Source organism: Pelophylax lessonae (genome assembly GCF_965119305.1).
Source record: "Pelophylax lessonae genome assembly, chromosome: 6".
NCBI lineage: Eukaryota > Metazoa > Chordata > Amphibia > Anura > Ranidae > Pelophylax > Pelophylax lessonae.
This window is the reverse complement of record NC_138773.1, coordinates 81,784,025-81,856,113: the sequence shown is the minus strand read 5'-3', so window position 1 is coordinate 81,856,113 and position 72,089 is coordinate 81,784,025. Positions and strand designations below refer to the sequence as shown.

General features: G+C 44.2%; 1 protein-coding gene across 1 annotated transcript; it reads right to left on the bottom strand.

The window, feature by feature from the left end:
• Nucleotides 1–22,719: 22,719 nt before the first annotated feature.
• LOC309557682 (uncharacterized protein) lies at nucleotides 22,720–50,464 on the bottom strand (the record flags this gene model as incomplete). Its single annotated transcript, XM_082260464.1, has 5 exons — nucleotides 22,720–24,110; nucleotides 24,819–24,965; nucleotides 26,620–27,457; nucleotides 46,910–48,088; nucleotides 49,901–50,464. 5 exons carry the CDS (start codon nucleotides 50,462–50,464, stop codon nucleotides 22,720–22,722), a joined length of 4,119 nt encoding a protein of 1,372 aa, XP_082116590.1.
• Between the last annotated feature and the right edge of the window lie 21,625 nt (nucleotides 50,465–72,089).

Here is a 72,089-nt window from a genome sequence, read left to right as displayed (position 1 = left end):
GCCAACTTGGCCCTTGATAACCAAAACCACGTCATAAATTTAGGAACTTTTTATAACAAAGCTGTATCTCCATTTTTTTTTTTTTACATAGAAAAACATTATTAAACAATTATGTTGGCAGCTATTTATATTATATTAATATTTGCTGATTTAAGACTGAAAGCCTATGTAATGCATCTATAATAGTTCTTTATAAATAAGTTGTTGACTTAATCGCCACAACACTGAACACTGAAAACACCACCTTTATAAAAACAATTTGAAAATAATAGGTTGGCTGCACTTTTATCTTTCCTGCATGTCAGAAGCTTATTATTAGCCCTAGAAACTAGCAGCCATTTTGTTCTTTTGAAGCAGTGAGTGGGTGGTTGAACTAACAGGAAAGCAAGAGAATACAGACAATGTGAAGGTAATGAGACAGAATTAGAGGGATTTAGACATCCGGCTAGAAAGAAGGCCGTTCTTTTGGATTATAGTTCCAACTGATGGTAGGATCAATTGTAAATTATTGTCAATAATATTCTCTGTTTGAAACATAAGCATATGTTTGTTCTTATATCTCTACTTCTGAGCTGTAGATTTCAATTTACACCTCAATAGTGGGCCTTCACCAAGGCATTGAAGTGGATGTCCTATTATAATGATGTATCAGGGATATTACTATAACAATTCTGATACCGGAGAGGGGTTCTGGATGGCAATTACAGTAATTTTAAACACCCACTTGTACAGCAAAAAACATTGTTTGATAAATATGGTTCCTAAAGGACTGCACATTTTTTTTAATATTGGAAGTAGTGATGAGCCGAACATACTTTGACAGAGTTTGACAAGCATAACTAAAGTTCGGGCTTCGAAACCCTAATAAAATCAAATGGAGCCAAATGCTAAAAAAAGAGTAGTGGTCATTTACTAAGCTAATAGGCAAAGGTATGACAAAAATGGCATAGGGGGACTGGGCACTGCCCTAATGAGTATGTACCAAAGCAAAAAAAATAATAAAAAATGAAATTTCATTTGGCAGGGAAAAGTGATTTTAGTAATGCTTAAAGTGAAATAGTTATAAAGGGAAAACTCCATTAACTCCTAACGTCGGTGCCTTCCAGTCCTTTGAGAGGTTTTTGATGTCGGGAGGTGGAGCGGGGTTGACGATCATGACGATCAGCATGATTGGCTGTCACAGCGGTCACATTATCGGAAATCTCCCGATCGCAAGTAGAGATTGGGAGCTTTCCATTACCTGCCGGTACCTGTTCCAGGAGCATGCAGGGCGCATGCTCTCGGCACAGCTCTGTTTACATGTAGTCACAGATTTAGCCACTGGGCATTAAGGCCAACCTGCCGTGAGGCCACATATATGAGTGCGGCTGGCGTGAAAAGGTTAAATAACTGCCTATAAATTGGTGCATCTGTGCAATATATACAACCTACTACAGCAAGTTTAAATTGCCTGCAAAATGACAGGTCACCATCACATAGCAGCCAGAGATTCCCTTTAGCTATACCAGACCTTTATCCTAGATGTGGATCTGGTGTAGATGTTAATGGAAGACCCCCACGACAAAAAAGCCTAACATGCAGCCTGGCCTCCTTACTCCTTCACAGGGGGGGGGGGGGGGGGCTGTATCTGGTTGCCCCTTTTTTGTTTGTTAAAAGAGGCTTTCAGACTCCCACAATCAATGGTCCAAGGCTGTAAGGAAAAGGCCGTTGTCCTCATCAACATGGGAACAAAGTGCTTTGCCAAGGGGGTCCTTCCCTAACAAGGTATTCCCCCACATGTTGAGTGCATGTGGCCTGGTATAGTTCAAGAGAGGGAGGCTGCACACTCGTTCCCTACTTTTCTAGCTTGTCAAGCTGTATGCTTGGATAAGGGTCTGGTGTGAATTTTTTGGGGGATCTCCAACCTTTTGTTTTCTGATTTGATTAGGAGGTCCTCCCAAAATTCATGCCAGACCTGAAGAACCTGGTATTAATTAATAGTTAACTCCCATGTTCTTTTTTTTAAACTATCCCTGACTCCTTATGTATATCTTAGATATACAGTAGATGCTAGTGAGGGAAGCTCACACAAAAAAATAATGTGGCAGTTCCCCTACAATTCATACTAGATCCTTCAAAACTAGTATGAATATAAATAGAGTACACAAAAAAAAACAGAGTGTGCCCCCCCCCCACTCGCACACACACACACTCTTTACTGGACTTTTTTCTGGTCATGCAGAGTGGCAGAATATGAAAGGGAGGGAGTGACAGGCAGTCCCCCCCCCCTCTTGGACCATACAGGGCCACATGCCTTAAATATGGGGAAGTACCTTGCCAGGGGGGACATCCCTTGCAAAAAAAACCTTGTTCCCATGTGGAAAAGAACAATGGCCTCTTTCCCACAACCCTGGCCAGGTGGTTGTGGAGTTCTGTGGGCAAAGGCCTTTTTGGAATCTACAAGCCCCCTTAGACAGTAATGGGGAACCCAGATACCGCCTACCCCACCCCTATGTGAATGAGAAAGGAGTATAAACATAGTTTTTGACAAATCCTTTATTTAAAAAAGTGCCCCATAAAGTTTAAGTGAGTGTAAGGTTATTTTTAAATAACAGACATATCATACTTACTTGCTCTGTGCAATGGTTTTGCACAGAGTAGCCCTAATCTTCCTTTTCTGTTGACCCCCATTGGTGCTCCTGGCTCCTCCTATTTTCTGTGTGCCACCATACAAAGCCACTTTCTATGGTGTCACCTGTGCGGACTTATTCCCAAGCCATGCTGGGCGTGTTTAAAGACACACACAGTGCGTCTCGGCACCACCGCCACTCTCTCATTAATGGATTTGATTTACAGCAGCCAAAGCCAATAGCTGCCGCTGCTCTAACTGGATCGAGATCAGGCTCAGGTAAGTATCGATTCAAGGGGGCCGTGGAGGGGGGGGGGTTACAAGAGAAGTTTTTTTTACCTTAATGTATTCTATGTGTTAAGGTAAAAAAAATTGTGTCAGTCAGGATGCCTAACACCTGAGGAAAGAAAAATGCTCACCATTCTTTACGTGGCGATGGCCTCTCTTCAACCTGTCATCAACAATATAAGGAAATGGGATAGTGGTGATATCATTGTCAAAACATAGCCATACGTCAGGTATTTATCACTGTAAATATCCCTACTGAAGATTTCCCCTCATTTCTTGCCTTGGAGTGACAATTTTCTCATTGGGACAGGGTGTGAGGACAAATCTTCTTCATAGGGTGCAGACAGCAATGAACGTATGACAGAGCTATTAAAAACTAAAAAAGTCTATTGTTAAATGTTTAAAATGCTGGTTTTCACTCTGTTTCATACCCTTCCTGCTGCTGTCCAGTTAAGCGCTTGTGGGGAACTGTATCAAACGCCTTAGCGAAATCCAGGTACACCACATCCACTGGTCTGCCCCCATCTAACTCACAGCTCACCTTCTCGTAGAATGTTAAGAGATTGTTTTGACAACACCCCACTTCAATATGTGGTATTGGGGGGCCACTGGTTTATCACACCAGTTGTTCAAAAAATTGGCCAGGGAGTTTGGCACTGTGTGTAGCAGAGTTAACATAGCAAAAAGGGCCATATTGTTGCAGGACACAAATACACTTTTGAAAGTATACTCAGATGACACCCCACTTCAATATGTGGTATTGGGGGGCCACTGGTTTATCACACCAGTTGTTCAAAAAATTGGCCAGTGAGTTTGGCACTGTGTGTATCAGAGTTAACACAGCAAAAGAGGCAATATTGTTGCAGGACACAAATACACCTAGGAAAGTATAATCAGATAACACCCTGCTTCAATCTGTGGTATTGGGTTGCCACAGGTTTATTACACCAGTTCTAAAAATAATTGGCCAGTAACTGTTGTCACTGTGTGCAGCAACGTTAACACATCAAAAGAGGCAATATTGTTGCAGGACTAAAATACACTCTTAGAAAAGTATACGGTTAAATAACACCCCACTTCAATATGTGGTATTGGGGGGCCACTGGTCTATCACACCAGTTGTTAAAAAAATTGGCCAGTGAGTTTGGCACTGTGTGTAGCAAAGTTAACACAGCAAAAGAGGCAATATTGCTGCAGGACACAAATACACGTGTAAAAGTATACACAGATAACACCCCACTTCAATATGTGGTATTGGGGGGCCACTGGTCTATCACACCAGTTGTTCAAAAAATTGGCCAGGGAGTTTGGCACTGTGTGTATCAGACTTAACCCTGCAAAAGAGGCAATATTGTTGCAGGACACAAATACACTTGTAAAAGTATACTCAGACAACACCCCACTTCAATATGTGGTATTGGGGGGCCATTGGTCTATCACACCAGTTGTTCAAATAATTGGCCAGTGAGTTTGGCACTGTGTGTAGCAGAGTTAACACAGCAAAAGAGGCAATATTGTTGCAGGACACAAATACACTTGTAAAAGTATACTCAGATAACACCCCACTTCAATAGGTGGTATTGGGGGGGCACTGGTCTATCACACCAGTTGTTCAAAAAATTGGCCAGTGAGTTTGGCACTGTGTGTATCAGACTTAACACAGCAAAAGAGGCAATATTGTTGCAGGACACAAATACACTTGTAGAAGTATACTCAGATAACACCCTGCTTCAATCTGTGGTATTGGGAGGCCACAGGTTTATTACACCAGTTCTACAAATAATTGGCCAGTAACTGTTGTCACTGTGTGTAGCAGAGTTAACACAGCAAAAGAGGCCAAATTTTTGCAGGACTAAAATACACTTTTAGAAAAGTATACTGTTAAATAACACCCCACTTCAATATGTGGTATTGGGGGGCCACTGGTCTATCACACCAGTTGTTCAAAAAATTGGCCAGTGAGTTTGGCACTGTGTGTAGCAGAGTTAACACAGCAAAAGAGGCAATATTTTTGCAGGACACAAATACACTCGTAAAAGAATAATAAGATAACACCCCACTTCAATATGTGGTATTGGGGGGGGGGGGGCAATGGTCTATAACACTAGTTATAATACATTAAAAATGCTTTTATCTAGATGAAAAAGATATAGTTAAAGTAAATACAGGCTTGTGTGGAAGAGAAGGATCTGATTTAATGTGTTCAAACTGAGTTATGGGCCATACACACTGTACAATTGTCTTTAGATTTTTTCCTTTAGATTTACCAAAACCATATAATATGAGGTCAAATCTAAACACTTTCAATTTGTATGCAATCTGGCAGGCCCCTGCACTACATAGTAAAGGTAAATCTAAAAGAAATCTAACAACAAAAGTTGTATAGTGTGTACCCAGCTTTACTGTTGAACTAAATAATACGGAATGTTGAAAAAAGAGCATAGAAAAGAGTTGCTTGCTTGTGATAGATAGATAGATAGATAGATAGATAGATAGATAGATAGATAGATAGATAGATAGATAGATAGATAGATAGATAGATAGATAGATAGATAGATAGATAGATAGATAGATAGATAGATAGATAGATAGATAGATAGAAGATATAAAAATGAATATGGAAATTGAATAATGGAGAGTTATGATTACTTATCATACTTGTAATTGTTTGGTGTGAAAGTGTTAATAATGTATAAAGGCTTATATTGTAGGAATCATTTAGTTATAGAAATTTCCTGGGATGGAAGAGATTTTATTTATTAATTAATAATTTATATTACAGAGTAATATAATTTTACATATCAAAGATATTATTTACTTCTTGATTACGTTGAAATAGGAAAATAGTTATATGATATGGTCGAAGATGTAAGAGTTTTACAAAAAGTTAAAGGGAAACTCCAATCAAAAATGAAACTTTTCCTGTTAATAGTATGTTAACTTCTTCCGGACCGCCCGCCACAGATATACTGCAGCAGGAAGCCCCTCCTACGCGAAACGACTTAGCCCTACGTTGGACGCACGCCTGCTGCTAGACAGCGGGGACGATGCACAAGGCTGTCGGCTCCGACTCGCGATCGCTCCCCGCTGAGAGAGAAGGACGGTTAGCTATTGTAAACACAGCTGACCGTTCTTGTCCCTGGTATGATCACAGAGCGCCTGTGATCCTTCTATATAGGAACACAGGTCTTTATGATCATTTCAAAAGCCCAACCCCCCACAGTTAGAAACACTCTCCTAGGCTCACATTTAACCCCTTGATCACCCACCGTGTTAACCTCTTCCTTGCCAGTGTCATTTCTACAGTAACAGTGCATATTTTTAGCAATGATTACTGTAGTAATGTCACTGGTGCCCCCAAAAAGTGTCAAAAATGTCAGTTAGGGGTCCGATCTGTCCACCGCAATGTCGCTAAAAAATCACAGATCGCCAACATTACTAGTAAAAACAAAAACAATAAAAATTACATGAATCTTTCCCGTAGATAGTGTACGCGATAACTTTTGAGAAAACCAATCAAAATACGCTTATTGCGATTTTTTTTTTACCAAAAATATGTAGCAGAAAACAAATTGACCTAAAATGTTAAAAAAAATTGAATTTTACATTTTTTTTTTGGGGAATGTTATATAGCAGAATGTGAAAAATGTTGTTTTTTTTCAGAATTGTCACTCTATTTTGTTTATAGCGCAATAAAAAAAAAATAAATCACAGAGGTGATCACATACCCCAAAAGAAAATTCTATTTGTGGGAAAAAAAGGACATCAATTTTATTTAGGTATAGCGTCGCACGACCGCGCAATTGTCCGTTAAATTAACGCAGTGCCGAATAGCAAAAAATGGCTTGGTCATTAAGGGGGCAAATCCTTCCGGTCCAGAAGTGGTTAAATATCTTTATTCATTTTCTGGCTAGCTGCTTGTGTAACTTAGGAAGTCTTATCTAAGCTGGACAATCAGCTTCTTCCTGTTCTCCATTGACAACGCTATTTCCTGTTATCTGAATTTGCTACGCAGTCTTTCACTTCCTGAAAAGGTTGTCATCTTTCTTAGACAGGCATGCCTAGACCTGCCCAGCCCCACCCCCATCCCTCCTATCCCTCTCATTCCTTCTTTACTTTACAGTACATTTCTGTCTTCATATCCTTGTTTAGACTAGTAGCTTCTCCTTAGAGAGGGGGGGTCACATGACCTGCGCAATATATGAAATAAATAAGGTACAAAGGAACATTTTTGAAAGTTTAGAAGGATACAGATCCATTCGTATTGCTCATTACATGTAATGAGTTTTAGGCTCCGTTTCCACTAGTGCGACTTGTTATGCGACTTTGGACACATGAAAAGTCACAGCCCATTTATTTCAATGGCCCCCGTTCCCATCTTTGTGACTTTGAAAATCAGCGACTTTGAAAAGGTGCCTGCTCTACTTTGATGCGCCTTTGAGAGAGAGTGTAGAGTTGGATCAAAGCTGCACTCCAAGTCACACTCTAAATTGCTTAACTTAGGATTTGCACTTGTGTAAACGTAGTCACTAGGCTTGAGTGCGGCTTTGGAGTGTGACTTCGATGCCACTTTGAGTGCAGCTTTGATACAACTTTACACTCTCTGGATCAAAGTCACATCAAAAGTTGCATCAAAGTAGTGCAGGTACCTTTTTAAGGTCGGGAATTTTCAAATCTGCATAAATGGAAATGGGCGCCCCTGAAATCAATGGGCTGTGACTTGTCATGCGACTTTGTGTGTCCAAAGTCGCATGACAAGTGACACTTTTGGAAACTGAGCTTTAGTCTACGTTTCCACTTTTGCAATTTAGAGTGCAACTTTGATCCAAATTTACACTCTCTGGATCAAAGTTGCATCAAAAGTTGCATCAAAGTAGTGCAAATTTTAAGTGGCATAGATGGGAACGGGTGCCATTGAAATCAATGAGCTGTGACTTGTCATGCAACTTTGTGTATCCAAAGTCACATGACAAGTCACACTTGTGGAAACTGAGCTTTAGTCTACGTCTCCACTATTGTGATTTAGAGTGCGACCTTGATGCGACTTTGATCCAACTTTACAGTCTCTGGATCAAAGTTGCATCAAAAGTTGCATCAAAGTAGTGCAGGTACCTTTCCAAAGTCATGGAGTTTCAAAGTTGCATAGATGCGAACGGGTGCCATTGAAATCAATGGGCTGTGACTTGTCATGCGACTTTGTGTGTCTAAAGTCGCATGACAAGTTGCACTAGTGGAAACCTAGACTTCGTGTGGTTGCCTGTACTATACTCATTGTAGACTGTGAGCTGAGACCCCAGAGCACTTTCAGCTACACTAACAGCCCCCCCCCCCCCCCCGTGTCCAGCTTCCTTTTCCTTTTGGAGTCTTCATACAAAGCCCAGCCCCTCCACCTCCCCCCCATATGGATGGATCTTTTTTATTTCTTCATGTTCTCATGAATTAAGATGTACAATGCATCCTAACTGATGGTAGAACACTGGGCAGGAACCTATGATGAGCTCCTCCCATTCTGTATGCTGTATTAATGATTGCAGGGGAGAATTTAAGGTGTTAGGCTGTACTTTCCCTTTAAATAAATTTATAGAATTGAAGGAAGAAAATCTTTGATGATATTACATCATTTGGACAGAAAACTAACTAAAATGAATAAATAATATAATGATTTTAAGTCTCTTGATGGAATGAAATAGTTACATTTTTCACAGGAAAATCTCCAGGTTTTGGAGAAGTGCTTATGTACATTATCTGACCTATCCATTTTTTTTTATTGTTTATTGTGTTGTTTGTTATATTTTGTTTGTATTGTAAACAAAATTCTATCAGAGACATTTCTTATTTAATATGAATGCACTTTTATTAGTTGATTATAGTGCATTGAGGGGGGATTGTTAGATATTTAGAGTTTAATATTATTTTAAATGATAAAAGTCTCTAAAATACATATGAATAGTATAATGTAATGTGTTAGTTTTAAAGGTTACTTCAATATGTCTTTGTGAAGGACAGAGAAGCCATCTTGCTATGTATGTATATTTATTTTTGAACCTTATGTCAGTATGTTGGGTGGAGTTATGTCTTACTATAGACTCCAACCATATATGCAAGAGTGGGTGTTACTTTTATGTTTAGATTTACTACCTTCTTGGGACACACTTTTTGCTGACATTGTCGTACATATAGTATAAAAGACAACTATAGCTACAGATCAAGCAGAGATGAGAATAGAACATCCTACACTCTGAAGACACGTAACATCTCTCCTTTTGATGCGTGAAACCTTTCTGTTTTGTTCTGTTTCATATGTTTTGCTTTACTTTAAGAAAATAAACAACTTTCCTGAAGTATCGTGACAGCTGAGAAGTCTACTTCGAACAACTGGGATGCCATTAAAGTTCATGTGCGTGTAAAGGCAGGTGTCCCAATACTTTTGGTAATATAGTGTATATGTGAACCCCTACAGCTGAAATCTCATATAAGCTTGAAAGAAGAATGCCATTAATTGGATTACTTTATGCACTTGCTTTGAGCCAGCTTTTCTTTAAAAAATTACGCAGATGCCACTTCCAAGTGGTCAGTGGTGTACCAGTAGTTTACTGCTGTAAGTCACTCATCAAATGAGTAAGTATGATTATCAATATTTATTAGACAGACAGTGATTGATTTGCGCACAGAGCAGATACTTACATCTAGAAAGGTAGGGCATATAAGTAAGTCATATCATTAAAATCCAGGGATCACATTTGCCTGAAGTTCTGCTTTAAGTCATTTCCCTGGTAATAAAGCCGCCTTCTCTTCTCACAGTAAATGGATCTGTAACAAATTCACATTTGAAAGATGTGAAGAGAAACTTATGATTAAAGGGTCTCAAAGATGTGACAGAATAGAAATTAAGATGGATGAAAGGGCATTTGTCACATTAATAGGATGCCAGGTTATTGATCCTCTTTGTTAGCTTGATTTAATGTTTTCTGTTAAGCTCTGATGAATAAAAAATATATAGAGGAGAATGAATCACGCTTGTTGGTTAAATATATATGCAGTTTGTACTAACAAGGAAGCTGGAGCCCACACTCTATGTGAACCAGAGGGCTTGTTGGGTTCAGCAATGATGGAACGCAATGCACTTTGGATATGAATCCTGGCGATATGTGCAATCAGTGACACATAAAAAAAATGACAGCATTGTTATAAGCTAAGCCATTCATTCATTTAACTAAACACACAAATGAGGCATTTTCCTTCAGCTTTGATGCTGTTTATCTAAAATGTGGCAGTTTACTTGCAATGGAATCAAAACAGCACAGCGTGAAATATTATACAAAAATGAGACCATTAACCATAACTCTCTGCTCAAGGTGGATTCAGTAAGAAAATTGGCAAACACAAGCCTTCATTGCGATGCTATCTCACAGTGGGGAATTTGCAACGTATGACAGGATTTCAAAGGCAACAGAAAGTGAAATATGTATGTTACATTTAATCAGGAAAAGGCAGCAAAGAGTAACTGCACAGCTAATGAAATCATGCATGTTATATTTTCTGTGTGGTTCCATGCCATGTGAAAGTTACTTTATAGAACTAATAGCCTACAGTGGAAATCTTGTATGAGCAGGAAATATAGATTTTCTTGGGCCTGCAAGGATGAATAAAGTGGTTGTGAGGGCTCAAGACTTTTTTTTATCTTCATGCATTCTATGCATAAAGGCAGGGCTGCTGATAGAAATCAAGGGGCCCATACAGCCTACCTGACAGGGCCCCCCTACTCCAAAAATATCAAATGATATTTTTGCTAAAATGCAACTGCCGTGATGCTATGCTATGCAGCCACGGAAGAAATGATACCCTGAACAAAACCCATTCAAGTGAACAGAGGCAATATCTGCACCCCCCACAGTGAGTGATCAGTACCAATTGCTCATTGTGTTCATTCGGGATGGTGTTTTCGTGCAGGATGGTGAGCCCCTAGCTCACCACCCTAAAATGTTCATACACATGATGCTCCAGCAAAGCTACTAGTATCGTAAGGGATCCCACCCATCCCTCCCTCAGTCTCTTTCAGCTCTTGCCATCAGGTTGAAGGTATCGAAGTAGTAAAACCTGGTCTGTCAGACTTTTCAACAGCTTTTTCCCCAAGGCTTTTTCCCCAAGGCTTTTTCCCCAAGAGCTCTCAACTCTAATCCCCTCTGAGATCTTTTTTTTTTACAAAAACATATGCACTAATACACTTTTACAAACATTGATGCTATAAAGACTCTAAGAAATATGTAGTGCTTTTTTATTTTTTATGTTTTTTTTGTTGTGATTAATTTTCATATATTTTTATGTTTAATCAGTGTGTAGTATACCGTGGTCCTGTGAGACACGACATTTCATTCCATTTTATGTCTTCACATGTAGTGGAATGTCAAAGTTTGACTTAACTTGACTTGAAATAACCCCCCTGTGTGAAACTGGCAGCACTGCAGGGAAAGAGGCCCACAGGGGTCCCTCCCAGACAGCAGGGAGTGCAGGTACTACAGCTGATCCCCCTGCAGCACAGATGGAGGAAGAAATGAAAAGTAGCGGCCCGCAGCAAAGCACAAGAGTATCGGCAATAAGGCAGTACTACTGACCCTCCTGCTAGACAGGTGCCCCACTTTTGAACTGATGAGGCCTGGGCCCAGTACAGGAGGGCTGGCTGTACTATTTTATCAGTGGTCATGCATGAAGGTAAAAAAACCTTCTGTGTGCAGCAGCCCCCCAGCACCCCCCTAATACTTATCTAAACCCCATCTTGATCGAGCAACGTGCACCAGAGTAGCGTGTCTCCCTTCTCATTACCTGAGACAGTGGTGGGAGACAATGGCTCGCACTACTGTCAATCACAGCCAGTAAGCCAATGAGGGGAGAGTGGGGGCAGGAGCAAGCCGCACCCTGTCTGTTAATTGACAGACAGAGCAAAGAGCCTACTTGGATTCCCCCTACAGCAAGCTGTTTGCTGTGGGGGCACTCGGCAGGAGGGAAGTACCAGGAGTGCTGGTGGGGGACCAGAGAAAAAAAGGATCGGGCTGCTCTGTGCAAAACCACTGCACAGAGCAGGTAAGTATACAGTACAAAGGATTGAAGAATTGGGAACGGAAATGTCACTTGATCACAGATTTAGGTAGGAATTTAAAACTTTCAGTCTAGATTTTTTTAAAACTTAACTAGGTCATTAGCTGGAAGGGGTGTAAGATTTGGTGTGTGGGGAGGCTAGTTGGTGATAAGCTTTAATGTACTGTTACTGCATAACAAAATACACTATATTGCCATATATTTCCACTATATTTGTGGAAACCTGACCAGACTTTTGGCCACAAAATGTTAAAAAATATCACAAAAAAAGATTGTTGCAATGAATTAAAGAGATATTAAAGGCTGTTTTTTTTTTTTAATAACAAATATACTTACTTGCTCTGTGCTCTTGCATTGCACAGAGCAGCCCCGATCCACCTCTCCTTGAGTCTCCTGTCAGCGCTCCTGGCCCCTCCCTCCTGCTAAGTTCCTCCATAGCAAACAGCTATGGGACACAGAGTGCGGCTCGGCCCTGCCCCCACTCTCTCCTCATTGGCTCGCTGGTTGTTATTGACAGTAGTGAACGCCAATTCTTCCCACTGCTGTCTTAGTCAATGAGGAGCAAGAGACCCAGGGCAGCTGCTGCTCTTGTGCACATTTCTGCATTGAGATGGGGCTCAGGCAAGTATTGGGGGAGGGGCTGCTGGAAACATAAGGTTTTTTACCTTCATGTATAGAATGCATGAAAATAAAAAACATTGAGCCTTTACAACCACTTTAATCTCTTCGTTTGGTATGGAATGCTGATGTCTTTGAAGGAAGGGATATTATCTGGCACCATCTGAGTACAATAAGGCCAGCCATACACATAGTAAATTTCTTTCCTGCAACCATGGGCTGCAGAAAAAGAATCCGCTTAGTTCCCCCATCAACATAGACAGTGTTGATGCGGGAATCCTTCCTGCTGGGGCCATTGTCTTCTCCCGGGGGGAGGGCGGGGGAAGCTGTCCCTGCTGGAAGAAGACAGTGATTATTGATAACAGCTAATGCAGCCGATAGCGATCATCACAAGTAAAACCCGGCATGCTGGTGATCACTCTGATCACCCTGAAGAGTTGGGTGGTCTGTTGATATATATAAGCTGTGTTCTTGGATGTCCTAAAAATTGGTCAATATTAGCAAGCAGATTGCAAGGTTTTCTACACTTGTAAGGGCTAAGTGTGGGACATGCTTCACTGTATTTAGTGTGCAACATAAGTTATACAGATAAAATCACAGTGGATCTGATTTAGGATACTGCAGATATATCCACACAAGGGCATCTGATCAGAAAAATAACATGTCTGCTTTTTATATAATAATTCTTTCAATTCCTATGTGTGGCACTACACTTTTGTTGGCCACCAGAACCGTGGAGTTCCCCTGGCGTATCCATTGATGAAGCCAATATTGGACTGGTTTTAGTGTATGGTGTACAGTGCCAGCTTTCCGAAGTATTATCCAGGTGGAGAGGATTCTGTATCTGTGTTCCATGGAGTGTTGCCCTGTGTTTCTATAAGGATTGTTACCAATCTGTCAGTGCCTGGACTTTCAAGTGTTTGACAGGAGTTGGACCAAGTTTAGATCTATTTTGGGTTGCAATAGTGAAGTAAATCTATTTCACATCTGTTTCTTTTTTCGGTTCTTCCTCTATATATGTATATGCTGTATACTGTATAAACTGGGCTGCCTCCAGCAGTCTGCTTTTTGTTGTTATTGTCATGTTTTGACAAAAAGTAAGGTGCTACTGTGTGTTCAATAGTGAACCTTAAATTAGTCCATACATAAATTTGAAAAAAATGAAATAAAACATAAAGAATAATAAGTCCCATCAAAATAAATCGAAAATTCCTAAAAGACTCCAATCTCCATGATGGAAAACGTGAACCTCTAATAAACTCCTTCTTATAGTGCTCTTATAGTGAAATGCACACTCACCAACTATCAATAAAAAAACAGCCTTCAGATATTATCAGCTCCTGCTTCTCCAACCAAAAACTGGAACTGGAAGATCTCGTGATTGCATAAAGGGTTTACAAATCCCAGTCCTCCAAATACCTCTCTCTCATAGTATATTAGAAAAAGGACCCATAGAAAGTGATAAAGAGTATCATAGTGTAGTATTTAATCTAAGTTCTTCAGTACATACAAGGCACAAATGCACACTTACATTTTATGGTGCTATCGTCAGCACCAACATAAACAGCCAACACTGTGTTATCCAGCTGCTCGCTCCGAGCCGGTGTGCCAATGGCCGGAAGCTGAACCTGAGGACAAATCAGATGTGACTTCAACGATGGTGGACACGCAGCCTCAATGCATTTTGCAAATTTGCATCATCCGGAAGCTTGCGCCATCATCTTTTTGGAACCTTGAAAGTAACCAATACCGATTTTTAGCCTAATAAGGCTAACAAAATATGGCGGGGTAAGTTTCCTGATGATGCAGAGTTTGGAAATGCATTGAGGCTGCGCGTCTGCCATCGTTGACATCAAAACTGGTTGGTTTCACTTATTCCCTCATGGTTTACAGTGCTCCCTACATATTAAGAAAAATATTGCACTGGGATACTTTTTCACCTTCTAGAAATGCTCAAGAAGCATCTTTGTAACTTGCCACATGTGCAATAAACTACCCTGGATTTAACTCTGGGTCTTCTTGGTAAGTTGAACACTGCCTGTGGATTCTACAATTTCAGCAGGTTGCAATACTGTCAGTACAGACTGGTTCAATTAATTATGTTCAGTTGCCTAAAGTGATAGATGAGACAGAATATATACCTTAACCTTTCCTTACCCATTGATGGTCAGATTGGGTGAACATTCTCTTTTATCTGTAGACACTTGAACATTTTATTTTCTACCTGTCTAGACTAAATCTTCAGTTAATTTTTGGACTAACTGTGGCTTTCTATATATTGAGAGTTTTCACAAACTGGTATTTTATTTATTACAGGTACTTATAAAGCACCAGCAAATTTATGCAGTGTTATAAATACTGTATATGCCGGTGTATAAGATGACTTTTTAACCTTAAAAACATCCCTCAAAAATAGGGAGTTCATCAAAATATGAGGACTACTTTACATGGCCCAAAACAAACGCCTCTATTAATCTCTCAACCGGCTGGATGTGCGGTAATAATGTATGTACCGTAGCGGAGTAAAAAAAATGTGAGGACTACTGTACTTTACATGGCCCAAAACAAACGTCCCTATTAATCTCTCAACACGCTGGTTGTGCGGTAGTACTGCATGTACCGTAGCTTCGGCTACATACAGTATACTGCGCTGAGCCAATCACGGTGAGTGATGTATTCTATTTATTTATCTATTCATCCTGCACTTACTATTGGGACTTTTATATTAATTTATCAATTTTTTGATTGCTTTTTCCATTGATTTGGACATTTATGCACTTTTTGGGAGCTTTCATAGTTCTCTCTAATTTAGCGCTGCACTTTTCTATATTTAATTTATTCTATAAATAAATACAAAGCCAGCTCGGATTGGCTGAGTCAGAGAGAGTAACATCATCAGCCCGCCTCTCTGACTCCGCCAATCCGAGCAGGCTTTGCATTTAATAATAGAATACATTGCTCACTGTGATTGGCTCAGCGCGATATACTGTATGTAGTCAAAACTACGGTACATACAGTATTACCGCACATCCAGCGGGTTGAGAGAATAATAGGGACTTTCGTTTTGGGCCATGTAAAGTAGTCCTCACATTTTATACTCTGCATAGAAGATGACCCCCCTATTTTTGGGGGATGTTTTTAAGGTTAAAAAGTCATCTTATACACCGGCATATACTGTATTTATAACACTGCATAAATTGCTGGTGCTTTATAAGTACCTGTAATAAAAAAATACCAGCCTTGGAAGGGGGTAGTCTTATACGGCGATTATAGCCCAAAACCTATGTTTTAACTTGAAAATTAGGGGGTCGTCTTATACGCCCAGTAGATACATATTCGCCACGGCAGCACACCATGGATCTTGCAAAAGCAGTCCAAAAGCTTTATTGCAAAAAGGATCACATGAAAAAAAAAATAAAAATAGTGCAGCGTTTCGGAGCCACGCAGGACCCCTTCGTCAGGCATGTGATGACATTCAACCAGAGGGAGGAGGGGGAGGCGGACCTCCTTTTACAGATAGGATTGACAGCAGGGATGGGAAATGTCATTATAATGGGGGACTTTAATTATCCAGATATAGACTGGGCAGAAGGAACCGTGCATTCAGCCAAGGCTTGGCAGTTCCTAAATGTTTTGCAGGACACCTTTATGGGTCAGATGGTGAACGCACCGACAAGAAACAATGCGGTACTTGACCCACTGATTACCAACAATACAGACCTGCTCACGGATATAGAAATACGGGGCAACTTAGGAAACAGTGACCATAGGTCAATCAGTTTCAGTATTAATTATAGTAATAGGAAACACAAGGGTAATATAAGGACACTGAATTTCAAAAGAGCCAATTTCCCAAAACTGCGCTCTTTGCTAGAAAATATTGAATGGGATAGAACCCTGGGAACAAAGAACACGGAGGATAAATGGGAGTGCTTCAAGAGCATATTAAACAAAGGGATTGGCCAGTGCATTCCAAAGGGAAATACATTTAAAAGAGCAAAACTAAACCCTGGGTGGTTAAACTCTAACATAAAAATGCATATTAATACTAAAGAAAAGGCCTTCAAAAAATACAAGGTTGAGGGGTCATTGGCAGCATTCAAGCATTACAAAGAGTGTAATAAGAAATGTAAAGGCGAAATCAAGATGGCTAAAATAGAACACGAGAGAAATATAGCGGAAGAGAGTAAAAAGAACCCCAAGAAATTCTTTAAGTATATAAACAGCAAGAAAGTGAGGCCAGAACACATTGGCCCCATAAAAGACGACAAAGGAAATCTGGCCACAGAGGACAGAGAGAAGGCGAAAGTGTTAAATAATTTATTTTCTTCAGTCTTCACAAAAGAATCGGGGGGCTACACTAAACCAGCTTGGAATGCTAAACTAAATAATACACCTCAGGAAGTACCGCCATGGCTAACAGAAGATAGACTTAGAACTAAACTAGAGAACCTTAACATAAATAAATAACCAGGAACGGATGGCTTGCACCCGAGGGTTCTTAAAGAGCTCAGCCAGGTGATTGCCAGACCATTATTCTTGATCTTTAAGGATAGTCTACAGATGGGTATGGTGCCAGATGATTGGAAAAAAGCCAACGTGGTACCAATATTTAAAAAAGGGCTGAGATATATCCCGGGTAACTATAGGCTGGTCAGCCTAACATCAGTAGTCTGCAAGATTTAGGAGGGGATGTTAAGGGATCACATACAAGACTGTAGTAATGAAAACGGTATTATTAGTAGTAATCAGCATGGATTCATGAAAAATCGTTCTTGCCAAACCAATCTATTAACCTTCTGCGATGAAGTGAGCTGCGACCTAGATAAAGGTAAGCCTGTGGATGTGGTGTATCTGGACTTTGCAAAGGCCTTTGACACCATTACCCACAAGCGCTTACTGTACAAACTAAGGAAGGTAGGTATGGACCATAAGGTGAGTACCTGGATAGAGAACTGGCTCCAGGGGAGAGTCCAGAGTGTGGTGATTAATGGGGAGTACTCGGATTGGCTTGTGTGGAAAGTGGGGTCCCCCAAGTTTCTGTCCTGGGACCAATCCTGTTTAATTTATTCATAAATGATCTAGAGGAGGGGATATCTAGTACAATCTCAGTATTTGCGGATGATACTAAACTAAGCATGCCAATATCTTCTATGTAGGATGTAGAAACCTTACAAGCAGACCTGAACTTGGGCTTGACTCAGACAGCAACCTGCCAAAAAGACCAAGACACTGGGCATGGCATTAACTCTTACCCTCCCAGTGGGGACGGCATCTAACTAACAGCTTTAACCAGCCCACAAAGTGACTGGTGATACACATAGATGTAACAAATCCTCCTACATAAGTTGTACCTGTTTATCTTCAGCCATATCTTGTCTCCAGCCATACAAATTGTTATCTGTTGTCTGAGCTGTCATAAAACAGTGGGCGCAGAGCTGACGTTACATACTGCAGAGATCAGTGAGGAGAGCTCTGAAATCTGATTGTAAGGAAGGGACACTCCATGCAGGAAAAGTGCTGAGGCTGTCAATCATAGGCTGTGTTCTGAAGCCCCCTCCCCTGTCACTGTTTTATTTCTGGGTGTCAGTAAAACCTGTCAGAAGTGACTCAAGTTGATAGCAGAAGAACGAGGCAGCAGACAAAAAAGACACTTAGTGCTCGAAATGGATTGAAACAAGTACACACTATAGAGGAATATGCTATGTTCATGTTTCATGTCAGAGGCTTACAACCACTTTAAGTGGTATCACTTTAACAAGTGGTGGGTTAATTCTGCGGCTCAGATAAGGGGTCAGGAAACACTATGTTCACTATGTTATATTGGGACTAAAAGCTTCTTGCTGAAAACTTCAATTGACCTGTCCTCAATATTGAAAATAAACCCAACGCCCGGAAAGCCTAAGTGCCTATAGCTGCTGTGTCATCTTAGCCTAACCGTATAATTACCACTAGACATGGACCTGAGAATGTAGCCCATTCTTGGCAAACAATATTTAAATATGTGAATTAAGAAAAGCTGAAAGTACAAATCTTATTGCAAGGCCTATTAAAGAAACATGAAAATAATGGGAGCCTGGTAACCTCATAGTGATCCTGTGTATTCTGCCTTTCCCTTTTCATCTGTCTGATTTGCTGCTGTTACTGTACAATATCTGCAACCAATTTCTTACAAGCCATATGTGGGTCATTTATGTAGCGAAATAATGTTCTGAAACACATATGGAGCTGTTTTTACACACTGCACAGAAGAGAGCAATTTCATGGTTCATCTGCTTGGAGGCTCTGTGTGATCATTGTACTTCTACCGAGAATAAAATACACATTGATTACAAACAAGTACAACCGAATGCTAATGTGGTCCAATATTTCCTAACGTACGTTTTTCCCCACCTGCCTAATAAAGTCAAGATTTTGAGCTGCCATTATTGCTGCCATTACTGACTTGTTTGTAAAGATACATCCTAGGTCATCCCAATCCTGGAGTTTGAGTTAACAGCTGTGCCTCTGCTGCATTGAAACGCTAAAGTAGTTATAAAGGCACAATGTTTTTTTTTTACCTTTGTGCGTTCTATGCATAAAGGTAAAAATCGTTCTATGTGCAGTAGCCCCCCAGCCCCATCCCAATAATACTTACACTATATTAACAAAACCATTGGAACACCTGCCTTTACACACACATGAACTTTAATGGCATTCCAGTCTTAGTCCATAGGGTTCAATATTACTTTGGCTCACCCTCTGCAGCTATAACAGCTTCAACTCTTCTGGGAAGGCCATCCACAAGGTTTAGGGGTGTGTCTATGGGAATGTTTGACCATTCTTCCAGAAGCGCATTTGTGAGGTCAGGCATTGTTGTCAACCCACCTGTCAGAGTGCTCCCCTGGTGAAACTAAGGTACACAACCCCCTCTTCTCATCTCCAAAAATTGGGGATGCAAATCTGTAGTCCAGCAGGGCAGAACTGGGTAGGGCTGACAACACTACTTAAAGTGATATTAAAGTCTTCTTTTTAGTTATTTTAAATAACAAAAATGTTATACTTACCTGCTTTGTGGACTTGTTTTGCACAGAGCAGCCTGAATCCTCCTCTTTTTGGGTCCCTTGTTGGCGCTCCTGGCTCCTCCTTCTTGCCGGGTGCCCCTCACAGCAAGCAGCTAGCTGTGGGGGCACCTAAGCAGGCCCACTCTCAACACACAGAGCCTGGCTCGGCCCCACCCCCCCTGTCTCCTGAATGGCTTACTGGCTGTAATTGACAGCAGAGGGAGCCAATGGCTCCTGCTGCAGCCAAAAACCAATCAGGAGTGTAAGTCCCCCCCCCCCGGATGTCCAAGAGAGAGGGGACCAATACTCCTGATTGTCTTTTGGCAGTAGCAGGAGCCATTGGTTCCCTCTGCTGTCAATAACAGCCATTAAGCTATTCAGGAGACAGAGGGGTCGAGGCAGAGTCACAGCCTTGTGTGTCGGAGGCAGGCTTGCTTAGGTGCCCCCATAGCAAGCTGCCTGCTGTGCTGTATTTTTCCAATTATTTTTTCCAGTTTTTAAAATTATTTTTAATTTTTTTAAACTAATTAATGTTGGGGGAGAGGGCTTTGATGAACTTTTGAGATAGAGAAAGAGACAGAGGACATAAATTCCTCAATCTCTTTCTATGCAGCCTCAGCTACACTGCACTGGGCAGTGAATGAACAGAAAGTGCTCTTTTACATTGTCTCAGTTTTGAATAGTTCATAGTTGTGTTCATTCAGGAAAGGAAAGAGCAGATAGGCATGACATCCTGGAAACATCCCCCTGTGTTCCCCACAGCAACTGGTGGGAAGGAGATGAGGGGAAGCCAGTAGCACTGTAACCACTTTAGGACCGCTCACTGTGCTGCTACTGCGGCACAGTGGTAGCCCTGGGTCCAGCGATGTAGACATACGTCACTGGACTCCTAACTGTCTCGGCAGCGGCATGCACCGCTGGAGGCTCGCTCCCGCTGTGTTTAGACACAGCAGGCATCGGGCCGGAAGAGGAGAGGCGGCGATCACCGCCTCCCTTCCACGATCATCGGGGAAAGTGTGAGAAGATCCGCCCGCTTGTGTAAACAAAGCGGGCGGATCTTCTCTGTGACAGACAGGGAGAGATCACAGGATTCAGCATAGCTGAACCTGCAATCTCTGTCTGTGTCACAGAACCCCCACCCCCCCCCTCACACGTCAGTAAGCATGAGGCATACATTTAACCCCCCTTGATCACCAACAGTGTTAACCCCTTCCCTGCAAGTGTAATTATTACAGTAACAGTGCATATTTTTAGCACTGATTACTGTAGTAATGTCACTGGTCCCCCCAAAAAATGTCAAAAATGTTAGTTAGGGGTCCGATCTATCTGCTGTAATGTCGCAGTCCCGCAAAAAAATTGCAGATCGCTGCCATTACTAGTAAAAAAAAAACAATAAAAATTAGAAATCTTCCCCGTAGTTAGTAAACGCGATAACTTTTGCGCACACCAATCAAAATACGCTTATTGCGATTTTTTTTTTACCAAAAATATGTAGCAGAAAACAAATTGGCCTAAAATGTTCAAAATTTTTGATTTATATTTTTTTTTTTTGGGGAATGTTATGTATCAGAATGTGAAAAATAGTTTTTTTTTTTTTTTTCAAAATTGTAGCTCTTTTTTTCAAAAATTAAAAACCGCAGAGGTGATCAAATACCACCAAAAGAAAGCTCTATTTGTGATGAAAAAAAGGACATAAATTTAATTTGGGTACAGCATTTCACAACGGCGCAATTGTCCGTTAAATTAACGCAGTGCTGAATTGCAAAATATGACCTGGTCAGGAAGGGGGTAAAATCTTCAGGTCTTAAAGTGGATAAAAACATGCTAATTGAGAATTTTTTTTGTCAAAGACATGTAGCTTAATACATTTTGGCCTAAGTATATGACAAAAATTTAATATATTGGATATTTTTTAACAGTCAAAGTAGAAAATGTCAATTTTTTGCAAAATTTTTGCTCTTTTTTTATTAATATCGCAAAAAATAAAAAGCGCAGAGGTGATCAAATACCACCAAAAGAAAGCTCTGTTTGTGGGATAAAAAAGGACATAAATTTAGTTTGGGTACAGCATTGCATGTCCGCACAATTGTCAGTTAAAGTCACACAGTGCCAAGTTGAAAAAAGTGGCCCGGTCATTCAGCAGCAAAATCTTCCGGGGCTAAAGTGGTTAAAGTATCCAATCCTCTTACTGCCTTTCTCTGCAACAGATGAAAGCTGGCAGGAGGGAGAGGAGGAAACGCCTGCTTTCAGCTGCTGCAGAGAGAGCCATACAGGGGCATGTTTCCTGTTAAATAGTCAGTTCAGAGTAAAAAATAATAACGTTAATGATCACCCTCTTTGCCCACATCTGATTCCCTCTGCTGCCCAAGCCCTCTGCTGGCCCAGGCTCTGTAAAGGAAGACTGGTGATACCCCCTTATAAGCAGCACTGTACAAAGTTTAGGCACTGGGATTGCTTTAAAGAACTATAAAATGAAACAGAAACAGCATAAACAGAAAAAAAACTAAATTATATGGGTATTTGGTTAAAATACAATAATTAAAGTGGTTGTAAATCTCTAAAATGAAAGATGAACAAAGCATAGTCCCATATAGTGTGTACTTGCCTTGATTCAAAGCACCCAGTTTTTTTTTTTTTGTTGAAAATGTAATCTTTATTTGCATAAAAGATATACAAAAAACAATACTTTTGTCGGGGTACATTCTCCCCTGTACTGCGACGCAGCGCATAAATACACTACATTACAATACATTTCCGGTCATACTAATAAATACATTCAATCACGTACATTCATTCTGCGGTATGATGCCTGATGTGTTGTGCAGAGTAAGGATACCCCGAGCCATCACATCATGCATGACGCCGCAATACCCCTGAAGCATGAAACTAAAAACATTGTCTATACGTTGCATTACTCATAACTGTATCAATACTATAGCATTTCAAAAAAAGCAACAGGTGTGATGGGGGGTGGGAGAGAGGGGTAAGGGGAGGGGAATGAAATCACAGGCCCGAAGCTTTATTGAATGGACAAAGACACACAAGGGAGAGTGGGGGAAGGGGAAATCTTCAGACCTCCTCTTCCTCCATGAGATCCATCAGGTTATAGTCTCTGAGCAGACTGTGAACCAGTCTGCGACAGTCCTCAATGGACATCCTCTCCCGCTGGTGGATAAGGCGCTTTCTGGCGCACCATAAAGCGTCCTTAAAGCAACACAACACCCGCCAGGCGTTGTCAATGTCCTCCTGTGTAAAAGTACCATGAAAAAGTCCATTCAGCACAGCAAAATGTGTGATGGCAGTCTGGGAAACAAAGTCTCTAAGTTCAGGTTCCAAGGCCCTCAACAGGCTCTGTGCAAATGAGCACTCCCAGAAAACGTGAAAAGACGTTTCTTCGTGGATGATACAAAAGGGGCAGTGCCTGTATCTGCACAAGTTTCTGGCATGCATAAATGTCCTGAGTGGCAGCCCTCCCTGGACAGCCATCCACGCCAGATCTTTATGCCTGTTGGTGAGTCTCTTTGAAGAAACATTCCTCCAGACCACTTTGCAAGTGGCTGAAGGGAGGCCTGGAACAGTCTCAGCAATGTCCGATGCTCTGATCAACTTGTAGATAGTTTTTGGCTTCCACAAGTCGGGCTTAACTCCATGTAGCCCCAGCTCCTTGATGAACTTGAAAGTGTCCAAGTAGTACCAAGGAGTGTCCCAGTTGTAGGGGATGGAGCTGTCCCATTTGTCCCATCCAAGGGACCTCCAGAGAGGCAGGAGGAAAAAACGGGACATGGAGTTGCCTCCAGAGTCCGAAGTTCTGTCAATCAAAGTTCTGCGGATGCAGTTGCAGGCAAAGAACACCCCCAGTAACGTTGCGATGTCGGGCACGCCCTTACCGCCCTTGAGGGGTTCCTTGAACATGACTGCACGCTTCACTCTGTCCATCTTGGAGCCCCAGATGAAGTGGAACACCGCCCTGGTGATGGCCTTGCAGGTGTTGACCCGGGGGGGCCAGGCCTGGGCGAGGTACTGCAACACAGGGAGGATCTCGCTGCGGAGTACCAGTGTTTTCCCTTCGATGGTGAGTTCTCTGAGGCTCCATAGTCCAAACTTTTGTCTCATCTTGGACAGTCTCTCCTCCCAAGACTTCAGGGCTGCGCCCTCAGCTCCAAACCAAACTCCAAGAATTTTGATGAAGTCCGCCTTGATGCTGAAAGGGATTGATGCAGAAGAAGGCAGGAACCACTTTCCGAAGAGCATGATCTCTGACTTCCCGCAGTTGACTTTTGCCCCTGAAGCTTTGCCGAAGTCCTCACAGGTCTGGACGAGCGAGTCAATGGAGCGCTGATCAGCACAGAACACCGTTACGTCGTCCATGTAGAGTGAGCACTTGACAACCCTTCTGTCCGGTCCCGGTGCGGTGATCCCTCTGATCTCTGGGTTCTGTCGGATGCATTCGGCAAAGAGCTCTATACAGCAAACAAAAAGCAGAGGTGAGAGAGGGCAGCCTTGTCTGACCCCAGAGAGAACAGGGAAAGGGTCAGTTTTCCAGCCATTCACCAACACCGTACTACAAATGTCATTATACATCACATTCACATACGAACAAAACATGTCCCCAAGACCAAACCTGCGCAGAGCTCTGCACATAAACTCATGGGAGACACGGTCAAAGGCCTTTTCCTGGTCAAGACTGACCAGGGCCGCGTGCACACAGCGGCCTCGAATGTACTGGACCGTGTCCCGGACAAGCGCGAGGCTGTCCGCAATCCTGCGACCAGGAATGCCGCAAGTCTGATCCGGGTGGATGATCTGTCCGATGACAGATTTCAGCCTGTTGGCCAGAACCTTGGCGAGGATTTTGTAGTCCACGTTCAAGAGAGAGATGGGACGCCAATTTTTCAGATCCCCTCTCTCCCCCTTACGCTTATACAAAATCGTGATCATCCCCTCCCTCAGCGACGGAGGCATTGTGCCCTCCACCACCATCTCCTCGTACAGCTCGAGCAGGTCCGGGCCAACGAGATCCCACAGCGCTACATAGAGCTCCGCTGGGAGACCGTCGCAGCCCGGGGTCCTGCCTTGCCTAAAGGATCTGACGGCAGAGTGCAGTTCCTCCAGCGCCAAGGGGGCGTTGATTGCCGACATACCTGCAGGATCAATTTGGTTAGTGATACCTGACAAGAACCTGTCGGCCTCAGCCGTATCTGTTTCTTTCGGGGAGTAGAGGTTGGTGTAGTAGTCGCTGACAACTTGCATCACAGCCTCCTTCCCCTTCTGGAGTGTTCCGGTCTCGTCCCGCAGCTCAGACAAGGGAGTGTGTCCTGAGTGGAGTTACCTGAAAAAGAAAGAGTTACATTTCTCACCTTTCTCAAGATTCTCCACCTTGGAACGGAAGACGAGGTGCCTGGATTCTTCCTCGAAGTGTCCTTTCAGGCTCTTCTTGGTGTCCTCCAGGTCCTGCCTAACGTCCCAGCCGCAGTGGTGAAGGTCCTGCAGGGACTGCATCTGACGTTGCAGTCTCCTGAGTTCCCTCTTCCTGGCACACACTTGCTGGCGTCCCCTTGCCTGAAAGAAGCTGCGTAGCTTGACTTTCACAAACTCCCAGTAGTCACTTACCTTTCTGAAGAACCTCTTGTCCTCCTTCCAGGTAATGTAGGCCTCCCTGAGTTCCTCCAGCAGTTCCTCATTTTCCAGCAGGGTACCATTCAGCTTCCAGGAGCCCGGACCGGGGGCAAAGCCCTCGCCCAGGTCACCCCGAAAGTGAATGGCCCTGTGGTCAGAGAAAAAGCAGGGGACCATGGAGAACCCGCGATGTCTGACTGTCTTGGAGGTGAGCACGAAGTCTATCCTAGAACGTACGGATCCATCAGGACGGCACCACGAATAGTTCACGGAACCTTTCCCTATGGATCCCACGGCGTCCTTCAAGGAAGCCTCCGCGATCATCTCCTTGAGCAGCCTAGACGTGGTGTCGAGCTTTGCGTACATGCTGGAGCTGCGCCCATCCTCCTCAATCGGACAGTTAAAATCGCCGCCGATTACTACTGCCCTGGTGGTGACGAGTTGGGTCCGCAGGGTCTGGAAAAGCTCCAGTCGCTCATTCTTATCTGGGGAGGCGTACACGTTGATGAGCCTAACTGGCTCTCCCGCCCACGAGCCGTCTACGACCAAAAGACGGCCACAGACGAGCTCCTGGACGGAGTCAACCGTGAAACGACCACCCCTGACAAGAATGGCTACCCCTGCAGACTTACAATCGACACCCCCGGACCAGTAGGAGGGACCATGGGTCCACTGGGAGGACAGATGAGTGTACCTCCTCGAGAAGGGTAGGGCACACTCCTGAAGCATGTAGACATCACTCTGCTGTGTGGAAAGAAATGTCAGCGCCACCTGTCTTCTAGACGCATCCTTGATGCTCCTAACATTAATGGAAAAGATGGAGATCTCTGCCATCATGTAAAGGAGATAAAGGGGCTAGCTAGCAGGTGGGCTGAACTTACCTCCCCTGAGGGGGGGGTGGTTCTTCCACTGCCTCTTGTGCCTGTCCAGTGTCCTGGTTCAGGCCGTTCTCCTCGAGGATGCTGTCCATCAGGTCCTGGGTGAGGTCAGTCTCTGGGGGAGCCAGATCCTTACCTTCCTGCATTTCTCCTTCATCTTCCCCCGCAGACTCAAGGTCCTCGAGGTCCTCCACCACTGGGTCCAGTCCAGCGATGTCATTTTGCTGGGCCACGGTGGGCCGCTTGGTGGGTTCTTCAGTTGTCGGGCTGTCCAGGTTCCATTTTTGGCCTTTTCTGGTGGGGGGTGGGGTGGGGGGGCGGTGGGCAGGGTGGGGAAGTCCTCCATGGAGGACAGGGCGGGGGGGGGGCTGAGAGGGGGGAGGGGCAGGGGCAGGTGAGGTCACCTCCGACTCAGGGGGGTTGGGGAGGGATGGGTCGGAGGAGGTGGTAGGGGCCTGGGGAGGGGGGGACTCACCAGTGGCTTTCCGAGGTTCCTTCGCAGTCTTTTCCCCTGGCTTCTTTTTCCCAGCGCTGTCTGGGGCTCTGCCCTTGAGCAGGGCTCCAGCGTAGGACCGGGATCTCTGGGGGCAGTCTCTGTAGACGTGCTCCGCCAATCCGCAGAGGTTACAGGCCTTGGACCTCGGGCAATCCTTGGTCTCATGGCCTGCAACCCGACAGAACCTGCAAGAAGGTTCCTGACATTCCATACTTACGTGACCATGCTTGCCACACCTGTGGCAGGTATGGGGCATGTCTGCGTAGTACAGGAGTCCTGCGGAGGCTCCCAGAGAGAAGTGGGACTTCAGGTGTTGGAGATCCCCCGAAGGCTCTCTCCTTAACCTGCAAGAAACTGCCCACTTACCTGTCCAGAAGCCGTTGACATCGAGGATTCGGACTGGGTCTTTGGCCACGATGCAAAACCTCTGGAGGTAGGTGGCGATGTCTTTTCCTGGGGTATGGGGGTTTCTCATGGACACCGTTACCCGCCTTTCATCCCGTTGAATGGGAGTGTTCGCAACGAAGTTGCGGAAAGGGGATTCCGGGCCACAATTCTTCACCGCCTCCCAGTATCTTCTACAGACCTGTAAAGACACAAAAGTTATATAGAATATACCTTTCATGAAGGTCTGCACGGACAGTGTCTCCGCCTTGCTGAACCCCTGTTCGAGGATCATTTTCTTGCCAAAGATTTCCGGGGTCATGTCGGGGACTCTTCCGTCCACCTCTTTCAGCTGCAGCACCACTGTCTGCCTCATCCAGGGTTCCAGGGTAGGAAGCCCGTCTGCGGACCTGGCTGGCCTTGCTGAGCCCGGCTGGGTGGCGTTGGCCGGGGTGGGGGTGGAGGTTGAGGCGACTTCTCCCGGAGTCTTGGCAGAAGTGGCAGGGACATGCTTCTTCTTCCCAGTGCTCTTCCCCATGACGGAGGAGTTCGTCGGTAGTCGCTTCAGGAGAACTTCGGCGGCTTCCTTCTTATTCCTCGGCGTCTTCACTCTTTCGCAGCCTTTAAAAAGGCCCTTGTGCGCCTACTGCCCGAAGGTAGTAGCGCAGAGTGGGGGGGGAGGAGGGAAGATCGCAATCTCGTTCCTTGTGGGGGCTAAGCCTCTAACCCAATAGCAGCGAGTAGGTGAAGCTGAATTTAATCAACCATCCTACAAGGCCGAGCAGAGGGTACCCCACAAGGACCAAATGGCTTGGATAGATACAAATGTTTCTCAACGTCCTAGCCGTAAAGCAGAGACACCCCTAAGGGCTAAAGTCGATACTACACTTGATACTACACTTAGCCAAAAGGCCGAGAAGCACCCAGTGTGTTATCTGCATGCGACCCATCGAACAGGTTATGCCAACACCAAGGAATCCCGGGAGATGCCCCTGCTCCCTTCCAGCAGACAAAAGGTATTTGAGAGCCTCAGCTGTGCATGCTTCCCTATGAAACTGGGTAGCGGGGTGTGGCCATTCCCTCCACTCAGGCTTCAGATTACACTCAGCTCCCTGTTCTAAGCTGTACAGTGTGTGACATCAGATCTCCACCCCCTGCTTTCTGTAGCTCAGAAATACTGTCTAAACTCTGTACTTTGAGCTGCTGCAGAGAAGAAATGTCTGCAGATAAAAAAGTACAGGAGGATTTGTTCCATCTTTGTGTATCGACCGAGGCTAGCCACTTAAGTGGATATATGTAAGGGTTTACAACCATTTTAATTTAAACCAATTCAGAAATGTAGGAGCAATGAAACTGGATCAGGAAAAGTCATGTTCTACTATCAAGTTGAGGTTGCTAAACTCAGTTCAGTGTAAAAAATCATGACATCACTGACCCACTTCTCTACCTCCTGTGTTTACTAAGCATCAGGGCAGCATGGGACCTGGAAGCTAGCAGCGATCACTGTAGTAGCAGTGCCTACTACAGTGATTTCCAGCTTCCACAAGGATCTTCCAGGTATGACACATACATTGGTCCAAACTGAACCATGCATAAATATGCATACCTAAACTTCAGCTTTCAACATACATTTAATGATTTTTATTAAGTAACTCGATTAAATTATATTTTGAATAGTTGCCTGGAGCATCATTGTACATAGTAATTTCAACATCTTATCATTTTAAAACAATACATTTCTTTAAAAATGAAATAAGAGTTATTCTTTAATGAAAAAAAGCTGTGAAATAATTCATGGCATATCGACATGGAATTGTGCAAGAACCACTTAACATATCAAAAATACTATTTAAATTTAAATTGCATAAGGAGACACCATTTACAGAAATATAACACTTCTTATTCCTGCATTCTGTTAGGTGACATAATGAGTCCAAGTGGTACTTTATAGCGAGTTTGCCCGCAGTGGATTGCATATAGTGCTTCATATCTGTCCCTCTCACAATCAGTGGCCTTGTTTGTAGTTTTCTGACGAGCTCTCCCGTGTTTGACAGCTTATGTGGGAGTCTTTGCATCAAGATGGTTTTACTGTAGTGATATATACTGGTGATTGCAAAATAGTAAAAGTAATGCAAAAGCAATTTATTTCATTTTTGTTTTATCCTCAGAATCCATAAATTTACCTTATCAAGTCCTTTTTTAAAGAAAGTTTATAGAAATATATTTGGTTAAATGCAGAGGCGTAACTAGAACCTTCAGGGCCCTGATGCAAGAAACCATGAAGGGCCCCCCAGACCCCTGGCCGGGGCCCTTACCTTCAAGCCCAGGGCTCTTCCCACTAATCCTGGGGCTCTTTACACTCGTTGCATGGCCTTTTTTTAAGGTCCCGTGGCAGGATTCTTTCACAGGTTCTGCAGTGGGCCCCCTTCCTGCAATCTTGTGGGCCCCCTTCCTGCAATCTTGGGGCCTCCCCACAGTGGTGCAATGCCAGGGTCCGGTCGCAAGTGTGACCTTTGCGATCCTGGAAGTTCACCCACTGGTTTGCTACCGGGCCCCCTGGAGCATGGGGCCCGGTAGCGATTGCAACCCCTGCATCCCCTGTAGTTACGCCCCTGGTTAAATGCCTCTACACTAAATAAAAAAATATGCTGCTCCAAGCGAGTTCTTAACCACTTCTGGACCGGAAGGATTTGCCCCCTTAATGACCAGGCCATATTTTGGGATTCGGCCCTGCGTTAATTTAATGGACAATTGCTCGGTCGTGCGACGCTGTACCTAAATAAAATGAATGTCCTTTTTTTCCCACAAATATAGCTTTCTTTTGGTGGTATTTGATCACCTGTGCGATTTTTATTTTTTGCGCTATACACAAAAAAAAGAGCGACAATTCTGAAAAAAAAAAAAAAAAAAACAATATTCTTCCCATTCTGCTATATAACATTCCCAAAAAAAACCTAAAAATCTAAATTTTTTAACATTTTAGGCCAATTTGTTTTCTGCTACATATTTTTTGTAAAATAATCGCAATAAGCACATTTTGATTGATTTGCGCAAAAGTTATTGCGTCTACTAACTACGGGAAAGATATATGTCATTTTTTTTTTTTTTTACTAGAAATGGCAGCGATCTGCGATTTTTTGCGGGACTGCAACATTGCAGCAGACAGATCGGATCCTTGAAGGACATTTTTGACACTTTTGGGGAGACCAGTGACATTACTACAGTAATCAGTGCTAAACATATGCACTGTTACTGTAATAATGACACTGGCAGGGAAGGGGTTAACATTGTGGGTGATCAAGGGGTTAAATGTAAGCCTAGGGGAGCGATTCTAACTGTGGGGGGGGGGGGCATGGCTTGTGAAATGACCATAGAGAACTATGTTCCTATATAGAAGGATCACATGGGCTCTATGATCATTCCAGGGAGAAGAACGGTCAGCTGTGTTTATAACAGCTGACCCTTCTTCTCTCTCAGTGGGGAGCGATCATGGGTTTCAGGCGGCAATCAGAGCCGCCTGGCCGCTGCAATCGGCTTTCCCGCTGACACTCGCCCCCTAGCCTCCTGTGCGCAACCGACGTATAGTTACGGCGGTTCGCGCAGGAGCGGCTGCCTGCCACAGTATAATTGTGGTGGGCGGTCATAAAGTGGTTAAAGTAAACCTGAAGGCAAACCTTTTTCTTTCAATTTGACTAGAGTAAGGGAGTCTAACAACCCCGTTTCCAATTGGGGAGATTTACCTTTACTTCCTGTCCTGAGGAAATCGATGTCCACGAGTCCCTCGGTCGTCAGGGTCTCTCCCTCCTGATTGGCTGAGACACAGCAGCAGTGCCATTGGCTCCCTCAACTGTCAATCAAAGTAAGTCAACCGATCAGGAGAGAGAGGGAGCGGGGCAGAACGGCAGCTCCGGGTCTAAATGGACACATGGAGCTGCATCTTGGCTCGGGTGCCCCATAGTAAGCTGCTCACTGTGGGGGCACCAGCAGGAGCCAGGAGCAGCCAAGAGGGACCCAAGAGTAGGAGGAACCAGGCTGCCCTCTGCGAAACCAACTGCACAGAGGGAGGTAGGTATAACATATTTGTTAATAAAAAAACAAGACTTTACAATCACTTGAAGTTTGATTTGCCTATTTTTTTGCCATCCTACTTTTCTACTACCTTCACCACCCAGCTCCATCGCTGTGCTTGATGCATTATTAAATCAAATATTTCTGTTTTTATTTAATTTATTTTAGAACAAGTGATGTCATGGCTAGGTCTCTGTGTTTCTCTATGCAGAAAGATCATGATTGGTGGTAGGAACCAACTGAGTACTGTACATAGCTTCCTAAAGAAACATGGGTGGATGGGTGGATGTCAGTCTGGAGGCATTCCTAGGCAGACTTTATTTGCATGTAGACAGCACCAGGGAATGCTGCACCTCCATAATTAAATTAACTATAATAAAGCTGGGGGGAAGTATAAATGATGCTGATTATCCTAAGCCAAGAAAAAAAGTAGGTTTTAATGCACACTGGTAGAAGCTCACAGTGTGCAGTGAAATCAGAGTAAGCAATCTCAGTACAGGGAAGTAGCCTATACAACAGTGCAAGACTGAAGGTAACTCTAAAGTTCAGCTTTAAACCTGTATTAACCACTTAAGGACTGGAAGGTTTTACCCCTTAATGTCCAACTTTTTTTTGTGATACAGGAGTGTGCTATTTTAACTGACAATTGCGTGGATGTGCAACCCTGTGCCGAAATAAAATTGATGTCCTTTTATTGCCACAAATAGAGCTTTCTTTTGGTGGTTTTTGATCACCTGTGCAATTTTTATTTTTTGCTATAAACAAAAAAAGAGTGACAATTCTGAAAAAAAAAAAATAAATAAATATATATATATATATATATATATATATATATATATTTTTTTTTTTTTTTTTACTTTCTGCTATGAAACATTTCCAATAAAAAGTTAAAAGATTAACCCCTTAGGTTCCACAGTGAGCATAACAGGCATGCTTTACTACATACAGTATATAGACCAGGGGCGTACCTAGAGCATTTGGCACCAGGGCGGATCCTATATCTGGCACCCCCCCAGGCGACGAACTGCCCATTGACGTGTCACATGTAAAATGTATGGAGACCCCCTTTTACATTACACAGCCCCCGTTCCCCTGGACCCCTTTACATTACACAGCCCCCTTACCCCTGGACACCTTTACATTACACAGCCCCCGTACCCCTGGACCCCTTTACATTACACAGTCCCCGTACCCCTGGACCCCTTTACATTACACAGCCACCTTACCCCTGGACCCCTTTACATTACACAGCCCCCCATTGGAACCCTTTACATTACACAGCCCCTATCCCCCCATGGAACCCTTTACATTACACAGCTCCCACCCCCCCATGGAACCCTTTACATTACACAGCCCCCCAATAGAACCCATTACATTACACAGCCCCATCCCCCATACAACCCTTTACATTACACAGCCCCCAATATAACCCCTTTACAATACAAAGCCCCCACCAATAGAACCCCTCTACAATAAATCCCCCCATAGAACCCCTATACAATACAAAGCCCCCCCATAGAACCCCTATACAATACAAAGCCCCCCCAAAGAACCCCTTTACAATACAAAGCCACCCTCCCCAGAAGAACCCCTTTACAATACAAAGCCACCCCCCAAAGAACCCCTTTACAATACAAAGTCACCCTCCCAAAAGAACCCCCCTTACAATACAAAGCCCCCCCCAAAGAACCCCTTTACAATACAAAGCCCCCCCAAAGAACCCCTTTACAATACAAAGCCACCCCCCCCCTCAAAATAACCCCTTTACAATACAAAGCCCCCCCCAAAGAACCCCTTTACAATACAACCCCCGCCCCCTCAAAATAACCCCTTTACAATACAAAGCCCCCCCCCCCTCCAAAGAACCCCTTTACAATACAACCCCCGCCCCCCCTACCTTTTTAGGAGGAGAGCGGAGGAGGAGGAACTGTTTAAAGCAGAGGATGTGAGAGAGACTCACTGTCACTCACGAGCCCTGAATACACAGCGGTCGGCGCCTCGGTGGGAACTGCAGAAGTTATTGTGCTAGTTAATGAGCAGGTGATTGGTTGATAGGCGGTCCTAGCAACCAATCGCCTTCTCATTAACCAGCACAGTTAACTCCGGCAGCGCCCGCCGATCGCTGTGTATTCAGGGCTCGGGAGTGACAGTGAGTCTTTCTCACATCCTCTGCTTTAAACAGTTCCTCCTCCTCCGCGGGGGAAGCAGTCACCCCCCTAATGTGTGGCACCCGGGGCGGACCGCCCCCCCTATTGGTACGCCACTGATATAGACTGATTTTACTGTTGTGGGTTAAAGGCCCGTACACACGTACCGATCGTCGTCATACAAACGTCGGCGGACGAAAGATCTGCCGATTGTATGCGTGTTAGTATGGTGCCTCCGACAGATGTCTGCGCACAATCCGCGGACAAGAGTCTTTCTTGCAAACATGAAAATTTTTGTCTGCGGACACCAGAACGGACGATTGTTCGCCTGTCAGTACAGAATTCGGCCGACACACAGCTACAAATCCCAACACGCATGATCAAACCAAATGAGTTCCCGGAAGAATTTTCTCTAGTAAACTCATCATTTTATTCAGAAAGAACTTTCGGCTCGCGGCAGTCCAAGAAATAGGTGAAATGCGGAGCACATGCTCATCTTGATAAATGTGAGAAGAAGGAAGATGCTGCTCATAATGCCATACTTTTCTAATAAAAAGGCATGTGTTCTGTTATGATGAAGATAATGTTTGTCTATTCTATCTGTTCTATCAAATTTTATAATTAAATAATTTGAACTCTTCACCATTATTATTTTGTAAACAGCAAAGATCTAACTATTGATATGACCCTTTATTCTTGTGTGAATTAATGTCTAAAACATATTTTTCAGGTTATGCACAATATTAAACATGTTAACAAATTCAGATAGGCCATTTTTTATTTTCATTTTCTTTATTTTTTGTATCTCAGCAAAAAAAAACAAAGAAAACATTAATACTTTCCGTATAACTAAACATAAAAAAGGTCCATTTGGACAAAATTAAAATAGAAACTGGCAAACAGGGGTAAAATAAATAATAGGGGGTTACACAAATTAAATTTGCTGGTAACTGAAATCAGGTTGCCATGAGGGCAGGTTTGGATCCTGCTGGCCATATTGCCACTGGCCATGTGGCATTTGGCGAGGTGGTGGGTGTTGTGGAGGTGGAGGTGGAGGTGGAGGTGGAGGTGGAGGGCACGGGTGCTCCTGGCATGCATGGCTGTGCTCAGTAAGTATGCCGTTTTCTGCGTTTTGCAGCACATCCAGAATAATTTTTCTGGCATACTGACACTGCCTGAGGTCCACCTTATCCAAAATTTTGGCCGTCATGTTGCCGAAGGACTCATTGGCCTCCGGTTTCCGACGTAGGGCTATGGTGGCCTCCTGGATAAATTCGTCTGTGATATCATCCACGTGCTTCCTCTTTTGCCTCCGTTTGGCAGGAGGAGGTGGTGGTGGAAATAGTTCCACAGGCTCCTCAGGCTCCTCAGGCTCCGCAGGCTCCCCAGGCTCCTGGCTGCAACCTGGCTCCTCCTCAGTGACACTTCCCTGTTGATGAAATGAACAATTGATTAGAATGTTATAGTGTATATAAAAAGTCATGTTTGTTATATTATTGTGAACAAATAGCAGACTTTACATACAGTGGCGTATCTAGGGTCTCCAGTGCCCTTGTTGAGGAGCTGTATTTGGCAACAACCCCCCCCCCCCCCCAAGATCAATGTAAAACTGTAACCCACCCCCCAAAAAAAAAATTAAAGGGCATTAAAAGTTTCTAATTTGCCCCTTGTTTGCCCAGTGTAGAGCTCTCTAGTGGGCAATCATTGTCTCAGGTGTGAAAAAGAAAGAGAGGGTTGAGAGCTAGAGAGAGGGAGAGAAAGAGGGGGTGTGAGAGAGAGAGGAGGGGGGTTGCAGAGAGAGAGGGGCCTGAACTTGCAGAGGGCTTGATGTAGGGCATTGAGGGTGAAGCAGTGCAGGGAAACAGGAATAAGGAAGCCACCTGCCTTGCTGACCCAGAGTGAGAGACCAGAGACATGGAAGCAAGGATGGATGGATCATTTGCAGGAGCTGTTAGTTTTGTATTAAAAAAGGTTGAGCCAGAGGAATGCTGAGGCTACAGCAGTGTTTGTTAGGACCAGAGGTGTGCTGGGGATGCAGCAGTGTTTGTAAGACCGGAGGTGTGCTGGGGATGCAGTGAGAGGCAGTCTCAGTCTCCTGGTCTTTTGGCTCAGCTGCTCTCAATGTTTTACACCTGCATGAAGCAGCTCTCAATGTTTTACACCTGCATGAATCCGCCTGCAAACTGGGGGTTCTGGGGTGTGCAGGCTGAGTGGATTGTTAAAATAAACAATAAAACAATGCCAATGTTTTTGTGACCCACCCCCCTTGGCCTGCGCCCCTGGCGGTTGCCTGTCATGCCAACCCCTTGCTATGCCCGTTTACATAAAGGGTCAATTATGGTTTAGCTTATAATTTTGTTACATGATTACATTTTAGCAGACAATATATTGTGAAATGCCATACCTGAGTAAAACTCTCCTCCAGGAAATCCTCATCCTGGCTTGGATCTACAGACACTGAGCCCTCTGCCGAAGTCGAAGGCAGCGTAGAAATTGACGGCCTGGATTCCAAGGTGTCTGCCAGGAATCGCAGGTTATCATAGTACCACAGCCGTGGTACATGTACATTCTGTGCACCTGCTCCAGACTGGGTGGAATCTTCTATTTTTTTTACCTCCCGCCTGTAGGCAGTGCGAATGCTGTTTATTTTTTTGCGTATATAATCAAAATTTGCCCCAGGACAGACGGGCTTGTAGAAGGCCACCAAATGTTCCATGGCCTGTTTTTTTAGTTTCTTATTTTTATATTCTGCCGACTTCACTTGCCACAAACACGGCAGTTGCCTGTACTCGTCAATAAAACTTATTAGAAAGTTGTGGCTGGTGTAATTGTCCACCATATTGCAGGACAGTATATGCCTGCAAGACACAACACAACACAAAACATATTAAAATAGCATGTATTTTGGCACATAATAAAGATATTCCTAATAAAAGCTGTATAGGGCCCAAAACACACACTTTCCAATAAAAGAGTCGTACCTTTGTTTGTGGGGAAAAGTCGTGATTCGCAGCTCGATCGTGCTCCAACCCTCGATATGTCCGCTAGCGAATCGTCGGCCGAACGATCTTGCGTCCTTTAAATACAGCGCAGGCGTCAACTCCTCCTCCAGTGGCGGGCTTGTGCAGGGGTGTGTACGTGCCGAAGATCAGGCCTACATGCGACACTCACACCTGAAGCAGAGGAACAATCGTTTTTTAATTACGAACCATGTCTCAACAATCTGGGAGCTCAATTAGTGTGGGCCGAAGTGATTGGGCCACCAGAAAATCAAGGGCTACACCCATGACAAAGGCAGAAATGGTGGAGATGGTCTCCATTTTAGAAAAAATGGACTATGATGGCAAGTTGGCAAATTACGATCGGCCCAATGCCAGGAAAGATGGCATCATGGATAAGGTGGTGGCCTGTTTGGTAAAAAAATTCGGTGTGGAGCGATCGAAAGATCAGATTCGTAAACGGTGGTCTGACCTGAAACACCGTGAGCAGGATCAGCTGGGCCAAATCCATCGGATTTTGAAAAAAAGTAAGTTTTATTTATTATTTTTTTTTTTTATCATGCAATATGTTTTTTATAATTTGGTGTATGCTGTATTAACATGTCTAGATTATAATGTCTATGTAAAAAGTTAGATTACTCATTTTAGTTGTCATGTCGTGATTAGATCGATCTATTGTTGATGTTTTAGTATATGACATTAAAAGTCAGGAAGCCATAGTTAAAAATATATGTATTGTGTTGCAACGAACGTTCTTTCCTGCACGAATCTTCTCAGCAAACATTCCTATTAATCACAGATTATTATTCAAACCTTTAAATAGGAGAAAAACGTAAACTCCGTGCCAAACAATGGGAAAGGAGGAGGAGAGGTTTGGCAGCTCCATCGGCAGTTGTGGAAGAAGAGGAGGACATGGGCCCAGATGGTGGCACAGATTCGACTAAAGGTAATTGGTTCCTATGCACTGTCAAACATTAATGTACCATATTTTTCGTAGATAACCATGTACATGTCTTCATATTTGTTACTGAAAGAGCTATCAAGCAGGGCACCATGTCCTAACAAATGTACCTCTTGTGACTTTTATGATATGGCCAATGTTTTGTATTATGTAGATGAAGACATTATGCCTGAGGTTATTCTGGTGGAGCCAACAAGTGACCAGACACCAGAGCAACAAGAAGGTTGGTAGGCACAGATTTTTGTGTAATGGGATCATAGAAATATGTGTACTTGCAATGATTGTTTAACCTTATATTCTTGTATTCCCTTACAAATTTACATTGCAGATGTTGCATCATGCCAGGATGTGGCATCCCCAGCCAGCTCTGAACCCAGATCTCCTGGCAACTTGCCAAGCAGCGTGGAAGCCACTTCCCAAAATCTTGAGGATCCCGGACCAAGTGTCCAAGAGCCAATTGTGTGCCCACGTAGGTTTTTTCAGAATGATTTTTATCAGTGTTATTTTTAGCCTCCAATTTACAACACTAGTTCCCTATGGGAGCCTCTTTATTTGAATGGAAGTCGCACCGTAAGTCGGATCAGGATGCTCTGACTTGCGGGGCCACTTGCGTTGTGAAGATTTTTGAGGGGGAACTACACCAAAAAATTGAAGAACCCACCGTGGGTGTCCCCCCCAAGTTCACAACCCGGCCTTTTGTGTGTGGTATTGAGTTTGAGGGTATGCCCACAACAAAAAAACAGCGTGGGTTACCCCCAAAACCCCTACCAGACCCTTATACAAGCATGCAGCTTGTCAGGCCAGGAAAGAGAATGAGCAAGCGGAACAAACACCCCCTGGACCACAGCAGGACACATGCCCTCAACATGGGGGGGTTTTGTTGCTTTGGGCCAGGGGGCCTCTGCACCGCACACCCAAAAGCACCTTACTCCCATGTAGAGGAGGACAAGAGCCTCATCCCCACAACCCTGTCTGGTGGTTTTGGGGGGTCATGCGGCCAGGGGGTTCCTAGGACTTTGGAAGCAACCTTCAACAAAGGGTGGCCCCCAGATCCCGGACACCAATCACTGTGTGAATGGGTATGGGGTACATAGTACCCCTACACATTAACCACATAAATGGAAGTGTATGTGAATAACGACAGGAGACGTTTATGAAATGTTCTTAAATATCTTCATCCGGTCTTCTCCACTCTGCTCTTTGGATCTTCTCCTCTCCACTCTTCTGCTGTCCAATCTTCTGCTCTTATGTTGTCTGCTCTTTTGCCCTAGGCTCTTCTTCTTCCTCCTGTCCTCCTCCAATGCTGTTGCCGTGCATTTTGGCCGTCTCTGTTCTCTGTAGCTTAATATATATACATTACGACCATGCCCTCACAATGACGTCATCATGCGTTCACACCCCTAATGAATATATAGTAAGCTCAGGAGACCGGCAGAATCATCAGCAACAGGATCAGAGGAGGACAGGAGGAAGAAGAAGAAGAGCCTAGGGCAAAAGAGCATAAGAACAGGGTAGGTATTAACTCGAGAGTAATTAAAAATAACCTGGACACCAAATGTTTCTCTATTATGACCTCATGTAGGTGATTCACATTGACTCAGTTGTATATTTTTTTACAGATCATGATTTACCTACTTGCACTTTAGCAAAATTAACACGTGAGGCACTCCAATGTTGCTCAGACCTCGAGCAAATCAAGGAAACAGCAACGGCATTGCAATCAAAAATGCGAGATTTTGTCGACATGATTGCCAAATTTTAAAAAGTTTTAAAGACATTTTTTATGTTTTTATTGGTTTCTTTTCTTACAAAAGTTTTGTAATATTTTATGATATCTTGATGGCACTCAGTTGTTAAGAGTGTACCCACGTTTGGGAAAAAAACTTGAATACACCCTAACCCTAACCCTAACCCTAACCCTAACCCTAACCCTGTGAATGTTTTGAAAAAAAAATTTTGTACATTCAACAATGTGTGTTCCATTCTTTATTTGACTTTCGTTGGGGGGTCGAGATCTAAAGCTGTGTAAAGAAGCATTACATGTATGATGGCTGTCCTATTCCCACATTTACATGTTAATGACAGCATTTTGGACACTGCCATATGCGAGTTGCTGGAGGTGTCAATGAAATGTTAAAGATCCCAACCGTTTATACGCATATCACAGTGCGATCTGACATTTCATACAGGATTGGATCATACAAGTGTGAACGACTGTGCAATCCTATCCTGATGCAGCTGAATAAATGCATCATGTGCGACTTTTGTGCGAGTGTAGTGTAATTGAGACATACACTTTGTATGGCTACATTCACACTGAACACGCACACAAGTCGCACATGACCCTTTATTTCTGATGTATCAGGATTGGATGGCACAGTTCTTCAGACTTGTGTAATACAATCCTGTGGAAAAAGTAAGTGGTGGGTCACCCTTATGCGATGCAGGAAGGATGCAAAGTCGCAGACTTCCCGCATTGCATAAGTGTGACTCAACACTCAAGGTACTAGCAGTCCTAGGATTCAATATGGCATTGATATTGGCAGTAGAAATCAGTGTAGGGAGATCAGTGTAATCTATAGTGTATTGCTTGTTCGTTGCTCTAGTTCACTTTCCATTACTTATATATATAACACTTTGAGATGAACAATGATCAAGTTTCACATAACACTGACATATCCTAACATTGGTGGGCAGTGAGAAGGATGTCATAAATGAACACAACATAACAGGTGTAGGTACGTTGTTAATACCCTAATGTATTATATTAAATATATACTATGGGCAACTTCTGGACAAGAACCACCAATGTAAGGTGACATTAGATGAACCTTGGGTGTGACCTAGTTCTCAATGTGACAGGGTTTGTGTAAATTTTGTGGGGTGCAGAAGGCCCTTGTATTTACACCACTGGCTCAAAAATAACACATGGCCATCATCACTTTGGATCAGCTGGTGAGAGACTACAGTAAAGAAACACACTGATGAATGTATTAACCCTTCCAAAGTCACACATATATAACACATGATTAACCCAAATAATTGTGTTTGGCATATGTGCCCAAATGATTAGAATCCACAATACTGAATCATTGCAATTTTTTTTTAATGTGTTGAAAAATAATATATCTCTGACATTTATCTTGTGTGTCCAATCTTTAACAAGATTAATGGGTGTGTGACAGTGATTGCTGCCAGGACACAGCTCCTCTCCCCACGAAATAGTCCAGATATTCCTGGCGGATCTGACGGGCCCTGTGTGATGCCAATGCTGACCGTCCAACTTCCATTGACGTCATGGACTCCACTTGGTTAGAAGGTTGGGCCTCTCCACTTGTACCTGGCATAGCAGGGTCAGTATCCAGTTGCTGCAATACATAATTTTGTGCATTCCTGCATAGGAAGTTGTGCAAAATGCAGCAACACAAGACCACATTATCCACTTTGTACAGTGCCAGGTTTATGGACGTCAGGAATATCCGGAACCGGTTGGCCATTATCCCGAAGGCATTCTCCACAACTCTGCGAGCTCTGGACAACCGGTAGTTGTAAATCCTTTGGTCTGGGGTGAGGTTCCTCTGAGGGTAGGGCTTCATGAGATGCTCCCCAAGCGCAAAAGCCTCATCTGCGATAAACACAAAGCTCATACCCTCAACAGTTTGCTCCCTGGATGGCAGGTTCAGAGTGCCGTTCTTTAGACGACGAGCGAACTCCGTCTGATCAATAACTCCCCCATCCGAATTGCGGCCATTTTTGCCAATATCCAAAAAAATAAACTCATAGTTTGCATTAACTATGGCTAGCATGACTATACTAAAAAAACCTTTATAATTATAAAAAAATGTGCCGGAATTTGGAGGGGGGACAATGCGGACGTGCTTCCCATCAATAGCACCCCCACAATTGGGAAAATTCCACTTCTCCAGAAATTGATCAGAAATCTCCAGCCATTGCTCTGCGTTTGAAGGAAACTGTGGGGAAAAAATAAAAAAAAAAAAATTAGTGCTTGAGCACATCACATTATTAATTACACACACAGTTGTCTGTTAAATGCTTATGCAACTTGCTAAAAAAATAAACAACAGGAAGGCAAAGGTTTGGATATGGGGATGTAACATCTACATACATTTATTTTCAACCTCCTATTGTTCTTATATTGTAAAGGGCCATACACACTAGAAGATTCTCTGAAGACTTTTTCGTGCAGATTTACCTTTTCTATGTAGTGCAAGGGCCTACCAGATTGCATAGGATTTGAAAGTGTTTGTTGGACCTCATATTATTTGGTTTTGGTAAATCGGAAGGATAAATTGTTCTGACAATCTTCTAGTGTGTATGGCCCATTATACTCACCAGCTAGAGCTGAGATTTACAAACTACGGCCCTCCAGCTGTTGCAGAACTACACATCCCATGAGGCCTTGTAATTCTCTGACATTCACAGACATGACTAGGCATGATGGAAATTGAAGTTCGTGAACAACTGGAGGGCCATAGTTTGAAGACCTCTGAACTTGAGCTTTGGTATATGCTGACTTTGAGATTTAGCATGTGGGTGGGGGATGGGTAAGTAAAACTGGGCATTTATACATCAATAAGGGCTTGTGGTCAGTGAAGGTTTTAACATCATTACATAAACATACAGAATCATAGGTGGGAATGGATGGACTGATGTATTTTAGATAAATCATTAACTAGGTACTAAAACATTGGCCAAGGAATAATTGTTTGAGGGAAAGCAATAAAATTTGAAAAATTCGACATACTGTTAACAGGCAATGCGTTTAGGGACACATAGGAGAGAATGGTGGGGTGGTTAGTGGGTAATTTTACAAATGGTTAAAGATAATCTACATCTTTACTACTATGTGCATGCGGACAGAGGGTAGTTTACAAATAATGGCCTGTGTCAATTGCTGTACATCCAAAAACATCATAATTCGGGTGAAACTAGTAATACATGTAATGTAATGTAAAAAATCAAACATACCTTGATATAGTCCTTCTGCAAGACCTTGATGATGGCAGAGCAGGTCTCAGGGATGATGACTCCAAGTGCTTGGGGGGAGATGCCTGTGGTGAACTTCAGATCCTGCAGGCTTCTCCCTGTTGCAAGATACCTCAACGTCGCAATTAACCTTTGCTCAGGAGTAATTGCAACCCGCATACAAGTATCCTGCTTCAGAATATAGGGGGACACCAGGGCAAGAAGACGGTAAAAGATGGGATCCGTCATCCTCAAATAATTCCTGAAGTCATCAGGATTATTTTCCTGGAGCTCCCTCAGCAAGGACATATGAGAAAATTGATCACGGTTAAGCAACCAATTTTTCGTCCAGGAGGTCCGCTTCTTCTTCCTATTGCTCGTACGTCGTCTCAGAGCCAAAACTCCAACACTAACGACAGCAACGGACGAATTCACGGTCGCCATAATAAATTCTCGAACGATGTTTCGGAAAATAGCGAAATGTCGTCAACCAAACAAATGCTACCGAAATCAGCGCGAGATGCCCAGAAGGGTCACGGCCAAACACTCACTTCCTCTTTTGTAGCGGCGAACGTGCGTGGAACAGACAAACAACAAACACACCAGCCGCGAACATTTGTAGGACGTTCTGTCGGCCGACGATCGGTACGTGTGTACGGGGCTTTAGACTTTAAAGTAGAACTATAGGTATTTTTTTCATTTTGGATTGAGCAAGTGAGGGTTATAACCCCTATCAGATTCTTTTTTTTTTTGTTTTTGCCATCTGTGTCCCATTGCGGAGATTTCTTTTCACTTCTTGTCCCATATCGAAACAGGTGAGAGAAAATCCCTGAAAATTAAGGGAATTGCTTGGGGATCCCCCAGCTCACCAGAACGAGTGTCCTTATTGGAAGATTTCCCCTCTATTACTTTTCTGGGGACAACCCAATATTTGGGAGGTTTTTTTACTTTGACTTTTAATGATAATGGTAAACAGGACAAATAGAGAGGGGGGTCTCCTAAACGGGGACACAGGTAGCAATAAAAAACTGACAAGCATTCTAATCCCTCTCCACTCTATCTAAAATTTTAAAAAAAAGTTTGCCTTTAGTTACACTTTAACTGAGCTTTGTAATTATTATTTTTTTTTTTTTTTTTTTATATAACATTTTATTGAAGTTCAACGCATTACAGCAGAAGTACATTACAACCATACAATGAACCAAAAATGTGGGTACATAGTAGATGGCAATCGGTCATGAAACAAAAATACGCGAATTCGCGTGAAGAACTCCAGAGATAACATAACGATAGTCTCTGTGACCAAAAGTTTCAACAACAAATACTGCTATTTTCTATTTTCTGGGGTTAGAAAGGGAAGCGGTAGGGTCAAAGGGAGGGGGCAAGAGAGGGGGGAGAGGGTGGGTAGCCAGATATATGCGTGTAAACCTGATACATACGGTATAGAGGGGGGCCAAAGCCCCCTAGATTTGCTCCTGGGGGGAGCACGAATATAAGGCAACGTTGAGTGTCAACGTCGGGCACCGTCTCAGTTGCTCTCTGTACATACAAAACAGTAGAATGTGGCTAGAACTACACAGCTAGACAACAACGATAAAAGTATTATCCCCAACAAACAGTATGGCTTGCCTTGATACTGCATGGTGATAAATCGAGCCTTTACTGAAGACAGTTAGGAATGAAGCGGCATCAGGGTGTGAAGAAGGGGGTCAACCAGTTCTTGTACATCCGTTAATGATCAAGTGTCCAGACTAGGTCTACTATGAGAGTCCCCTGCCGCTGTGGAGAAGAGATGCCATTTCCTGGTGAATCGTAAGGCGTTGGCAGAGGGGGTGTGCTGCAGGCCTGTAGATTCTCGGTCTCATAGCGTTAATAGGTCAGCATGAAGGTCTTTGATTGTGGGAGGAGAGGGCTCCAACCACCGCTTGAGGATCAGCCTGCGAGCTATCATGAGGCATGAGAGTATCCAGGGCTTGTTATTGAACAATAGACTCCGAGAGTGTTTGGCTTTGTGAAAGCTAGGAAAAGAAGGATCACCAAACAGCATTAGGTAGATGTCCTTTGGTAGCCTAAGTCCCGTGTATTTCGATATATACCTTAGGACCAAAAGGAGGTGATTGGGGGGCACATCCAGAGTTTATGGAGCAAAGAAGGAAATTGGCATTTACACAGCGTGCAAAAGTGATGGGAAATATCTGCGGACCACTGTACATGTGGAAAATAAGCTCGATGCATAATTTTAAACTGTTGTTCCCTCCAGAACTTGTTTGTGATGAAGCGGCGGGTGGTGAGATACCCGGATAGGATGCGTTGGTGTGCTGTATCAGAGTGGAGTATAGCATTCCATGGTTTCGCCACTTGGTTAGAGACGGTTTGGGAGAGTGCAGTAAGTAAGGGCTTGTATAGGTGGGAAATCTTATGTTTGCCCTGCTGTAGCCACGTATCCAGTAGTGAGGTGGCAAATCGGTTTTGGGGCGTATGGCAGATTGAGTCCACGAAACTGAGACATTGTCTATGGTATAAATAGTGACCCTTCGGCAGATTGAATCGAGTAGAAAAAGTGTCGAACGGGAGAGGCATACCTGAACAGTCATCAAACAATTGAGCAAACCTAGTAACACCTCGCCTCGACCAGTCCCCATAAGTGGAGCACTGCTGGGCCTGTGGAAACATGGGGTGATTACAAATAGGCAAGCACCTGGAGAGGCGCTGAGGCAACTTACAACGTCTCCTCAAGTCCCTCCAAGCCATCACAGTATCCCTGAGCAGCAAATTGCCGCGCAGCGATACCGGAAGATCCGCCGTTCCACAGTGCAGCAGCGCCGCCAGGTTCCAGGGAGCGGCTAGTTCTGAGTCCAAGGCATAATTAGTATATCTGGATTCACGACTCAACCAGTCCATACAGTTCCTCACAAGGCAGACCACATTATACAAGCGAGTATTGGGGAGATCCACGCCCCCTTCCCGTTTATTTAACCACTTAAGCCCCGGAGGATTTGGCTGCTAAACGACCAGAGGGTATTTTGCGATTCGGCACTGCGTGACTTTAACGGACAATTGCGCGGTCGTACGACGCTGTACCTAAACGAATTTGGCGTCCTTTTTTTCCCACAAACAGAGCTTTCTTTTGGCGGTATTTGATCACCTGTGCGATTTTTTGATCACGCGCTATAAACAAAAAAAGAGCGTCAATTTTGCAAAAATAGCAATATTTTTCCCTTTTTTTTATATGAAATTCCCCCCCAAAAAAATGTAAAAATCAAAATTTTTTAATATTTTCGGCCAATTTGTTTTATGCTACCTATGTTTGGTAAAAAAAATCGCAAAAAGCGTATTTTGATTGGTTTGCGCAAAAGTTATTGCGTTTACTAACAAAGGGAAAGATTTTTGTCATTTTTGTTGTTTTTTTTTTTTAACGCGTAATGGCGGCGATCTGCGATTTTTTTGCGGTACTGCGACATTGCGGGCGGACAGATCGGACCCTTGACTGACATTTTTGATACTTTTGGGGTTACCAGTGACATTTCTACAGTAATCAGTGCTATATATATGCACTGTTACTGTAAAAATACACTGGTAGTGAAGGGGTTAACTTTATTTGAGAGGGAGGGGCTGTTTGTGTCCCTAGGGGCGTGATTCTAACTGTGATTGGCTGTGGCTTCAACTGTATGCAGAGTGATCAATGGATCTACATAGTAGATCCATGTGATCATCTCTCATACAGAGAGGAGAATGACAGGCAGCTTGTTTACACAAGCTGCCTGACTTTCTCCCTCTCCCCCGCCGATCGCAGAGTGGCCGGCGGCGATCGGGTCCGCCGATCACACGCGCGGGGGGGTCCGTGACCATGCGGGAGCGGGAGCGCGCCTCCGGCGGCGCGCGCTCGCTCCCTAAACCCTCACAGGCGAGCGACGTAGACCTACGTCACTTTGCCTGTGAGGGGCTGACCGCCGCCGTAGATAGTCGTGCGGCGGTCAGCAAGTGGTTAAGTGTAATTTGGCCAATGATATTCTAGAGCGTTTCCCGTTCCATAGGAATGAGGAGACGGCTTTGTGCAGTCTGGTGATATCTACATGTTTCAGGAGAAGTGGTAAAGTTTGGAGAGGATAAAGGAGTTTGGGCAAAGTGGTCATTTTGTATAGGTGACACCTACCGATAAAGGAGAGTGGTAAATTCGCCTACGTCTTAAGTTCTGCGCATATTTTATCGATAACCGGTGTAAAATTTAGACGGTACAAGGAGGAGGAGAATCGTCCTATTTTTATGCCCAGATAGGTGATATGACTGGTGTTGACCCTAAGGAGGGAAGAGGAAGCCCATTGTGGAGTATGAACTGTATTAAGCGGGAGGATTTCACTCTTGGTGAAGTTTATACGTAGGCCGGAACATAGTCTATATTCCGCAAACATGTCCTGTATAAGTGGTAGATCATGGCCAGGGTCCGCAGTGAATATTAGAACATCTTCTGCAAACATTGCCGTACGGAGTTCCTCTCGACCTACTTTGATCCCCCGGAGCCCAGGATGGTGCAGCATGTATCTGGACAATGGTTCCAGTGCTAGGTTAAATAGCAGGGGCGACAGAGGGTACCCCTGTCTGGTACCCTTGTACAATTTAAAAGGTTGCGAAATTTGACCTGCTATGACCACCTGAGCCTCGGGAGATGCGTACATAGTCCTGATCATTTGTAAAAAAGCGCCGGAGAAGCCAAAGCGTATCAGTACTTTGTCTAGCCACTGTATATTGACATTATCGAAGGCCTTTTCGGCGTCTAAAGTGATGATTGCTGTTGTGTTGTCAGGGTTTGTTTTGGTAACTTCCAGGGCAGTTATGACTTTTCTAATGTTGGCGGCTGCTGAGCGTCCTTTGACAAATCCTGCTTGGGCTGGGTGTATAAAGGACGGGAGTATAGATGCTAATCTGTCCGCTATGATTTTAGAGAGAAACTTCGAATCCACATTCAATAACGAGATGGGCCTGTATGAACCCGGGTCCTTCGGATCCTTCCCCTTTTTATAAATCAGCTTAATGTGTGCCCGGTAGCCGGTCGGCATGTATGGGTGGCCTGACATAATGTGGTTGAAAACACGTTGTAGGGTGGGAGCTAGGTGGTCTATGGCCAGTTTATAGAACTCCGGGGTGTAACCGTCGGGGCCAGGCGATTTCCCTGGTGACAGTCCTAAAATGGTTTTCCGCACTTCCTCAATGGTTATAGGAAAATTAAAAGCGTCTAATTGGGTCGGGGATACCGTAGGGAGTTCCACAGATGACAACCACCGCGTAGCTGTAGTTTCATCGCATGGTTCGAATCCGTACAGTGACTTATAAAAGTCCGCAAATACCGTGTTGACGTCTGTGGGAGACTCTACAAGCCGACCATCTGCACCCCTGAGGGAAGACACAAGTGTAGGTTCAAAGGGTCCACGACACAAAGAGGCCATCAGCTTCCCGGGTTTATTCCCAAAGGAGTGGAACTTCCAATCCAGGTGGGATTTATAGAGTCTTTCCCTATTGTCAGCCCATGTATCAAATTCTGCCTTTGCCTTGCGCCACCTGTCCCTGTTAGGCGGGGAATTGTCCAGGTTAAGATTGGTCTGTGCTCTTATAAGGGAAGCGCTGGCATCTGTGTATGCTTTGGCCACTTTCTTTTTATATGCTGACGCGTACGCAATGATGCGCCCTCTCAGGACTGCTTTGCCCGATTCCCATAGAAGTGTCGGGGAAGTGGAAGGAGTGTCATTTATGTTGACAAAATCTGCCCATACTTCTCCTAAAAGGGTGGCAATCCCGGGGTCTTTGGCCAAGTAGGAGGGAAATCTCCAGTTTTTGAAAGATGGGGCGGCTACATGTATGGAGATATGGGAGCGTGGTCTGAAATAGCTATATCGTGGATTTTCGGTGAGCTAGTGTACGGGAGCAATTTGGTGTTGGCGAATGCGTAATCTATCCTCGTGAGGGTGTTGTGGGGGTGTGAGTAAAACGTGAATTCTCTGCCGGTGGGGTTCGACAAGCGCCACGTGTCGGTAAGATGTAAGCTTTCTGCCAAGTTAAGCAATAAAGGGGAATGATATGTGTTCTTAGAGTATGTGGACCCCGTGGCCCGTGATCTGTCTTCCGATGGTTGCATGAGCTGGTTAAAGTCACCGGTCACTAGTAATGGTAAATGAAGGAAAGGCGCTTGGGTACTGGCCAGTGTTTGGAAAAAAGAAACAGAAGGGGCGGTGGGCGCGTATACACCCGCCACCACCCGCCAACACCCACTCCTGCACCCCATCTATGAGATGCAGTATGGCAATGCGTCCCTCCCCGTCAAAGTGTTTGGCGTGGACAGTGACTTTGTAATTCTTGTGGATCAAGATCAGAACCCCTGATTTCCCTTTCACTGCTGGTGAACCAAAAACCTGTCCCACCCAGAGCTTTTGCATTCTGTGGAAGTCTCTCTCCTCTAAGTGGGATTCCTGCAGTATTGCAATGTCCGCCCTCAGACGTTTCAGGTGTCTGAGGACGGCCATTCGCTTGTGTGGTGACCTAAGCCCTTTGACGTTCCACGAGACAATGGTCATGGGGGATCGTGAAAGCTGGATTGAGCCGTGAAGCTTTTGAGAGCAGTATGAAGGCCGAGACGGTGCCTAGTAGAAATCAGCCTATGCATCACAAAAAACAGCAGGTGGCCCGGTAGGGGCAGTACGTCTGGCAGGGCAAGGGAGGGGGGCATGGAAACTAGTCGCCTACCAGAGGCTAGGGTCAGGATAAAGGACAGGGGGTATAAACATCTTAGTAACTTCACTTTTTTCCTCATGCAATAGGGCACGTGGACGGACAGCGTTACCGGGTTTCTATGGTCAGTGTCCGCAATTGGTAATGAGATCGCTGTAAAAGTCGACACCACACGGTCCAAAAGGGATACTGAGCCCAGAAACCAGGAATAAGGCCGTGGCCCTGGTCACAGTGATGCTGTGAACCTTTAGTAATAAGTAAACGGTAAAATAGTAAACCATAACATGAACAATACCATCAGAAGGTAGATGAATAGAAGCGATAAACATATAACCTATTCTATTACCTATACCTTCATGGCAGTGAAGATTCTCAGAACCATGAGGGGGGGCAGCCAGGCCGCCGAGGTCCGGGATAGAGATCCATATTTCTTAGGGCCTTAGGAGCAGCGTATCAAACAGTCACTGCCCAGGTGTGGGAAAAGGGTAGATGTCACTGAAGTGAGGTGACACCAGTGCTGAAGTCTCCTCCTGGAGAAAAAGAGAAAAGAGCGGCCTGCACCAGCAGGTGCGTGGGGTCACTTAACGATTCCTGCGCCCGGACGACGATCTATTGGTGCGTTGCCTCTTCGTCGGATCCTTCCGTGGACTCCGTTGTTCTCTCGCCCCCTGGGGGCGCTGGGGAGATGGGGTCGCTGGTGGCTCCACCTGGATATTGAAGTGGCGGTCAAGAAAGTGCATGGCTTCCTCAGGGTGTGTGAAGGACTTTTGTTCCCCTGATAAGTCGGTTAAGCGTAAGGTTGCAGGATAAGCTAAGGTGAACTTAATAGCTTTGCGGTAAAGAGCCTGGCATAATGGCTGAAAGGCCTTTCTGCGTTTGGTAACCTCCTGCGAGTAGTCTGCAAAGACCAACAGCTTGTGGCCATCAACTTGGAACGATTTAGAGTTCCTAAACGATTTGAGGATATTTTGTCGGTCCATGTAATTTAAGTACCGCACTATGACAGGGCGGGGTGTTTTTCTGTCATTCGATGGGGCCCCCAGGCGATGGGCTCTCTCAGCAATGCATGTTGTATGGATCCCCAGTGCCTGGGGGAGGCGGGTGGTGGTCAGGTCCATTAGCGTTTCTGCTCCATATGATTCAGGGAGGCCTATGATCCGGAGGTTATTCCTCCGAGATCGTTTCTCTAGATCGTCCAGCTTGTCTAATAGGTAGCGCTGGGTCTGCCTGGCTTGCTGATCCATTGAGAATGAGCCCTGGAGCTCATCTTCCACATCTGAAAGTCTATGCTCCAGCTCCTGCAGCCTGCGGGTGTGGTCTCCCAGTTCCCTCTGCAGCTGGGCAATCCCCAGGGCTATCGCCTTATCCACTGCCTCTGTGATGGTGGGCGAAAGCAGGCTGGCCACTGCCTGGGCTAGAGAGGTGATTTGGGCCTCAGGCATGGGCGGGGGGGACTGACCTTGTGGAGCCGGCTGAGTTGAGGGAGCGACGTCCGCCATGATGGCCTCCGTGTAGGCCGCAGATGAAGCCGCGGAGCCGTTCGGGCGAAGAAACTTGTCCATCCCGCTAGGTCCTCCGATGGTGTGGGGTCGGACCGTGGGGTCGGGTGGCTCGTGCGGGCTGATTAAATCGTTTTTTAAGCTGGTCTGCCCGGAGCCGATGTCCCACACAGCCTCTCACATGGGCGCCGGAACCGGAAGTCCGTAATTATTTTAACATGGTAAAACATACACATACATTAACCACTTAAGCCCCGGAAGATTTTACCCCCTTCCTGACCAGGGCCTATTTTGCGATTCGGCACTGCGTGATTTTAATGGACAATTGCGCGGTCGTGCGACGCTGTACCCAAATGAAATTGACGTCCTTTTTTTCCCACAAACAGAGCTTTCTTTTGGTGGTATTTGATCACCTGTGCGATTTTTTGATCATGCACTATAAACAAAAAAAAGAGTGACAATTTTGCAAAAAGAACAATATTTTTCACATTTTTTATATGAAATTCCCCCCCAAAAACATGTAAAAATCAAAATTTTTTAACATTTTAGGCCAATTTGTTTTCTGCTACATATGTTTGGTAAAAAAAAAAAAAAAAAAAATCGCAAAAAGCGTATTTTGATTGGTTTGCGCAAAAGTTATTGCGTTTACTAACTAAGGGAAAGATTTTTGTCATTTTTATTGTTTTTTTTTTTTTAACGAGTAATGGCGGCGATCTACCATTTTTTTTGCGGGACTGCGACATTGTGGCGGATAGATCGAACCCTTGACTGACATTTTTGACACTTTTGGGGGTACCAGTGGCATTACTACAGTAATCAGTGCTATACATATGCACTGTTACTGTAAAAATGACACTGGGAGCGAAGGGGTTAACTTTATTGGAGAGGGAGGGGTTAAGTGTGTCCCTAGGGACGTGTTTCTAACTGTGATTGGATGTGGCTTCGTGTGTAACAGCACAGATCAACGGTCCTACATAGCAGGACCATATGATCTGTGCTTTTACACAGGGAAGAATGACAGGCGGCTTTGTTTACATTAGCCACCTGCCTTTCTCCCTCTCCACCCGACGATCGCGAGTGACCGGCGGACATGGGGTCCGCCGGTCACACGCGCAGGCTTCTTAGGGTACAAGCGGTGCGCTCGCCCCCTATTGGCTCCCAGGCTAGTGACGTACCGGTACGTCACTTTGCCTGGGAGGGGCTGACCGCCGCCGTATATAGTCGGGCGGCGGTCGGCAAGTGGTTAATTGATACAACAGGCTTAACATCAGCCCCCCCACAAAATCCTACTTCCTAAACAAAAACAGGATCAACAGTCCAACAGTCCAGCAATAAAAATCTAACAAAGGATATAATCTTTTTCTGCTCTTTACAAAAGAAAACAAAAATTGGCGTTGTAGTTTATTGTTTTAATTTTGTTATTTATTATTTTAATATTTTAGTAAGCACAGGGCTTTCAAAAGCTGGATTTACAGCAGTTCATCTATTCTTCAATATATAGATGTACAGTATGTATGATTTACACAGGAAGTATGTTCTCACTTAAAGAGATATTTAAAAAATCCATGTTAATGCTTAAAAATGTACAAAAAAAGAAATGTAAAAAATAATGTAAGAAGCGTTTAGAGATGTTGCTGGCCAAAATTAGAATGAGACACAATCTTTTTTTTCCAAATAGTGCTTTCAAAAACTAAGACCCGGTCCACACTAGCGCGACTTGTCAGGCGACTTGTCAGCCTGACAAGTCGCGCTCCCTCGCGGTATATTGACCGCTACAGGACCCGTTCTAATAGGAGCGACACAAGTCGCTCCGACTTAGAAAAAGGGTCCTGTACTACTTCGGGGCGACCTCGGAGCGACTTGCATAGACTTCCATTATGTGAAGTCCATGGAAGTCGCTCCGAAGTCGTGATGCATGGCAATGCACAAGTCGCCCTCGAAGTAGTACAGAGTCGTGTCGCCTTAGTGTGAACCGACTCTAAAAGTATACATGGACAAATAACTTAATAACTAAACATATTTAATATTAGTGAGGCAAAGAGCTTCTCAATTTCACTCACAAATATTTACTAGCGGCATCCATTCCAAATTATTGTAGACAAACATGGAAGAAATCCCTACAAGGGATTTCCCCAATGGAAAGCGGGGGAAAGGGATGTTTGTGATGCCTAAAAGGTAGCTAAATCCGTATAGGGTATATGAGGCAGTAGGTATAAAAAAAAATTAACTTTATTTCAAAACTTCATAAAAATCTTATATATAACTTTTCAAAGACATTCAAGAGGTGCATAGCATACATTTGTATAAAACATAAGTACAATGTCACCTACCTACTGCCTCATATACCTGTAGCAGACTGTCATATTCTAATAAGGTAGATTTACCCCCTGGTTTCTGTGTGTGTGTGTGTGTGTGTATGAACCTTTAAGACTGCTGCAGCAGAGGTCAGCCTCTCACAGGAAAAAGAAGAACAGGAGTGTGTGAAATGTAGTTCTGAACTGTAAGCAGACTGTTGTTTGGACTGCAGATGAAACTACAATCCCATGATGCAACAGGGGGAAAAGGGAGGATCAGAGCAGAGAGACACTTGCCTGCTTCAAGGATATCTCTCTCTTAGCTTCGGGCTTTCAAGAAGGACAGATCGGCCTGCAGGTGTGCTGAGACACGGACTGTTTTTGAGGCCTAGTGGATGAGGCTTCAGTAGCGCGGATGCTGGTGTTCGCACAGTGGTGGATGTTACAGTGGAGTAACTGACCGAGTGGAAGGACGCCCGGAGAGCATACCTCCCAACCGTCCCGGATTGGGCGGGACTTTCCCGCATTCAGACCTGTGTCCTGCTGTACAGGCTGTTGTCCTGCATTAATCCTGTTGATTATAACTTTTACCTCAATAGGACCAGCAGGCAGCAGTGTGAACATCCAGCATAGGGTGGGATTGGCAGACAAGCCAGGGAGGTGTGCCCTGTGCAGCTATGATAACAGACTTCAGCTGTCAAACCTAAGCTGTGATGTCGGGTATGGGCGGGACTGCTACCCAGACCCGCCCCCTTTTTCAGGCAAGCAGTGTACAAGAAAAGAGCGCTGGGACAAAGCTGCAAAAGGTCAGGATCAGTTCTCTATTTCCCTCCTCAGGGTTTTTTTCTGTGTCAGTTAGCCTTGCACTACTTCACTAGCTGAAAATGAAAGTAAAATCTCTCTCGCGGCTCTTTAATCATCTTCCCTGCTCTGCACTACAATCGGGACAAGTGCTGAACTGGCTGACTGCAGCGTGTTCAAGGGGAGGAGGGGGGTGAGCTGCAGCCTAATCCTAATCTCCTACCTGCTGGAGGAATTCAGGAGCCAAGAATGAGTGTGTACTTAGTGCACTGAAAGGGTAAAGAAAGCTGTGACTGCTTTGGATACAAGAGTCATTTACAGAAAAGTGATGAGGGCAGAGGAGAGAGGGCTGTGGGGGGGGGGGGTGAAGAAATTATAGCTGAGGTATGCCTAGCACTCTCCTGTACATACCAGGACCCTATACTCTGTACATAGCACGTCGTCCAGTGGCGGCCGGTGCATTGGGGGCCCAGGGGTGCCGCCCCCCTATCCATGCGTTCGCCCCCTAATCTACATGTGGGGCGCCGGACGCATGGAGTTCAATGGGGGTTTTTTTTCTGAATCACCTGATTAGAGCCAGAGGCTGGTCACTCTGCATTGAAAGAGGGCACGCTGTGGTCACTCTGCATTGAAAGGGGGCACGCTGTGGTCAGTCTGCATTGAAAGGGGGCACGCTGTGGTCAGTCTGCATAGAAAGGGGGCACGCTGTGGTCAGTCTGCATTGAAAGGTGGCACGCTGTGGTCTCTCTGCATTAAAAGGGGGCACACTGGTCTCTCTGCATTGAAAGGGGGCACGCTGGTCTCTCTGCATTGAAAGGGGCACGCTGGTCACTCTACATTGAAGGGGGCACACTCTACCTTGATTACTGAAGGCCCCTTTCACACTTTTGTGACCTCAAAGTCACGCAATTTTTACAGCATTTTTCTGTTTGCGCCCCCCAAAAGGGGGCATGTGGGTTGGACGGAGCTGGGGTGGGCATATGGGGTGAATGGAGCTGGATGGGGGGGGGTGTATGGAGCTGGGCTGGGCATTTGGAGTGTTTGGAGGTTGGATGGGTGTTTGGGATAGATAGTGCTAGGGTGAGCATTTAGGGTGGATGGAGCTAGGGTGGGCATTTGAGGTGGATAGAGCTACTGGGGGCATTTGGAGTGGATGGGGGGTGTATGGAGCTGGGTGGGCATTTGGGGTGTATAGAGCTGGGGGGGGGGTGGATGGTGCAGAGTCCGACCCCTGCATTCTGTACATTACATACTCCTGTCTCCTGCATTCTGTACATTACATACGCCTGTCTCCTGCATTTTGTACATTACACTCTCCTGCACTATATACACAATACTGTACATTATATACTTCTCACCAAAGTCTTCATTGTCTCAACAGTTGCTGGTTGCTATGCAGTCTCTGACTATTTTAATGAAGTTCTTCTTTAAAGTAGGCTGAGCAATCAAAGCATATTTTATGAGTACTAGGAAGTCTGAGTTTTGTTTACCCTATCCCTTAAGCCCCTCCCACTGCTAAGCAATTGGCCACACCCACAATTTGCGCGCGCCACAGTTTTGTTTCTCTTTCAGTGTCCCTCATTGCAAAGTTCAAAAGTTGGGAGGTATGGAAGAGGCCGTGAGTGTCGCTAAGCAGAGCCGGAACTGTTTGGTGAGCGGAGCTCCCGGTATTGGGGGAGAGACATCCATCATCTACATCTGCATATATCACATCTTTAGACTGAGTCAGGGCAGAACTGTTGAACTATGTGAGTAGCAGGCCATATTAAGTTCTGAAATCTCCACTGGACACTGCAGATATATATATAGTGCGTAGTGGGTGAACCATTTTTATTTGGATTACAATTACTTCCCTTGGATTGATTGATGATTTCTTGCCGGTGAAGACTGGGAGGCCTCACTCTCCAGGAAACTCTTGCAATTAAGTATAAAGGGGGCCCCCGTTAGTACACAGAGTGCACTCTGATATTTAGTAGTGTTGTTATACTGTTTATTTTACAGTTATTCTCTAAGTACAGTCAACCTAAATCTGTGGTCACTCTTCATCTACTTAAAAATTCAGTGTGTTTATATTGTTTCAGAATACAATCCACTAGCATATATATGTATGTACATACATTATATATATGTGGTTTGTATTCCAGATCCTGAGTACTGAACTTTACTCAAGTTATTGGTTGAGGATTCAGGAATTTAATTTGGTTCTCTTTATCTTTAACTCCTGTCGTCTTGATTTTGTAACTGCTACACTTTAATTGTCTAGTAAACTGTTAAACTGGTGCTTCATTGTGTCTAAGTGTATTTCCTAAAGGTGCATACACCCAGAAAATCACCAGGTGTGCCAGAGGGAAGGATCTTGGGGGTTGAAAGGCGGAGCAAGGAACCCGTTTTACTTCAGCGGTTCCTGAGGAGGTAGCGCTACATACCCTATACGGATTTAGATACCTTTTAGGCATCACAAACATCCCTTTCCCCCGCTTTCCATTGGGGAAATCCCTTGTAGGGATTTATTTCCTGTTTGTTTAATATTAGTGATGATCGTGCCTGGGGTGTTCCCCTTATTGTGCCTGTAAAGTAGCGCATCTGTACGATGTATGTAGCCTGCTGCAGCAATACTGACATTTCTAAAGGAAAAAATGTCATATACAAATATACATACAAACTTCCAATGGCATGTACTTGTCATAAAGGGAAAGAAAAATACGGCCTTGTTTGTTGGTGGTGCCTGAACACCATAACCCCTCGCAGTTACTCTTGCTGGGTGCAGGAACGGGCCCTGCTGTTATAAATTCCATGCAAATTTTTAAATTGCATGTATTTGGCATACAGGTGCAGAAAAATTGGGCCTTGGTTGTTGGTGAAGCCTGAACACTGCAACCCCTCGCAGTTACTCTTGCTGAGTACAGGAACGGATCCTGCTGCTAAAAATTCTATACAAATTTAAAATCGCATGTACTTGTCATACAGGCGCAGAAAAATTGAGCCTTGGTTGTTAGTGGTGCCTGAACACTGCAACCCCTTGCAGTTACTCTTGCTGGGTGCAGGAACTGGCCCTTCTGCTAAAAATTCCATACAAATTTGAAATCGCATGTATTTGTCATATAGGTGCAGAAAAATTGAGCCTTGGTTGTTGGTGGTGCCTGAATATCGCAACCCATCGCAGTTACCCTTACTAGGCGCAGGAGCGGGCCCTGTTTGTAAAATTCCATACCAATTTGAAATTGGCAAAGATTAAGTGTTGTATGTGTTCTTATCAGTGATCAAGTGGGGGCGCTGTGCTGTCATCTGACCAGGCCAAGGTTGGGTGTCGGCTATGCAACACCGGAGTGATGGGGACCTGAAAGGTTAGTATTGGCAGGAACTGAAACTGAAATTGGGCCTTTGGTGTTGGTGGGGCCTGAACACCATAACCCCTCACAGTTACTTTTGCTGGGTGCAGGAATGGGACCTGCTGGTAAGAATTCCATACAAATTTGAAATCGCATGTACTTGTCATACAGGTGCCAAAAATTGGGCCTTTGCTGTTGGTAGTGCCTATCCATCATAACCCCTCACAGTTACTCGTGCTGGCCGCAGGAATGGGACATGCTGGTAAGAATTCCATACAAATTTGAAATCGCATGTATTTGTCATAGAGGTGCCAAAAATTGGGCCTTTGCTGTTGGTGGTGCCTGAACACCATAACCCCTCACAGTTACTCTTGCTGGGTGCAGGAACGGGACATGCTGGTAAGAATTCCATACAAATTTGAAATCAAATGTACTTGCCATACAGGTGACAAAAATTGGGCCTTTGGTGTTGGTGGTACCTGAACACCGTAACCCCTCACAGTTACTCTTGCTGGGCGCAGGGCACAGGGACAGGGCCTGCTGTTAAAAATTACATCCGAAATTTAAATTGTATGCACCTGTCATACAAGTGCAGAAAAATTAGGCTTTGGGGGTTGGTGGTGACCTAAACCAAAAACATTGTGTGAAGCTAGCAGAATCAAGGTGGAGGAATAGGATAGGCAGCATATGTAGTCTTCAAAGAATGGCAGACCTCTAGAAAATTCAATCAGTTACATCATCATCAGGGCCTTGATAGTTGCTGTTAATGCGGGACTGATTCATTTTGATAAAAGTCAGCTGGTCAACAGAGTCTGTGGACAGATGCGCTCTTTTGTCTATCACAAAACCTCCAGCAGCACTGAACATTCGTTCGGAAAGCACACCATAAGCAGGACAGGCCATTAGCTCCATTGCATATTGAGCAAGTACTGGCCAGTGGTCCATCGTCAAGACCCAGTAACCCAGTGGATGCTCACTTGGAAAGGTCTCCAAGTCTGATGATATATGATATGATGGAGACACAGCTGATGGTTGCTTTACCTTACAGCCCTGGGTGCTGTTGAGGACTAAAGAACTGTTTAAAGGCATCCGTCAGCCAGCCGCCTTCTCCACCGCTCCGTGTCTGGAAAGGTGTTATACTAATTTTTTTTCAAGGCCTCCTCAAGATGTTTCATCCTCTGTTCCCTCTGCAAAGGCAGGATGATCTCTGAAACTTTACCCTTGTAACTTGGATCAAAAAGGGTTGTCAACCAGTAATTATCCCTCTCCTTGATAGCATCCCTCTCCTTGGGTCACTAAGGATGACATTGCCAGGAGCAACCTCTCCCCAACCACGTACAACTCCTTGGGTTTCTGGGGAATGACAGCCATGCCTTGAAGACTGCTGTATGCTATTCTCTACATCCATGCTGCCGCAATCCTCCTCCTCCTCCTCCTCCTCTTCCTCTTCCTCCTGTGTGTTTTGTGGCCCTGCAGGAATGATATCTGCATAAAGGGGGCCTTGTGAGGAAAGGAAGTCCTTCTCTTCCTCCCGCTGTTCTGTCTCAAGTGCCCTGTCCATGATTCCATGAAGTGTGTGCTCCAGCAGGTAGACTAGAGGGATAGTGTCACTGATGCATGCATCGTCCCGGCTCACTATCCTGGCTTCCTCAAATGGTGACAGGACGGTGTATGCATCTTTTATCAAAAGCCATTGGCGTGGCGAAAAAAAGCCAAGCTCCCCTGACCCTGTCCTTGTGCCATACTCACACAGGTACTCATTGATAGGGATGATCGAACGGTTCGGGTCCACCATCGGTTCGGCCCGAACATTGGGTGTTCGAGGTTGGGCCGAATTTAGAACTTTTTGCCCAAAAAGTTCGGAATTCGGCAACCAGAACCGACCAAAATGCAATGCTTCAGGAAATGGGCTTTAAAAGCCCGTGATTGGACCAGAACCATTAGCAAAAGCCAATTGAGGGGGCAGGAGAATGCTAGGAATGTGATTGGAGTGACTAGGGGGTCCCTAGACCAATCATTAGTGAATACGCCCCCCAGTATAAGATCGCCCCCGCCATATTCCTAGCATTGTTATACTGGACATGGAAGAGAGTGGAAGCAGTTCTGTTAATTTTACTTTAAAAGTGTCATTTAGCTATTTATTAGTGTGAGGAAAGGGATATCTAGTGTAGTTAGAGTGCTCCTTTACACTTAAGTTAGCTTCAAAAATTTAGTTTCTGTAGGGAAAGTGTTAAGTGTAAGGGGACCGTAGTGTAGTGTAGGGTTAACTGGCAGTGACTGCTATGGCAGGGTGACAAAACCCTTCCATAGCAGGGTGACAGCTATAGAGAAATGATCATTTCTCTGAATTGCTTCGGGACAGGAATATGGCTTCTCACCAGCCAAGCATTTTTTATGCTGCAGGGGCTGCCACTGCCAGTGCTTTTTTGAGGACATGTTTGATGTCAGACATGACATCTGAACATGTGTATAGGGGGTATATATACACATATATGTCTTTATATATACCCCTAGACATATATAGGTGTGATTGTAGCAGAAATAAATGCTTGCGCTAATGAAATCATTTACAGTAATATATTTCTGCTACTATCACACCTATATATGGCTAGGTGTCTATATACATATAATTATGTGTGTATATATACCACTATACACAAGTTCAGATGTTTTGCCTGCCTCAAAAGAACCCCAAAAAATGCCAAAAAAAAAACGCTAGCGTCAAAAAAAAAAAAAAAAATGCCCAGGTGTGTTTTTGCTGGCATTTTTTGGGGGTTTTTGGAGGCAGGCAAAACATCAGAACTTGTGCACAGTACCACTATACACAAGTTCAGATGTTTTTCCTGACTGCAAAGAACCCCAAAAAATGCCTGCTATTAAACCGGCAAGGTGTTACAGCAGCGAAGCCAACCTCCTGTGCTGAAAGTTTTCTAATACAAACAATCTTTTTTTTATGGTTCTGGACATGCTACGGAGCTGAAACTTCACATGTACACCTTTTAGACCCCCAGATACTAAATCCAAAGTAAAAATCAAAAAATCTCTTTTTTTTTTTAAATTTTTAAATAATTGGCTTTTTTTTATCAAAAATGACAATTTTTAAGAACTTTTTTTGTGTGATTTTGTGTCTGGGGGGTCTAAAAGGTGTACCTGTGAAGTTTCAGCTCTGTAGCATGTCCAGAACCAGAAAAAAAGATCATATAGGTGTTAAAGGAGGGTCCCACATCCCTGTTCTACTGAAAAATTATCTTTTTTTTTTTTCATGGTTCTGGACATGCTACATAGCTGAAACTTCACATGCACACCTTTTAGACCCCCCAGATACTAAATCCAAAGTCAAAATAAAAAAATCTCTCTTTTTTTTTTTAATTTTTTCAATAATTGGCTTTTTTATCAAAAATGACAATTTTTAAGAACTTTTTTTTGTGTGATTAATAGTTAATGGGGCATGACCCAGGACCCTAGGCACTATTTAGGGGCATTTATTGGGTTTTAGGGCTTAAAAATTGTGTTTTTTGATTACCGAAGTTCAGGTCCCATTGATTTCAATGGGGTTCTGAAATCCGGGCCGAACTTTCGGGAAGTTCGGATGTTCTGGCCGAACCGAACTTTTCAAAAGTTCGATCATCCTTACTCATTGATGGCCCTCTGCTGCATGTGCAGCTGCTGCAGAATTGCCGATGTTGAGTTCCACCTGGTGGGCATGTCACAAATGAGGCGGTTGGTGGGCAGGTTGAATTCCCTTTGAATGTCAGATAATGGAGCACTGGCATTGTATGAACGCCGGAAATGGCCACAGACTTTTCTGGCCTGCCTCAGGAGATCTTGGTGGCCCGGGTATCTGGTCAAGAAACGCTGCACCATCAGATTTAGGACATGTGCCAAGCATGGAACATGTGTCAAGTGTCCCTGTCAGAGGGCGGAGATAAAGTTGTGGCCATTGTTGCATACAACCATTCCTGGCTCAAGCTGTCATGGCATCAACCATCTCTGAGCCTGCCCCTGCAGAGCTGACAGAATCTCTTCCCCCGGTGTGACTCCTATCCCCTAGACATACTAACTGAAGCACAGCCTGGCATCTTTTAGCCTGTCTGCTTGCGTAGCTCCTTGAACGCTTAGGGAGCACTGCTGCTTCAGAGGACAATTGAGCAGAAGAGGACATGGAGGAAGAGGAGGAGGAGGAGGAGGTGAGTAGCCAGATGCGGCATAATCAGCACCGGCTTTTTGGAGGTGTGGTGGCAAAACAAGCTGCAACACTGAACCCTGTCCTGCATCCTTCCCAGCTGCCAGCAGAGTTACCCAGTGCACTGAGAAGAAAATGTAACGTCCCTGTCCATGCCTGCTGGACAAAGAGTCAGCAGTAATGTGAACCTTCCTGCTGACTGCTCTGTCCAATGAGGCCAAAACACTACCTTCAACATAACAGCAGAGAGCCGGAATGGCCTTACGCGAAAATAAATGCCTTTTTGGTAGCTGCCACTGAGGTGCAGGACATTCCATAAATTCACAAAGGGGAGCAGAGTCTACCAGCTGAAAAGGCAGCAATTGTAATGCTAGCAATTTGGCCAAGCTAGCATTAAGACGCTGAGCATGTGGATGGTTGTGACAGTATTTCTTTCTACGGTTCAGCAACTGGGGTAGTGAAATTTGTCTGCTGCTCAAATCAAGCAGCGGTGTACTGCTAGCAAATTGAGAGCAAGTCTCTGTGGCACTCTTTGCTATAACATCATCCCTCTCAATGCAGGTATTGGAGAAGACATGAGGTATATTAGGGTTAGAGATCCCCGATTAGGAGCAAGGTGAAGTATGCTTGTTTTTATCTTCTGGCTCTTTCAGGTGCTGTTGCCAATGGACTGCATGGCAAGTCGTCATATCTCTTGTCAAGCATGTGGTGCCCCAAGCGTCTGGTGTTCTGGCCACGCTTGATCTGCTTCAGACAGATGTTGCAAACAGCAAAGCTGTGGTCTACTGCAAATGTGCTGAAAAAAAACCCACACTAGTGAACTTTTGGAAGTCTGCAGGGAGTTTGCATCACCCTGCACCTGTGGAGCTCTGTGCTGTGATGCAATAGGTTGGCTACTCCTATGGTGGCCTCTGGAGCACATCCTGCCTTGTTGGAGTTGTGCCTCCTCCTCCCCCTCCTCCCCCGTGTGGGTGTCAGAGGACGAGGAGGATGAGGACGGCTTATTTATCCACTCCACCAACTCTTCTACATGTTGTGGCTGAATAACACGGCCAGCCCCGGAAAAAAAGGACTGGCGTGCCCCACCTACAGAGGATGCACCATGTCTGTGACCACCACTTTTCACTATGGACACATAGGCTGCTTACCTTCTTTTCGTGTCCTGTGAGCGTCTGCCTCTCCTTGTCGGCCTTTTGGGAATGATGTGGATTTGGGGGGGGGGGGGTTTATTACTGGTTTATCAATATATAATCTATATATAATGCACTGCTTATATGTACTGAACTGAATGATAGATACTGAATGGCCTGATATATACTCAATTGGCCTATATATCTATAAAGATATCAATGTATGGTCTATACAGAATCGACCAATAGAGACTGAATGGCCTGATATATACTCATGTGGCCTATATATATATGTAGATATCTATATATGGTCTATACTGAAATGACCAACAGATACTAACTGGCCTAATATATACTCAAATGGCCTATATATTTTACATATAAATGTTTGCTCTATTCTGAACTGACCGATAGATACTCAATGGCCTAATATATAATCAATTGTCCTAAATATATATAGAGAGAGATCAATGTATGCTCTATACTGAACTGACCGATACTCAATGGCCTAATAAATAATCAATTGTCATATATATATATATATATATATATATATATATATATATATATATATATATAGAGAGAGAGAGAGAGAGAGAGAGAGAGAGATCAATGTATGCTCTATACTGAACTGACTAATAGGTACTCAGTGGCCTAATATATAATCAATTGATGAACTGCAAATCAGGTTCCTCTCCCTGCCTCAACTACTTGCTATCTCGCCCTTACAGTCACACTACACGTGGCTGCTGTGCGAGCAGGTTTACATAGTGTGGGGCGTGTACTTAGCCCCTGATCCATGATTGGCTAAAGGTAGCCTGCCTTTGTCCAATCATGGCAGAGATGATGTGATTGGCAAAAGCATGGAGGTCAGGGTGCATGCTTTGGCCAATCACATAATGCACTACACGCGCGCAGTGCATTATGGATGCGGGCGCTCAAATTTACCGCGAAGAAGCCCATTTGTTCGTCATTCGGCAAACGAGCGAACTCGAACTCGAAGCTCATCCCTATTTAATATAACAAAATGTTTTACTTTGTATTCTTTTTAATGCAGTGTTCAATTTCTATACATTCTTTTAACTGGCGCACAGTGCTTTAGAACATAGGGTACAATGATTTTGTAAGGAAAAAAAAAAAGCCTTTTCTCTTTGGGTTTCCATGGTTATGGCTTTTTTTTTTTGTTTCTAAAATTGAACCAATTTGTTTCCATAGTTATAACTACAATTTATTTAAAAAAAAAAAAAAAAAGATAACAAACCAACAGAATTTTAAGTCTTTATCAAACAAACAAAGACATAATTTTTGAAAAATTTGGGTCAGCTTGACATCTTTTCTTTCATAATCTGGATGCTGCTTTACTAAAATTGTATAATTCAATTACAAGCATCATCTGTAAAATGCACATCGTGGCTGAACAATGAAAAGTTACATTCAGAAACATGTTTATTTAATAAACCTTATTGGTATTTGGGTGCAAAAAATAGCTGTTTTATTGCATTCAATAGCCTGCTTCAGAATGTCGTTTGAGCAGTTTTGGATTTTACAATAAGTGCCTTAAAACATATCTAAAGTCAGCACTTTTCTTTTAATTTTGGATAGTGTAGGGAAACCCCTGCCATTTTTATTTTTCCATCTGTATCCCATTTTCTTTTCACTTCCTGTCCTGTAGCCACAACAGGAAGGGAGACAATATCTTATCAATGGGAGTTTAATCCCCTCTTAGACAGTGTCACTTGACTAGTTGTCGCCAATGGAATATTTCCACCCTTATCCTGGTGTTGTCAGCTAAACAATTTAGGAATTTCTTTTAATTTTAGTCCCAGTGAGAGCAGTCATCAAGGCAAATAAGGAAGATGAAGTTCCCCAGCAGACAACAATAAACACCTTACAGAGGTTTTAAACCCTCACCACTGTACCCAAATTTAAAGCAAAATGTTTTATCTGTAGATACATTTTATTCCTGGGCCAATGTTTTAACCACTTTACCACCGGAGGATTTTTCTGTCTTACGTCTGGGCCACTTTTTGCTATTCGGCACTTTGCGACTTTAAATGACAATTGCCATACCCAAACGAAATTTACGTCCTTTTTTTTCCACAAACAGAGCTTTCTTTTGGTGGTATTTGATCACCTGTGCGATTTTTTTACTTTTTGCGCTATAAACAAAAAAAGAGCGTAATTTTGAAAAAATAACAATATTTTTCACATTTTTTTATATGAAATTCCCCCCCCAAAAAAAATGTAAAAATCAAAATTTTTTTAAATTTTTGGCCAATTTGTTTTCTGCTACCTATGTTTGGTAAAAAAAAATTGCAATAAGCGTATTTTGATTGGTTTGCACAAAAGTTATTTTACTAAATAAGGGAAAGATTTCTGTCATTTTTGGTGTTTTTTTTTTAACGAGTAATGGCGGCGATCTGCGATTTTTTTGCGGGACTGCGACATTGCGGCGGACAGATCGGACCCTTGACTGACATTTTTGACACTTTTGGGGGTACCAGTGACATTACTACAGTAATCAGTGCTATAAATATGCACTGTTACTGTAAAAATGACACTGGCAGAGAAGGGGTTAATTTTTATTCGTGATCAAGGGGTTAATGCATGCCTGGTGCTTACTGACGTGTGTGGGGGGAGGGGACTATGTGACACAAGGACAGATCGCAGGTTCAGCCATGCTGAACCCTGCAATCTGAGCCTGCCTGTCACTTAGGAGATCCGCCCGCTTGTGTTTACACAAGCAGGCGGATCTCCACACTCGATTCCCCGACGATCGGGGAAGAGCAGCGGCGATCGCCGTCGCTCCTCCCCTGGCCCGACTCCCGCTGTGAGAGGGGAATGTCTGGCAACGTAGGTCTACGTCGCCAGACGTTATCGAGCCACTTTGCCGCAGTAGAGCTCTAGTGAGCAGTGGCAAAGTGGTTAATTTTCACGCACATGCTAAAATACACATTTTTACATGGATATGTACAGCATAAGATTGCAGGAATTGCATTTTTTATGTTGTACATTATTTGTGCCATTTGTTTATCTTCATTGAATATTTTATGAAAAATTCAGTAATTTTAGTGAACAACCATAATATAATCCCCAAATATTCTGTTAAAGCCCCACCCCATCATGTAACATTCACCATACCTTCCTTAACCTAATGGCCCGTGCACACAATCCAAAAAAATCTGACGAAAAACCCTGCTTTCTAAGCGATCGTATGATAATCTGATCATTAGTACACAGCTTTTGAGAGTGGATCACAACATTTCATCCGATACTATTCAATTGGACAAGCACAAAATGTTTTCTCGTACGATACCGGATCATACTATTTTTGTTTACCGGATATACTTGAGTATAAGCCGACCCGAATGTAAGCCGAGGCACCTAATTTTACCACAAAAAAGTGGCAAAACTTATTGACTCGAGTATAAGCCTAGGGTGGGAAATACAGCAGCTACTGGACCCAACTGGACCACCATGAGACACAAAATAGGGGCTGCGGGCATGGTACAGGATATGCAGGGCTGTGGGCATGGTACAGGAGATGGTACAGGCATGGTACAGGAGATGGTTCAGGCATGGTACAGGAGATGGCACAGTAGATGGCACAGGCATGGCACAGGAGATGGTACAGGCATGGCACAGGAGATGGCTCGGGCATGGCACAGGAGATGGTACGGGCATGGCACAGGAGATGGTACAGGCATGGCACAGGAGATGGTACAGGCATGGCACAGGTTATGGTACAGGAAATACAGTGCTGTGGGCATGGTACAGGAGAATGTCGGTTATTCCCGGGCAGACAGCGCATTTGCAGTGACGCAGCACCATTTTTAAAAGGTAAGTGAGTTCGTGACTCAAGTATATGCCGAGAGGGGCTTTTTCAGCATAAAAAAACATGCTGATAAAGTCGGCTTATACTCGAGTATATACTGTAATCAGTTCAGTTGTCGTTCAAAAATACAATACAAATACACTTCAAAACATTACATCACTTCCCATTTTTTATTCTGTCATACAAGAGTTTTCGTAACTTTAGTAACTTTAGTAAACTCTTAATTTTCAATATGCGACTAGCATGCAAAGAAAAACAGACGATCTGTCGTCTGATTTTTAGATCGTGTCTATGGGCCATTACTCCCTCTAACTAATTGATAATAAAATACCTAAATAATCCATACACTCACCCAAATCTGCAGTGATTTGTCTCTCTGGTTCCAAGTATTCTCCTTTCCTCTGTGTATCAGAGTCAGGGTCTTCTTCAGATGTCCACATCACGTTCTGTGTGACACGATGGTCTTAGGTCAGTAAAACTTCATATGGTATATGTAAAAGCTACATAAGGTATATGTAAAAAAATCCCAGTTTTTCTTGGAGATGATCTTTAAAGGGATTGTAAAGGCAGGTTTTTTTATCTTGATGCATTCAATGCATTAAGATAAAAAAACCTGTGTACAGCAGCACCCCACCCCCCTCAGCCCCCCTATTAATTACCTGAGCCCATCTTTATCCAGCAATGTTGCAGGAGTGTCGTCACTGCCCGGAACTCTCCTCTTCATTGGCTAAGAGAGCAGTGCGGCAAGATTGTCAATCAAAGTCAGTCAGCCAATCAGGAAAGAGAGGGGGCAGGGCTGGGTTGCCTCTCTGTGTCTGAATGGACACAGGGAGCTGTGACTTGGCTCAGGTGCCCCCATAGCAAGCTGCTATCTGTGCGGGCATCAAAAGAAGGGAGGAGCCAGGAGAACAGAAGAGGGACCCGAGAAGAGGAGGACATCGGCCACCAATTGCTCAGAGGAGGTAAGTATAACATGTTTGTTATTTAACCGCTTCCCGACCGCCAGCTGCAGTTATACTGTGACAGGGCGGCCCTCCTGCGTGAACCGACATAAGTATACGTCGGTCGCGCGCCTGCAGCTAGAGGACTTTGATGCAGCGGGGACTCCGATGCAGGGGGCAGGCAGCTCCGATTTCCACCTGACACCCACGATCGCTCCCCGCTGAGAGAGAAGGACAGAGCAGCTGTTGTAAACACAACTGACCGTTCTTCTCTCTGGAATGATCACAAAGCGCCTGTGATCCTGCTATATAGGATCACAGGTCTCTGTGATCATTTTACAAGCCATGCCCCAATACAGTTAGAATCACACCCCTAGGTACACATTTAACCCCTTGATCACTTACTGTGTTAACCCCTTCCCTGCCAGTGTCATTATTACAGTAACAGTGCATATTTTTAGCACTGATTACTGTAGTAATGTCACTGGTCACCCCGAAAGTGTCAAAAATGTCAGTCAGGGGTCCGATATGTCCACCGCAATGTCGCAGTCCCGCAAAAAATCGCAGATTGCCGCCATTACTAGTAAAAAAAAAAAAAAAATTACATTAATCTTTCCTATAGTTAGTAGACGCGATAACTTTTGCGCAAACCATTTAAAATACGCTTATTGCGATTTTTTACCAAAAATATGTAGCAGAAAACAAATTGGCCTAAAATGTTAAAAAATATTTAATTTTTAATTTTTTTTTTTTTGGGAATGTTATATAGCAGAATGTGAAAAATATAGTTTTTTTTTCAGAATTGTCGCTCTTATTTTGTTTATAGCGCAAAAAATTAAAACTGCACAGGTGATCAAATACCACCAAAAGAAAGCTCTATTTGTGGGCAAAAAAAGGATATCAATTTTATTTGGGTACAGCGTCGCACGACCGCACAATTGTCCGTTAAAGTAATGCAGTGCCGAATCACATAATATGGCCTGGGGGAAAATCTTCCGGTCCAGAAGTGGTTAATAAAAAAACAAAAAAAACGAGACTTTACAATTACTTTAAATATAAAAGACTATTGCTAGTAACTAAATACCAAATATATTAAGCCTCAAAACTGAGTGAACCAACTGAACAGTGATAATCACAGTTAAACACATTTACAGCTCATCAATATCATTTAGTTTACTGTAAATGATAATCCTTAAACATAATTTTTTACACTCTGGGGTTTGTGGGAATACCCAATTTACCCAATTTGTATTGCACAAATATTATTCATGTAGGTGCCTGCGTCCTTTGTGCATGCATAGTGTGCGTGAGGTGTGGGCACATTTTTAAAAATTTATGTTATTTTATTTTTTTAAATACATTTTTGCTTGTTTTTGCTTACCATCATTACTACTTTTACAAGGGATTGACAAGCCCCCTATGTGATAATATTTTGCAGATGACAGGTTCTCTTTATGGAGAAATCAGGGTTATATTGGACAACTAATGTTTCTCCTGCTCTCTCCCTAGCAGATTAGAGACAGAGAGACTCTGTTCTGCTGTTTACCCAGGTTCACTGGCCGGGAACTGATAGCTCCAAACCTGGAAGTGTAAAAATCTGAACCCCTCCATGTTTATAATATGAAGAAAAGATGGAGAATAGAACTGTAAGTGAATGAGGGAGAGATGAATATGTCCAGTTAGTGGAACTGTCATTAAACGGCTTCACTTAAAAAAATTTGTTTGTTTGGGTATATTGTACCATATATGAATATGTTTTTAAAGTCACCTTTAAAGTGACTTTAAATCATTAAACCAACAGAACAGGGCACAGAGCACTGTCAGAGCCATAATTGGAGAAAGTAATGATGACTCTATCCAATCATAGCTCATTGCTCTTAGTCCCCCCCCCCCCCCACATTATAAAATGATTCTTTCTTTCAATAGCGCCCATTTGTAGGGTGATATCGGGGTGGAGAGAGCTACAACAGGGCTCTTTTAAGAGCTACTAGAGAGTGTGCTATAGTGTGCTATCCTGATTCTATTGTCAGTGCAGAATAGTTTCGAAGGAATCTAGTGATAATTCAGTCAGTGTGAGTGTAGTAGTGCGACCATACATTTTTACTTTAGTGTCAGTTTGTATTGTCAGGGCAGGTTTACTGCATTATAGTTCAGTGCATTAGTTCACATTCAACAAAGTATATTTCTGTGCGTTACTGCACATTTAACGCAGTATATTTTAGTGCGTTACGTGCCTTTTAATGCAGTATATTTCTTTGCCTTAGTGCACGTTTTATGCAGTATTTTTCTGTGCGTTAGTGCACGTTTAAGGCAGTATATTTCAGTGCGTTACGTGCTGTTTAACGCAGTATAGTTCAGTGCGTTATGTGCCGCTTAATGCAGTATATTACTGTGCATTACGTGCCGTTTAATGCGGTATATTTCAGTGCGTTACGTGCCGTTTAACGCAGTATATTTATTTGTGTTAGTGCACATTTAACGTAGTATATTTCTGTTTGTTAGTGTAGTTTTACTGCAGTATATTGTAGTGTGTCAGTGGAGTGTGTCTGTGTAGCGAGTACCAAACATCACCAAAGCACCAAACATCACTTTCCATTGATTAAAGTGCATCAATGTACATATTTCCACATCTTCATTCCATTTTGTTAATAATCACTTTCCCATCATGTCTTAGAGGCCAACAAGGAGAGGCAGACATTCCCTTGCCACTGTGAGGGTGCCAGCTGCATATGTGTCCACAGGCAATGGTGGATGTGGTCAGTCCTCAGGCAGGGCATCATTTCCTCTGTTTAGTGATGTTGCCCATGCTATCCAGCCACAGCATGCAGAGGATGTAGTGGACTGGCTAAACCATCCTCCTCATTCTCCGTCACCCAAGCAGAGACTAGTGCGCAGTCCACTGCAGCTGCCAGAGTGGCTAAATCTGCCTCCTTGTCCACAGCTATTCCGGCCATAGCCCCAGCATCAGGCATGGAGGAGTCAGCTGAGTTATTTGAACACAGCGTAAGCCACTTGCTACTTGACGATGCACAGCCATTACTTAATTCAGATATTGGTTCTGAGGTTGAGGAGGGTAGGAACATGATCCTACAGAGAGGGGAGAACACAGGTACAAAAATTGGCAGTCATGTTCCCTCAACCGCAGCGTGTTGCCAAGTTGTCTTCAGTGACCAATTTTACACCTGTTATTTTTATCCAAAGAAGAGACACCAGAATTAGAGTTGAGCGGACACCTGGATGTCTGTGTTCGGCGGGTTCGGCCGAACTTTAAAAAAAAAGTCCGGGTCCGTGTCCCGGACTTTTGCCGAACTTTTCCCGGACACCGAACCCCATTGAAGTCAATGGGGACCCGAACTTTCAGGCACTAAAATGGCTCTAAAACACCAATGGAAAGGGCTAGACTGCTGCAAATGGCAGCAAAACGTAGTTAAGAGCATGGCAAGTGCTCTGCAAACAAATGTGGATAGGGAAATAACTTAAAACAACAAAAAAAAACAGAAAAATAAAACAATGTTCTTCATCTCTGAAGGACGAGGCCCATATGGAGTAGGAGGGAGGTTGAGGTGATGGTGGATGTGGCGGTGTCATAGGCGTGTGCACAGGGTGTGCCGGGTGTACCTGGGCACACCCTAATCACCTAGGGCACATTAGCATTATCGCTCTGTTTGCCAGTGAGGAGATGGGAAAGATCTCCCTGGGACCTGCTCTGCTCTATTTCTCTTTGCCAGCAGGGAGAGTAATGTATCGGGGCCATGTACATGTAGGCAAACACATGCATGTGTATTTAATATAATATAATGCAATAGTCTGCGCACACCTATGGGCGGTGTAGGTGGAAGCGGCGGTGGAGGAGGACCAGGGCCGGATTAAGAGCATCATGGGCTTGGTGCTGAGGATTTTGAAGGGCCTTAAGGGCCGTGCCTTGGTATGCACCCAGAGGAGGAAGGGTGCAGCCATGCATGCCTAATTCCACATGGGATGCTGTCTCTGAAGCCCATAAACACATCCATGCATCGGCAACTGTCCCTCCTTGTCCGGCCTTCGTGCTGTGTGGGGAGGTTCTGAGGGAGCTGCCTGGGGAAGCGAGCATAGAAGCCAGACTTCTGTGTTTACAAGTGACAGAAGAGCGGTAACAGTGAATATGGCCAACCCGGGGCCTATATAAAGGTAGGGGCCTGGAGCTGCAGCTCCAATAGCCCCTACGTTAATCTGGCCCTGAGGAGGACGAGGTAGCCAACACTGCTTCTTTTCACAAATTTTAAATGAGGGTACACCCCAAAAGAGTGAGAAAGAGCAAAAATGGAACAATGGCTGGGTAAGGTCGGTATCCATCGCTATTCTGCACAAGGTACGGAAAAGTCCAGTGGGATCCATGCCTGGTTCATTTTAATGAACGTGAGCTTGTCCACATTGTCTCTGGACAGACGGCTGCACTTGTCTGTGATAATGCCCCCAGCCGTGCTAAATACCCGTTCAGATAATACACTGGCTGCAGGGCACGCCAGCACCTCCAAGGCGTAAAGGGCAAGCTCAGGCCATGTGCCCAACTTGGAGACCCAGAAGTTGAAGGGGGCAGACCCGTCATTCAGTACGTCTAGGCGTGTGCACACATACTGCTCCACCATGTTGGTGAAATGCTGCCTCCTGCTAAGACGTTCCATATGAGCTGCTGGTGCTGCTGTTTGTTGTGGCGTGCTGACAAAGCTTTTCCACATTTTGGCCACGCTAACCCTGCCTTCTGAGGTGCTGGCGGTGCCCTGGTTGCGTTGGCGACCTCTTCCTCCTCCTCCTCCTCTGCCTTGTGCTTCCACTGTGGCCCCGCTGTCAGGTGGGAATGCCAGCAGCATCGCGTCTACCAGCGTGCGCTTGTACTCGCGCATCTTGCGATCGCGCTCCAGTGAGTGAATTAAGGATGGTACGTTGTCCTTGTAATGGGGATCCAGCAGCGTGGCCACCCAGTAATCAGCACAAGTTAGAATGTGGGCAACTCGGCGGTCGTTGTGGAGACACTGTAGCATGTAATCGCTCATGTGTGCCAGGCTGCCCAGAGGCAATGAAAGGCTGTCCTCTGTGGGAGGTGTATCGTCTGTGTCCTCTGTATCCCCCCAGCCACGCACCAGTGATGGCCATGAGCTGGCCTGGGTGCCACCCTGCTGTGAACATGGTTCCATCTCC